Source organism: Leucopleurus acutus (genome assembly GCF_964270905.1).
Source record: "Leucopleurus acutus genome assembly, chromosome: 13".
Lineage (NCBI taxonomy): Eukaryota > Metazoa > Chordata > Mammalia > Artiodactyla > Delphinidae > Leucopleurus > Leucopleurus acutus.
Window position 1 is genome coordinate 1,108,331 of NC_139155.1, and position 58,000 is coordinate 1,166,330.

At 47.4% G+C, this 58,000-nt stretch overlaps 3 protein-coding genes across 5 annotated transcripts; 1 reads left to right on the forward strand and 2 right to left on the reverse strand.

The window, feature by feature from the left end:
• Positions 1-305: 305 nt before the first annotated feature.
• RBFA (ribosome binding factor A) lies at positions 306-17,258 on the reverse strand (the record flags this gene model as incomplete). The annotated part of the gene is made up of 7 exons (XM_082853598.1): positions 306-2,836; positions 3,913-3,983; positions 8,209-8,293; positions 11,718-11,830; positions 12,391-12,567; positions 13,844-13,886; positions 17,131-17,258. The coding sequence occupies 7 exons, from the start codon at positions 17,256-17,258 to the stop codon at positions 2,473-2,475; spliced, it is 981 nt and encodes a 326-aa protein (XP_082709724.1). The 3' UTR covers positions 306-2,472.
• A 698-nt stretch (positions 17,259-17,956) lies between these two features.
• On the reverse strand, positions 17,957-28,009 carry LOC309970616 (glyoxylate/hydroxypyruvate reductase B-like; the record flags this gene model as incomplete). The annotated part of the gene is given in 7 exon segments (XM_082853057.1): positions 17,957-18,824; positions 22,737-22,830; positions 24,262-24,276; positions 24,279-24,439; positions 25,892-26,004; positions 26,008-26,063; positions 27,571-28,009. Coding segments are annotated over 7 exon segments (1,035 nt in total). The 3' UTR covers positions 17,957-18,667.
• A 12,658-nt stretch (positions 28,010-40,667) lies between these two features.
• TXNL4A (thioredoxin like 4A) lies at positions 40,668-53,116 on the forward strand. 3 transcript variants are annotated; one of them, XM_082853576.1, is made up of 4 exons: positions 40,668-40,692; positions 40,989-41,157; positions 48,659-48,762; positions 52,714-53,116. In XM_082853576.1, exons 2-4 carry the CDS (start codon positions 41,005-41,007, stop codon positions 52,883-52,885), a joined length of 429 nt encoding a protein of 142 aa, XP_082709702.1. In that variant the 5' UTR covers positions 40,668-40,692; positions 40,989-41,004; the 3' UTR covers positions 52,886-53,116. The 3 variants fall into 3 exon arrangements, with proteins under 3 accessions (XP_082709702.1, XP_082709703.1, XP_082709704.1); XM_082853577.1 differs by lacking the exon at positions 40,668-40,692 and adding an exon at positions 40,707-40,877; XM_082853578.1 differs by lacking the exons at positions 40,668-40,692; positions 40,989-41,157 and adding an exon at positions 43,641-43,690.
• Positions 53,117-58,000: the final 4,884 nt, after the last annotated feature.

Consider the following 58,000-nt stretch of genomic DNA (forward strand, 5'->3'; position numbering starts at 1 on the left):
GTAACTTCCGTGGGCAGCGCTCCCCGGAAGCCTGTCGGTGCTCCTCCCCTACTGGCTGGTCTCGCATGCTGAGTATTCCGCACCTTCAGCTTTGCTCTTCGCTGCTCAGGGGCCCTTTCTGAGATACCCGTAGTCAGAGCCCCTTTGTTCTGTCTTCAGTAAGTTTAAGTTGTAGGACATCTGGTTGCTAATGAGCTCCACCTGCAGGTCACTGGTTTACTATGACAGGATGTAACCCGGGAACAGCCAGATGGAAGAGGTGCACAGGGCGAGGGACCGGGAAGGGCACGGACCTTCCCCCCATCTCTGAGCGGCCATTCCCCAGCTCCACGTGTCCAGCAGCCTGGGAGCTCCTTCCATGTGCTCTGAGGAAGCAAAGTTCTATGCCCTTTGAATGAAACGAAAGGTGAGCTGGGTGCGTCCTGTATTCAGTTTTGTCTCTTTTCACATGAAATGTGCAGCGTGCCTGCAGCTATTAGACGGCATCTGCACTTGTGGTGAGGTGCCTGGGGCAGGTGCAGGGCTGTCAGGGATCAGCCGTCCCAGCACCGGCATTCCAGGGCCTGTGGAGGACATCCAGGGTCATGTTCCAGGCTCCTTCCTTTTACACCATCTGTCTGACTCCTGGCCCCTCTTGTACCCTTACAAACCACTTAACTCCTTCCCGTAAGAGTATGGAGCAAAACCAAAAACTCCTGGTCTGAGCAAAAAACTCCTGTTCCTGCCACTTAACTTCACAGAGAACTTAGGCTGGGGCACAGGCAGGAAGAAGGGCAAGCGGCATTGTGCACCCGCCTCTCCTACGGTCCCGGCTTCTTGCACCCATAGGGCCGGTGCACTCATCGCCTGCCACCATGCTTGCCCCTCGCAATTTGGGATCTGGGCACCTTCTGCAGTGTAGGCCCAGACGCAGTCAGTGGAGAAGACTGCTCAGTGCTGTCGGGTATTAACCACGGTGTTTATTTTCTGTAATGTTCTGACATCCTGGGGGCCTGTGGGCTGGGGAGAGACCCCTCCGCAAGCTGGCTAGCTCCCCGTGAGCGCACCACTCACACGCAAACCAGCCAAGCCCGAGCCCTCCCCGGCCACTGTCTCCTCTGCCCCAAGTCACCCCAGGGCCAGGGACTGGACAACTGGAAGCCACCCCTAGAGCCCGGAGCCTGCTGAAATGACCAAGCTGTCCGACCCCAGGCCTGCCCAGACGTGCTCACCCTACCTGGCCCACTCCGTCCTCCAGGAGCCTCGAGACGGGTTCAGCCACGCTTCCTCCTCACCCTCGGCCTGCTGACAGACCCTGGCGCTCCTCGTGGGCCCCCTGCAGCGTGGTGCACCCCTCCTCTCGGGAGCTGTGAGTCAAGAACTCTTCTTTCAAGGTAGCAGTTTCCAACTCTGTCATCTTACCACACCTGATCAGGACACATCCCGTGTACATTTTAACACAGGTCAATCCTCCCTCTGGACATTTCTTCTTTGGTCATAAGAGGCTGTGTAAGCAACCCACACTCCTAATGGAAACAGCCCACACACAGGCTACGAGCACCCTTCCGGGGCAGGATCCCACAAGCACCACTCAAACAGCAACATGCCTGGAGCATCCACAGGGCGGCCCGTGATGCCGTCCCTTCAGAGGGGGCCACTGTCCCGGCAGAGACGGAGCTTCCTGGTGCCATATCCCTGCTGGGGCATCACACTTGGTCCCAGATGCCGACACGGAAAGTGGTGTTTGGGGCTTGCCACTGCTGCAGAGGCAAGGCAACGCTTTCCTTCCTGAAACAGTTTACAAGCAGGGAAATTACACTCCCTGAAAAGCCACGTTACAGGTTTCCTTGCTTTAGCTTAATAGTGTACCTTTTTCCAATCATCTGAACTTTATCATTTTCGGTGTTTCAAGGTTAATGATAGTTGGGAAATGGAGATGCCCCAAGCCCAGGACAACGTTTCTGTGTCAGAATTAAATGATTATTTATTTCCTAACGAGGCTCATCTAACACGTGCTTTCTCTAGGAGACACATCACGGCCTCTTGCACTTAGGCACCATGAGTGAAATCTCTGTCAGAAGGCACTAACGTGGCGCTAACCCGATCAGAGAGGGTGGCTGTTCACAGCCCAAGATGAACAAAGCAGACAGAGCAGCGCCTGGTGTGACCACAGGCCACGTGTGCATCCCACTGGTCTGTGCGTGTCTGAGAACGACCATGAAAGTGCCACAAGTATGGATCTGGGGGCCGTGGACAAACTCTCGTGAGCAAGTGAACACGCAAGCCTGGAGCCCCAAACATGGACGGCAGACCGCACGCCACTGACCTGAGAGATTTCACACCCTCTCCACGGCCTCGCCCCATCTCTCACTGCAGCACAGCAATAGGCCTGAAGGGCTCAGAGGTGACGCCCGCACAGCTCAGCCTGCACCTGCACGAGGGCATCCTGGGGGCCACCAGCAGCATGGGTCTCTGTGTGCTCATGGGAGCGGGTCAGGACCCGCGATCCTTTCTCTCTGCCTCTGGTTCCCGCTCTGCCCCTGGAGCCCCCTTGCGTCCTGGGGTGTGCTCCTCGGGAAGGGCCCCGCCGTCCAGGGGCCCGTCACTCCCCGTCTCCCACAGGCAGTCCTTGGGCGGGAGGTCGTCGTCCACGCAGGGCCCGGCCTTCCTCTTCCTCATCAGCTCAGCCGTGGGCTCCAGCCACGCTGGGCCCACGCCCCCACACCCCTTCTCTCTCCTCCTCTTGTACTCCAGGATCTGCTTGTTCAGAGCCTCGTGGTCGATCCCACACAGACTTGACGGTGCGGCAGGGCCCAGGGTACCACGTGGCGAGGTAGTGTCCAGGGCCTCGGGGGTGCTGGAGGGGAGAAGAAATCCACACCATGCACAATACTTCCTACAGCCATTTGCTTATGCACTGTCCTAGCACCTCTCTAAGGGAAACTGTGGAAACTGGACAGAAGGGGGGTTTGGTCTGGCGTTCTCCAGTCCAGAACCTCTCGGCCAGCACTCTTGGAGCCTGTGTGTGGCTCAGGCCAGCATACTTCTGGTGCAGCCATTGTGTACTGACATTAAATGCGTTTTCATTTTTTCCCCACTTAAACATGGCTAGTACACTAGGCTAGTTAAACAGAATTATTGGGGGAACGGGGGAGGGTTCTTTAGATCTGTCGCTCAGGTTACTTGATGAACCAAAAGAGAAGAATCTATTCTGAGAGCAAAACCAGAGCAATCTTTTCAAAACCCAAATCTGGCCACATCCTGCCTCTAACCCCAACTCTCTGATCTGGAAGGGCTCCCCACCCGCCTCTCCCCACGTCCACTCATTGCTGATCTGGAACCCGGGAACTCACTGCCGCCTGGGGCCTCTGCTCTAGCTCAGGGGTCTGAGTGCTGCAGCCCATCCCCTGGCAGGCTGGCTGGGGGTCCCCACCCCGAGGCCCTGACGGTACCCATATGATGCTGACACAGTTGATCTATGGAACACAGGCCAGACACATGGTGCAGCTGCTCCCTCACCTGGAATGGGGCTCCCCCCACCTCCGAATCCTCACGTCACCTTCTCAGAGGCCTAACCTGACATTTACTGTTCACAGATGTTCCCTAAGTACGAGAACAGGGCCTGCCAGGCAGCAGTGTGCCAAGGGAGTGGAGAGGATGAACCGCTACTGCCAGCACTCAGAGTCCAGGCCCCAGCACTTCTGTGTGGACCCCCAAGGCCCTCCTGACAGCCTCGCCCAGGTGCTGGGTAGCTCACCAGTTGCACGCCGACACCGGGCTGGGCCCCAGGGCAAGAGCCAAGCGCACAAAGCAGGACCCGCTGCCCCTCGACACCTGGCTGGGGACAGGCAGGACTGTGCAGCTGCTGTGGAGACCAGCAAGTCCACACCTGGGTGTCTGGCCGAATCAAAAACATATGCCCACATGTATCACCTGAAATCATTTTGCTCAAAGTCTTTTTCATCCGGGGGTCCAAAATCAGCGATTGCCAGTAACCGATCAACCTGAAAAGGAACAGACAGAGGGTGACTCTCGACGCACTGCCTGCGTCGGAGCCGGGTGCCGGCTGAGTGTGAGCATCCGCTGCCCGGTGCCAGCCCCGCCACGGGCCTCAGGCCCGCCCACCGCCCTTCCTCCCCGTGCCGCTGCCCACACCCACTGCCTCAAGCCCACTTTCTCTGATAATGAACTGAGGCTTCTTGAAAACTACACTTAAAACTTGTAAATGTCAGTCAAATTTACAAAGAAACCAGTTAAATATTAGTTGAATTACTAACGCTTACTGGTTTCTAACGAAGTTTCATAAAATGCATCAATTTTGCGGCAGAATTTGCAGGGAAACCCCCCCGTGCGGTAACGTGAGCGTCCCAAGTCTAGCGTGTGGCTCCGGTCCTGCAGGGGCTGAGGGGCCTACGCTGGGGACAGACCCTGCTCCTCAGCAGGGCCCGTCAAGGGCCTCTCCACCTTCACGCGTCTCTTCTGACTGCCGCCAGGTCGTCCTACTGGGGCCGTGCACTGAGACCCGACCTCCTGCTTCAGTGCAAGCCCCGGCGAGCCTGGTCCACAACTGGGCCCTGTCATATGCAGGAACTAAAGCATCATCACCAACTGGTGACACACCAATCAAACCACAAAGGTGAAAAGAAGAACTGGAGACAAATCAGTCCACAGAAAATACCAGGAACAGGACTGACGATGCTACAAAACAAGGACAAAGTGGCCTCCTCCAAAGTTAAAAGCGGAAGAAAATATTCACAATGAAGATTTCTGCCACCTGACTTGTACCAGATATACAATGAACCTACACAACTCAATAATAAGCAAACCTTATTAAAAATGGGCAAGAGACTTTAACTGATCCACAAAAGGAGGAATGACCAGCAGGCACCTGAAAAGACGCTCAATATAATTAGTCACCAAGAAAATGTAAGCTTAGGGGGCTTCCCTGGTGGCACAGTGGTTAAGAATCCGCCTTCCAATGCAGGGGCTGTGGGTTCCATCCCTGGTCGGGGAACTAAGATCCCACATGCCACGGGGCAACTAAACCCGCCCGCTGCAACTAGAGAGAAGCCCGCAACAAAGAGCCGGCACGCTGCAACAGAGACCCAGCGCAGCCAAAATTTAAAAAAAAAAAAAGAAAAAAAGAAAATGCAAGCTTAAGCCATCAGGATGGCAACGCCAGGGGCTGGTGAGGGCGTGGAGGCCCAGGGACCCTGACGCTGCGGTGGGAGTGCCTACAGCACGGCCGTGGTTAAAGCAGCCTGGCAGCTTTCTGACAGTTAAACATACGCCTGCTGCTCCTAGGAACTGACCTAAATGAAACAAAACATACATCCACAAACATCTGTACGCAAACGTTCACAGTGCTTCACTCTTTATAGCCAAGGAGTGGGAAAAAAGACAAATGTCTATGAAAAAGTGAATGGGTTAGTAAACTGCAGTACAGCTGTACAATGGATGCCGCTTACCAATAAAAAGGGAACTACTTACACGTGAAACAACGTGGATGAATCTCAAAAACACTGTGCCGAGCAAAGCCAGAGGCAAAAGACAACATCCCGATTCTATTCATGTGAAATTACAGAAATCTCAGCAGGCAAAACTAACCTACAGTGACTGAAACCAGACGGGTGGTAGGGGAGAGCTGACTGGGGTGAGCAGGGGTGGCGATGACAAAAAGGTATGCGTTTGTCAAAGGAGGCACAACTCAACATAAATTAAGCCTCGGTAAAGCTTATTTTATTAACAAAGAACCAAATCCAAACACAACCTCAAACTCTAACACTGTAAACACAGGCCGCCGGGCTAACTTCTTGTGTGGAAGGGGAGCTCTGAGCTCAGATGGTGCGGGCCAGACCATGCGCAGTGGGGCAGTGGGTGCCCCTGCGCGGTGGTCACCGGCTGCCCGACACCTGCTCTCGGAAGCCTGACCGTCAGTGGGGAGACGAGTGTGCATGTACCACAACACTGGCGTCAGAGTTTACGTATTTCCCTTAAAAATTCAGATAAAAAAGTTGTTTCCTCTATAGTTACAGTAAAAATCAACATTTTAAAAACCTCTTGACTGAAGTGCAACATCTATGGGAAAGGTACACAAACCATGAAGCGTAGCTCAGTGACATCCCACAAATTGAACACACGTGTGGGCACGGCCGCGACACTTAGAAGGTGAAGCCCAGAGGCCTCCCCAGGCCCCTCCTGCTCACTCCCCTCCCCGTGACAGCCATTACTTTTACTTCCAACACCAAGGATTAGCCAGGCTCTTCCTGAACGTTTTATGAACAGAAGCTCTCAGCGCGTGGCCTTTCCTTGGCTCCACGGCCGGAGGGAGGTGGGTCAGGGGACTGTTCCAGAGCACGTCCGTCCATTCTGCTAACTGCACTCGCCAGAGACCCTGTGCCAACGTTCCCGGCCGAGTCCGTGGGTACTGCGGGGGGTGGGGGTGGGGGGCCTCGAGGGTCACAGACTCAGCTTCCCTGGGGACGGCCAGTCTCTAGCGCGGCACTGTGAGCCGCCCTTCCACCAGGCCCTACCCCTCGGTGCTCGCACCCTCACTCCTGTAAGGAAAGCCCTCACGGAGGGGTGCGCGCTGGAATCCAGTTTTCGTTCGCGCTCTCCTGACGAGTGCCTCCGCGTGTGTTTACTGACAGTACCATCAATATTGCTGAATTACTCAGGGTGCAGTTTGGACAGAGCTCATTACTAGTTCTCTTTCAAATGTCCAGACTGGTGACATGAAGATTATCCTGAGGATGCAAGGTAAGCTGCTGAAACTGGTAACACTTTAGCAGTTGCAACTACCTGTGATTTTTGGTGCAACCAACATAAGACAGAAATAAACGGACTGATAGAAGACTCAAAGTTTCGTCCAGGACTCCCAATTTCAAATGTCTGTCTCTAGCCAAGTGCTTTATCAACAGCTGACTTTAAATCTATTAAAAACATACACAGTGTTTGAAAAACACTGCCCTGACTTACGCCAGGGGAAGCAATGACCATGTCCTCAAATGATCACCTACCCAAATCAGAAACCCCTCTGGTCCAGCCTTCACTTCTAACTACAGTGAGGCAGAAACTGCAGGACTCTGAGGCGCCAGCCGAGGCCTGACCGACCCTTGGCCCCCAGGTCAACGGCTGAGTTCTGGGCACACGCAGGACCCACCATCACCGCGTGGCACGTGTCCGACCCTTGGCCACTTCCTCGGAGCACACGGGGCAGGACAGACGCTAGAGGTCTCCAATGCAAACACCCATCAGCACGGCCTCCGGAATAAGGCCCTCCCAGAAACGCTTAAGCTCGCATGCACCTCCCTCCCTCCAGTGACTTTTTCTGGAAAGGAACCCACACAGTCAGGTAGGACCTTGCAGCTCTGAATTCTTCCTCCACAGAGAGAGGGACGAGCCAGCTGAGGGCTCATCCTCTGAGACAGGTGGGTCCTCCCACCAGCCCCACCCGACGTGCCCGGGGATTCCTGCTGAGTATCTGCACAGCACAGCCATGACCTAAACTCCACTTGAGCTGGAAGCGGCACTGCAACTTCACTCCTGTCCCCCTTCTAGCTAGGAAACCACACATCTATCAAAGTTATCCACATAATGTTTTCAGTATCGCTTGTATCATGAATAACAAAGGACGACAATGCACAATGAGGCTTTCCCCCCTGTGAGTCTGAACACTACCTAGTCCCACAGTGAGTAGCAGCAACCTAATCATGACCCCGTAAATGCCACTGTTTCTTCGGTAAACGTTTTAAAGGTATAACATACCTTAATAACCACGGAGCAACCACCACCCAGATTAAAACGTATGTATGTTTTAACAGGTTTTTAACCTTTATAATTAACCTATACCTAAAACAAGGAAAATAAGTATGAAACAATTACAGTTACAGGACAGAACGTAGGTGTGTCAGCCTTAACAGTGTAAAGTAACCATAGACAGACTGAAATCTAGGGAAGTGAGAGAAGGAGGTAAGCACAGGAGGGCAGCTCTGACTGCTTCAAGTTTGTAAACAGAGAGAGAGGGATCTGCTTTACTAGTTAGGGCTAGTGGTTACCTCTGGGGAACAGGGCTGAGAACAAGGCACAGGTGCCTTACTTTTCATCTGTACCCTTCTATTACCTTTTAAAAACTGCATACGTTATCTTTTGAATATTTAAAAATTAAATTTAAAATCTTACCCATATAAAAGTTTACATCATAAACAGGTAATTATGTAAAAGCCTTACCTCCACTGCAGCTGCATTTTTTTTGTCCTGAACAAACACTATTGGCGGCATGTTCCTCAGGGTCTGCTGGGACATCAAAAGGTGCCTGGAGAGAAAAAGAGATTTGTGCAGTCACAGGTGACACTTGGTGGAGGAGTGACAGTGCCAGAAACAGAAAATGTCATCTCACAAAGAGGTGAGGCATGATTTTTTTAAATTAATTAATTAATACATTTATTTTATTTATTTGGCTGCATTGGGTCTTCATTGCTGGGCGTGGGCTTTCTCTAGTTGCAGCGAGCGGGGGCTACTCTTCGTTGCGGTGCACAGGCTTCTCACTGCGGTGGCTTCTCTTGTTGCGGAGCATGGGCTCTAGGTACGCGGGCTTCAGTAGTTGTGGCACACAGGCTTAGTTGCTCCGCGGCATGTGGGATCTTCCCGGACCAGGGCTCGAACCCGTGTCCCCTGCATTGGCAGGCGGATTCGCAACCACTGGGCCACCAGGGAAGCCCTGAGGCATGAGTTTTGCTTATCACATTCTTCAAAGATGAAAAGTCTTCCTTAGCCAACTGCCACATTTCAACAGGGATACAAAATGCATGATCACAATTGTTTCTAATTCTCTAAATGCAACTTCTGAGATCCTTATAAATAGTCTGACGTGAACTTGGGACATTCCTGGGCATCACTGTGGCCTTGGGCTGTGGTTTGGGCACCAACAACCTGCCAGCATTTTGTCCCTCCATCCGACCGACACTCATCGGCAACAGCGCCACAGAAGTGTGGCTGCCGGCCGTGCTTCCCGGACGTCAGACACAGAAACGATCTTCATATTACCCAGTCGTGCAATACATGCGGATCCAGGGGCAACAAGTATCCAGTGAAAACACTGCTGTGACACATAGCACATCTGCTCAGCGACGCAGTTATGGGAAAACCTTTACACTAAACCTTGGTGATCAAAAGAATTGGGAAAAGGGACATTCTGTTCAACTGAATTTTCTGTTACCTAAAAACTAATCAGAAAACAGCAGGAACTCCAGTCCCGAGGGCTGCTCTGCCAGGTCTCTCTGAGTCTTTAAGACTGAGGAGAAAACTGAGTAGCTTCTTTACTCTCACCCAGCTCAGCGGTTCTCAAAATCCTTGGTCTCAGGACCCCCTTTATACTCTTAAAAATTATTGAGGACGCCAAAGACCTTTTGTTTATGTGGGTTACATCTACCAATATATACCAGACTAGAAATTAAAGCTGAAAACATGTATTTATTAATTCATTTAAAGTAACTTTTTTGTGTGTGTGTGGTACGTGGGCCTCTCGCTGCTGTGGCCTCTCCCGTTGCGGAGCACAGGCTCCAGACGCGCAGGCCCAGCGGCCATGGCTCACGGGCTCCGTGGCATGTGGGATCTTCCCGGACCGGGGCACAAACCCGTGTCCCCTGCATCAGCAGGCGGACTCTCAACCACTGCACCACCAGGGAAGCCCACTATATTTTAAAAGAAATTAATGAGAAGAGTGGCATTGCTTATGTAGTTGCAGATTCCTTTAGTACCCAGCATAATGGAACAGCTGGATTCTCATCTGTTATCTGTATTCAATCTGTTGTTATTTTGTTTAAAATAGAAGAAAATCTGGCCTCACACAGATCTGTAACTGAAAAGTAAAGGGTATATGAACAGCCTTTCAGAAAAGTGTAGATCTTCTTTGATGCTACACAAGAACTCAACAAAGAGTAGTTTATTAAAGACTGCAATGTGGAATCTGAAACCAGATCCATGAACAGCGTTCTCTGTACATGAAAATCCACTGGCCCTCTTGCCCTTTGAATCGATCTCTCCCTGTGTGTGATTTTGTAACCTCATGCCTTGGTCTTTTAGAAAATACTGGTTTAGCAGGTCACACAGATTTTCAGAATGATGATGTATTTTACAATACGTCACCTCCAATCTCATCAAAAGGGTCTTATGTACCATGAGGCTGTCAAACTCAGAGTGGTGGATACAAGTTTTCTAAAATTCTGATTTTCACTGAAAGCTTAAATTTTACCACTGGCAACAAATATGGTCAGCTGTGCCCCTGAAGTGACAGGTTCACTTTGCTCACTTTGGAGAAAATGTCTGTCCTATACCCACATCTGAATAACCATAGTTATGAATGGATAAAGAAGATGTGGCACATATATACAATGGAATGTTATTCAGCCATAAAAAGAAACGAAATTGAGCTATTTGTAATGAGGTGGATAGACCTAGAGTCTGTCATACAGAGTGAAGTAAGTCAGAAAGAGAAAGACAAATACCGTATGCTAACACATATATATGGAATTTAAGGAAAAAAAATGTCATGAAGAACCTAGGTGTAAGACAGGAATAAAGACACAGACCTACTAGAGAACGGACTTGAGGATACGGGGAGGGGGAAGGGTAAGCTGTGACAAAGCGAGAGAGAGGCATGGACATATATACACTACCAAACGTAAGGTAGATAGCTAGTGGGAAGCAGCCGCATAGCACAGGGAGATCAGCTCGGTGCTTTGTGACCACCTAGAGGGGTGGGGTAGGGAGGGTGGGAGGGAGGGAGACGCTAGAGGGAAGAGATATGGGAACATGTGTATATGTATGGCTGATTTGTTTTGTTATGGAGCAGAAACTAACACACCATTGCAAAGCAATTATACCCCAATAAAAATGTTAAAAATGAATAACCATAGTTGGTTCACTTGTTCTTTGAAGTGAAGCGTCTATTTTGGGTCACAATCAGCAACTGCAGTGTTCCGAGACAACCACCAGAGCTTCTTGCACACTTCCCACCACAGATACTAAAAAGATGTGCCAAAGGGTCGAGATACGCGTCACGGATGCTCTTAAATAAAGCTGGCAGCGCACTACCACAAGCATGTGCGGAAGCTACAATGACCACCAGGACATCTGGGCCAGCAGTTTTACCCCCATAGCTTCAGTACAACATGTCAACACGGTGGGAACGGAAAACCACACCTCATTGTGAAGAAGCTCTCACCTCATCAACCTCCCCCTACAAAGGACCCGGGATCACACTTCAAGAACAGCTAACCTAGGTTACGGCTTATATGAAGGCGTAAGTTCTGCTCTGAAATTCAAGAAAATGCTTCCCAAATTTTCCTTAAAAGCAAAAATAGGGGCTTCCCTGGTGGCGCAGTGGTTGAGAATCTGCCTGCTAATGCAGGGGACACGGGTTCGAGCCCTGGTCTGGGAGGATCCCACATGCCGCGGAGCAACTAGGCCCGTGAGCCACAACTACTGAGCCTGCACGTCTGGAGCCTGTGCTCTGCAGCAAGAGAGGCCGCGACAGTGAGAGGCCCGCGCACCGTGATGAAGAGTGGCCCCCGCTTGCCACAACTAGAGAAAGCTCTCGCACAGAAACGAAGACGCAACACAGCAAAAATAAATAACTAAATAAACTCCTACCCCCAACATCTTCTTTAAAAAAAAAAAAAAAAAGCAAAAATAGTGGACAAAACCAGCTGGAAGGCAGGGTCAAGGAGAGGCCTCACCTCATGTGCGCAGCGCTCCTCTGCAGGACAGCCCCCACGTTTGCGTTCTGAGCCTCAGAGACACTCGTCCTCCAGTACACGCGGCAGGTGGAGAAGTCTGAAGTCAGAGAGACCTGAGCCCAGCCCCAATTACTCTCAGCTCACCTGGGCTCCTGGAGACAGAGCGCATCACGAGAGGCGCACTAACTCACGGGCAGTCCTGGCTTCAGGCTCCCACTGCCAGGGCCAGCGCCCCAAGCACACCGCTGGGAACGGGGGAAACGTCCCCTTCCCCGGGGAGAGCCCAGCCTCACCCCACGCATAGCAATGCCTCAGCTGCTGCTACTGCCCCTCCTCCTTTCCCTCTGGCTGCACGCACTCTGCTCTGGGGGCACAGACGACAGAAGCTGCCTCCCGTGTCTTTACACCAAGATGAAGGCAGATCACCCACCGCTCACCTGACCCCCAGACCTTCAGACGCCCCACTTCATCACTTACTGGGCTCTGAGCACCCTCGGTGCTGTCTGGCCAAACACCACCCGTGCACAGTGAGACACCTGCTTTTGCACCCCACAAGCACCTTCCTCTCCTTAATACCCAGACGGCCACACTGAGCATCCCTTCCGCCTTTTCTAACTGTCAGGCGACGACAGAGGCACGAGGCCCGCAGTCCCTCCCTGGCCCCGAGGCCTACCTTGGAGAGCTCCACATTCAAGTCGCAGAGCTCCTGGCTCACTTCCGGGGTGCACAGCAACTCAGTCAGCGCTTTGTAGAGGAGGCCGTTCAGGGCCCTCAGGCGCACGTGGTCTTCCCTCCTGGCTCTCTTGGAGGTGCTCTTTGTCAGGGATGCCAACTGAGACGGCTTGTGAGTCTCCGTTAAGAAGAAAGGCAGACACACAGGCAACATTACAACTGTACATAAACTTGTACTAACTGACGATAAAGGTCATTCTCGGCCATCTTAGTTTTCATGAAGATACAGTTTCTTTTACAGACCAGGACCCTTCTACATTTTATCTACCATCCCTTAAAGATCAAGAGTACTGCCAAGTATATATTTTTTTCCAAAAAAAATTTTATTGAAATATAATCCACATAGCATAAAATTCTCCCTCTTAAAAAAGTACAATTCGAGGGGCTTCCCTGGTGGCGCAGTGGTTGAGAGTCCACTTGCCGATGCAGGGGACACGGGTTCGTGCCCCGGTTTGGGAAGATCCCATGTGCCGCGGAGCGGCTGGGCCCGTGAGCCATGGCCGCTGAGCCTGCGCGCCCGGAGCCTGTGCTCCGCAATGGGAGAGGCCACAGCAGTGAGAGGCCCGCGTACCGCAAAAAAAAAAAAAAGTACAATTCGGTGGTTTCTAGTATATACAGTGTATTTTTTTCTATCAAGAACCATTCATTACATAAACTCTCACAGTACAGGTATATTTCAGAGATATTGCAGGTTCATTCCAGACCATCGCAATAAAGCAAATATCACAATAAAGTGAGTCACATGCATTTTTTGGTTTCTCAGTGCATATAAAAGTTATGTTTACACTATACTGTAGTCTATTAAAGTGTGCAATAACAATGTCTAAAAACAATATACATACCTTAATTAAAAATATTGCTAAAAAATGCTAACATCACCTGCTAACGCAGGGTTGTCATAAACCTTCTGTTTGTAAAAAACACGGTATCCGGGAAATGCAGTAAAACAAGGTACGCCTGTGTGTCTACACATATCTGTGTTACACACACACACACACACACACACACACACACACACACACACTGAATGGACATTACCATGTTAGAATTTGATAACAGATACGACATCCAGTAAATTTTGTTTTCTTTTTTCTCCGGCCGCACTGTGCGGCATGTGGGATCTTAGTTCCCCAACCAGGGATCGAACCCACACCCCCTGCAGCGGAGGGTTAACCACTGGAAGTGCACAGTCTTAACCACTGGACTGCCAGGAAGTCCCCTGGTGTAATTTTTTTTTAAAGGTAAAAATTCTGTGGTTCCATTGTATCTAGTCCCGCCTCTACAGACCGTGTCCCCTCCAATATTGAAATGGAAGGGCTGGAGAGCTGCCGCCTTTTGGAGCCTCACACCCACCGAGATTCTCAAGCGGCTCATCGCTACTACTCTATACTTACCAAGTGAGAGCCCAAGGAAGGACCTTCATACCAAAACTTCTTCCTATGGGGAGAAAATAAGAACTATGCTGGATACTGACGGCAAATCAAATAACAAACAGTTACAAAAGCTAACGTCATAACTGTTTCTAAGGGGCTAGCCCTGGACATAGAAATTAGGTTACTAGGGGCCTAAAAGATTTAGATACCCAATGAACAGCAGCACGGGTTGTGGGGACAGACAGACAACAGTTTCAGTTCAAGCTCGTAACTTTTACCTAAAGTCTACCTCTAGTCCCAAAGGTAGAGAATGAGGACCTTAAAAACACACCTACCAAACTGCACATGAGCACTGTCCTCTACTGAACAAAGCTGTTTCCCAGGGGAGGGTTAACGACTGATACCGCCACACATCAACTGGGACTGAACAGCTAAGTAAACAGAAGGCAGATGGGGGATCCAGGCCCCTCGCTATTGCAGCCAAGCAAGGGAAGGAAGTGAGAATGATTCGTGTGCTAGTGGATTAGGGCTGGAGATCAGTACAAACTTAAGTTTCACTTACTACAGCTACAGGTGGTGACACACAGAAACGTTTGTAGATAAGCACAGACACAGGGATTAACATAAACACTATTTTTTTTTTTGCTTTGCCCGCTGAAAGGGTCTAAAAGACAGACACCCCAGTAGCAATAAACATACTAAGCTCTCAGATCATGGTTTCTGACCCGTTTCCAATCAAGGAACCAGAGCTCCTTCGAGAAACGGCTGATTCTAGGGCCGAGGCATCCTGTGGTGCCAGAAAGTAAGGAAGTGCTAAAAAAAAAAAAAAAAAAGTTTTCTAATTTAAAAACTACTTCAAAACCCCATAACAACGGGGTGTGTCAAAGGGATATAGGAGCCACCTGAAAGAGCTCGCAATGGTCAAAGCTGGAACAACTTGAGCAAAATTAAGTAGTACTGGATTATAACCCGTGAGTCCATCCTGCTGAGTTAATAAATGAAGAGACACATCTCCCCTGCAAAATTTTGAATAATTCATGAATTTCGAATAATTCCCCACTCCTTAGGCGTGAGCTGCATACGGTGACTTTCCCCCCAAAGAAGACAGTATGGAATTGGGGGGCTGGGCGGTAACTTTACAGTGGATAAACCTGACAGACACAGATGACCGCAGTCAACAAGACCAGCATCAACAGTGATACACCATGTTGAGAGCATGTGTGTGTCCACAGGATGTGATGAAATGGCGCTTCACACCTGTGGTCTTTCTCCCCCAAACCAAACCCCAGTATCCTCAAGAGAAAAACATCACGCCAATCCCAACAAAAGGGCATCCTACAAAATATCTAACCGGTACTCTTCAAGCTGTCGAGGTCATCAAAACAGGGACAGTTAGAAACTGCCACAGTCAAGAGGAGCCTAAAAAGATGACGACTAAATGTAATGCGGTCCCTGGATGGGATACTGGAACAGAAAAAAGACGTTAGGGAAAAACTAAGGAAACGTGAATAAGACATGGCCTTTAGTTAATAATAATGTATCAATGCTGGTTCATCAATTGTAACAAATGTGCTGCACTAACATAAGAGGTTAATAGACGGGAAACTGAGTGTGCTTATATGGGAACTCTACTCATCTTTGCCAATTTTTCTGTAAACCTTAAACTTTTAAAAAAGTGTATTAAAACAAAAACATACATATATACATATCTACAATTAAATGAAAATGATATGAAGTCAACATATTTTATTATACTTATGTCTCGTCATAAAAAACCTATCGTGACAAGCTTTCTTTATTCCTCAAATTAACCCCACAGAGAAAGCACTAATATGGAAAGGAAATTCTTCCTTCTCTCTTTACGTGATGCAACTACTCTCCCGAAAAACGCTTCTAGTAACAAGAATCATCATCCCTCAGTATCTGTGGGGAATTGGTTACAAGACCCCAAAGATACCAAAATTGGAGGATGCTCAACGCGCTGTATTTGCATATAACCTCCGCACACCCTCCCGGATACATTAACTCATCTCTAGGTTACTTAATGCTACGTAAAGAGTTGCCAGCAAGGCAAGTTCAGGTTTTGTGTTTTAGAACTTTCTGGAGTTTTTTCGGAACATTTTCAATCCAAGGTTGGTTGAATCCGAGGATTGGGAACCTCGGACCCAGAGTGGACTGTAAATGTATACATCACTTTGCTTCATAAATTCATGATGCACTCTTAGCTTTTAGGAGACTTAGAACTTTACCGTCACAGCTGTGTGAAAGAACAGAAAAAAGGCTGGGTGGGAAAAACGTTAACTGTCAGAGGTGGGCTCCCTGGTGAGCTTTCAATAGCCATTAACCTAACAGGCAGCGGCTGCGCTTACTGACACGGCTGGGAGCTCTGGCGCCGGCCAATGCGTCGGCGGTGGAAGCCCTGCGGACCCCCAGCCCCGCCGAGCGCCCCGCCCGCGGAGCCTCCCGCTCCACGGAGCTCCCGCCCGCGGACGCCCCGCCCCGCCGAGCCTCCTGCCCACGGAGCCCCCCGCCCCGCCGAGCTTCCCGCCCGCGGAGCCCCCACCCCGCCGAGCCTCCCGCCCGCCGAGCCCCCCGCCCCGCCGAGCCTCCCGCCCGCGAAGCCCCCACCCCGCCGAGCCTCCCGCCCGCGGAGCCTCCCGCTCCACGGAGCTCCCGCCCGCGGACGCCCCGCCCCGCCGAGCCTCCTGCCCACGGAGCCCCCCGCCCCGCCGAGCTTCCCGCCCGCGGAGCCCCCACCCCGCCGAGCCTCCCGCCCGCCGAGCCCCCCGCCCCGCCGAGCCTCCCGCCCGCGAAGCCCCCACCCCGCCGAGCCTCCCGCCCGCGGAGCCTCCCGCTCCACGGAGCTCCCGCCCGCGGACGCCCCGCCCCGCCGAGCCTCCCGCCCGCCGAGCCCCCCGCCCCGCCGAGCCTCCCGCCCGCGGAGCCCCCCGCCCCGCCGAGCCCCCGCCCCGCCGAGCCTCCCGCCCGCGGAGCCCCCCGCCCCGCCGAGCCCCCGCCCCGCCGAGCCTCCCGCCCGCGGAGCCCCCACCCCGCCGAGCCCCCGCCCCGCCGAGCCTCCCGCCCGCGGAGCCCCCCGCCCCGCCGAGCCCCCCGCCCCGCCGAGCCTCCCGCCCGCGGAACACCCCGCCCCACCGAGCCCCCGCCCCGCCGAGCCTCCCGCCCGCGGACCCCCCGACCCGCCGAGCCTCCCGCCCGCGGACCCCCCGCCCCGCCAAGCCTCCCACCCGCGAAGCCCCCATCCCGGGCCACCGTCCCCGGAGCCCCCGCCCCCACTGGGGTAACAGTACTTGGTTTTCGAAGCAAATTTCTTGAGTAGGTTCTTGCCGCAGGAGACAGGCGAGCTGTGCAGGCCTCGAGCGCCGCCCAGAAGGAGCCCCACATGGAGACCCCCGGCCCCGCCGAGAGCCGCCCACATCTCAGCCGAGCGACGGCCTACCGGGTGACGCGAGGCGGGCTGAGGTTGGCAGTGAGACGTGGGGCGGGGAAACGCGGGGCGGAAAGACGTGCAAACGGAACGACGTGAGGCGGCTCGGGGCGACGTGGGGCGAGGCGACGTGCGAAGTTGCCGGGAGACTGTGGGCGGGACGGGAGGACGAGGCGGCATCTGGAGGACAGGTAGGCGGGACGTGAAGCGGCGGGGCGGAGCGACGTGCGGCTAGGGCCAGGGACAGGCGTGACGACGCGTGAGGGAGGGGTGGCTAGACACGGCGTGGGTGGGGTAGTAGGCGGGGCCTGGTGACGTGAAGGACGGGACGCCTGTGGGCGGGGCCAGACGACACGTGGTGGCGAGCGGGGCCTGATGACGTAACTGAGGAGCGGGGACGGGACGTGATGACGTTTGTGCGGGGGCAGGGCCAGCTGGCGCGTGGGCGGAGCGACTGGGCCACGCACCCGCCGTACTCCCACTGCGAGCTGGGTTCAGCCAGATGCCGCCGAGTGCAAGGGAGGTTGGGACTCTGGTGGGGAAGCGCACAAACCACCCGGATGCGGAGATTGCGGAGCAAGGAATACACTTTACGGAAACGCACGAAGCTAACAGAGAAGGGTGCATTTCAACTCCCTTGCCACAGAATATCAAATGAAGAGCAGGGAGGTAAGAGGTCTTAACTGGGTGGGCGTCCCGGAGCAGAGCTCCTTCTGCCTGCACCACTAGGAAGGACTCGAGTTTCTTCCTCTTTACGCTGCCAGTTCGTTTGCTCACTTCCTGTAATACCTCCTCACCAGTCTACGTGGAGAAAGACACAGCTTCAAAACTACTCCAGAAAGGAGGCATAGTCACCTCAGACCCCTCTTCATGGTCATCCCTGATAACTCCATACTGGGCATTGACAGTGGGGACTTTTTTTCCTATAGCAGCCCCAGCACTTAGAACAGGACTTGGCACATAGAAGGTGCTCAGTAATCCTTTTTTTTTTTTTTTTAATGATTGAAACAAATGGATAGTGATTAGAGTATCAGGGGGACTATGTAATCCAATAAAGTATCAGAATTTGTCAGGATCAAAAGCAACATAGCTCACTGGGAAATCCGTAGACCTAGTGCAGGCTTTTGGACTTTGGACAAGTAATTCTCTGTGCTCAGTTTCATTACGAATCGTAACAACATAACTTCCCTCATACAGCTGCCTTGAGGATGAAGTGAGAGTGTAAGGAAAGAATTTAACAAACTCTCAACGGGTGGTAATTATGATTACTATTCCTTAAGTTTTTCATCTAAGTAGTATTAATTCAATCTATATAATGGACTCTTAACATACAAAGTAAGTGTTTTTTGTCCATTTAATCTGCCATGTTTTCATCCCATTGAATTCTCAGCCCACATAAATCATTTAAATAGCACTTCATTAGGAATAGGAAGGCCATTGAGAGAAGCCAGGATGCTTTCAACCAAATTTTCCATTGTCTGTCGTCTTGCTTGATGAGTTGCACTTCCAATGTGAGGTGTCAGAGTGACGTTCCTCAACTCCAACAAAGGATGATCTCTGAAATACAGATTAATTGAGGAAAACTATTCAGAGTTGTTTCATTTCTTTAATGTCATGTTATGGTTTCATATCCCCTACGCTGAGATGGGGAAGGCTGTGGGAGCCTTATGGCGTACTCTTAATGACACCTAGGTATGACCACTGCTCATCTAACCCTGGTTTGGGTGACCCAGCATTTCTGGGTGGAAAATACGTATCCTAACTGCACCCAGGCCATTAGTTCACAATTGCACAACATGCATGATGGATTAAATGACACTGACCCACAGGACAAGAAAGGGCCTTGGGGAATTAGGTGTTGATCTAGGCATCTTGGGACAAGCTGAATGTGCCTTTAATGGGAATAGCATTCGGAGGGGAAAGATTTATTAACTAGAATTAGCAGATTAGAGGGAGCTCTCGTCCAGGAAGAAGGCAAAGGATGGGAGTTAGCCTGGAAAGATAATGAGGTTTTAGTGAAGTGGGTCAGGCAGACTCAAGCATAATGATGGATAATATTAGCACCCAGGATTGGGAAAGTGCTATGACCTGGCCCAGCGGGCATCCTGACTATTTTAATAGAGGCCAAAGTAGACATGTGGCAGTGGTCCCCCATCATAGATACTGAGGCTCAAGGGGCACGCCCTTGAGAATCTTACAGACCCCCAAACCTATGGAAGTTCTCTGGGGGCACCTGTAATTCATATCAAGGCAGTTTGACTGCCCTCACCTCCAGGAATGACTGAAGTAAGACATATCCTGTGGTACAGTTAGCAGTGGTAGAAACTATTCTGAAAAACACTCATCCTCCCCTTGTGAAGGAGGTGGGTCCTACCATATAACATCACACGCTGGAAAACAGTACAAGGGTGCGAACTGAGACAGGGTGACTGGCTTTGTCCCAACTGACTTGGAACCCAGAAAGAACTGAATCACGGCCAACTGTACAACACCTGCCCATAATAATATCTGGTGTATAGGCAAGAGACAATTTTGTTGAGAAGGCATAGCAAATACCTCTGCAATTGTTATCGATTTGTTACGTAATGAAACTGCATTGTACCACGACAATATTGCAATATGGTATAACACTGGCATTGTGGGTAAGATTTAAGTACCTCATGTAAATAAGTCAGATGATAATACTGACATTGACGATCAATGGGAAACAACTGGCCTGAGGAAATACTGGATTTAGGTCAATACCAGCTAATTTGTATACTAAATAGTGCTACACAAGTTCATCATAATGTACAAATAGTGGTAGATCAAGGGGTTGGGGGGAACAAGTAATCATACTGGTACAAAAATACAATGGGTTAGTTTCTTTAAATCTATCCCTGCCCCACGTTGGCTCCTCCAAATGTTAGGCGAAGTCATACTGTATCTGTCATATAAATACTGTAATAAATGTAGATAATCCAATAAACATCATTTTGCTCTGAGACAGCTAAGGCCAAGGGCCAGTGGCTGGCCTGTGTAGTAAAGAATTAACTCAGCAGGCAGGCTTGGAGTTCTTGAACCCTGCACATTCCAAAGATAGGACTGGCCTTTGACTGGCCTCTGGAAGATAACCTGTGAGCCCTTGAGATATACTGCCTGGTAAGAGTGTCTTATACTTGGGCCTTGAGCAAAGCCAGATAGTTTATGCTAGTGATTTAATTTGTGGTGAATACCTGTTTTTGTTCGCCTAGGGCTCTAGGCCAATCTGTATCAGTTTGACCTCTGCAGGGTCTGGAGACTACGAAGCCAGTGTCAGACATGTGGGCACTCCACACCTACATGACTGACCCCCGATACCAACGCTGGGATGAGCTTCCCTGGTTGGAAATACTTAACGTGTGTTGTCACACACCATTGCTGGAGGTGGTAGCACTGTCCACACAACTCCATTGGGGGGACAACTGGAAGTGCAAGCCTGGCTCTCCTCGACTCCCCTATGAGTTTTCTCCCTTTGCTGATTTTAAACTATATCATTTCACTGTAATAAACTGTAACTGTGAGTAGAAAAGCTTTTCTGAGTTCTGTGAGTCTTGCTAGCAAATCATAAAGGCTGAAGGTGATCTTGGGGACTCCTGGCGCTATTGGCAAATGAATTTTTTCTTTTTAAAATAATATACAGGGGGCTTCCCTGGTGGCGCAGTGGTTGAGAGTCCACCTGCCGATGCAGGGGACGCAGGGTCGTGCCCCGGTCCTGGAGAATCCCACATGCCACGGAGCGGCTGGGCCCGTGAGCCATGGCCGCTGAGCCTGTGCTCCGCAACGGGAGAGGCCACAGCAGTGACAGGCCCGCGTACCGCAAAAAAAAAACCAAAACACAGTAAATCCTTTTGTAAAGCAAAGAATACTTATGTAGTATGACTAAATAACCACAGGTTTCCAACTTTTTAAATTACTTTTTTCACAGTAAGTGGCATCAAAATGTCTCCCTGAAAAACCAAGATGAAAACTCAGACCTATCTGATAAATATACAGATTAGAAATTAACATGGGATCTGAATATAAGTTATTCATAAAATAGTTGTTAAACCTCTTGGCCACAAAAATGATTTCACATGGGACACTGGGAGTGCATCACCTATTAGAATAAACTAAGCTTTGGGATATAACCCTAGTATTTGCCTTGTGACTTGTGAGTAAAAGTTCATTTTAGCAGGCAACAGGGGTGATAACATGACTTCTCCATTTTTGAGTAAGTTGACAACTGTCTAACACGGTCATGCTTCTTTACTTATATTGAAATTATTTTTTGTTCTAGATTAGTTGCTCTCTTATTTGGTCTTTACACTCTTAAAAATTGAGAACCCCAAAGAACATGTGTTTATGAGGGTTATGCCTATCAACATTTATTGTATTAGAAATTAAAACTGAAAAAAATTTAATACAATCATACAGAAGCACACATTTCATTAGCTGTCAGAGTGATGATGTCATCACATGTCCTTAAGTCTCTGGAAGACTCCACGGTACACTTGTGTGAGAAAACATGAGTGGAAATAAATAACATCTTACAGTATCATGAAAACAGTTTTGACTTGGGAGCTCCTCTCTACTTGCTAGACAGGATGCTGCCTGATTCATGAATTATTAAATAAATCCAGTTAGACCTTTAAAAAGAAAAAAAAATTAGTTTTGACTTCACAGACCCCCTGATAGGGTCTCCAGACCACATTTTGAGAAACTCTGCTCTGAATAAATTATTGGTTTTCTCAGAAACGTCTGTAAGTTCTATGACCAATCTTGATAAACTTAGGTATTAAATTTGGTCATAATGTCAAACATTCATCTGACAGTAATTTGCTTACTGGATAGAAATCAAAGCTGGAGGAATCAAAGCTAGGAATAGCTGGTTTAATGAATGACAGCATCAAGATTCCAAATAAGTGACAGACCAAGACTCCAGTCCCAACAGGCTGGATCACTGGGTCAAAACACACAAGCAAATGAAATTAAATACAAATAAATGTAAAATTCCACACATAAACTTAAAAAACAATTGAGAGAATAACAATTTCAATTTTAGCTGACTAAAAACTTAACGAGTTAAGATGCAGTGAGGCTTCGAGGAAGGGTGCTGCCAACACAGCCTTTGTGTAATTTCTCTACAGTGGTCAGGCCACAACATGAATTCTGTGTGCCATTCTCAGGAGCACATTTTCAAAGGACTGTAAAATCTAAAGTGCTGCAAGGCAAGGTGTCTGGAAATGACATCATTTAGGCTGCGACTGAAGGATAAGAAGATACTTAGCCTCAAAAAAGAAAAGACTAAGATGAAATGTAGTGGTTGTCTTAAAATACATGAAGGTTTGTAAAGAGGAGAATAATCAGAGCTCGCCTTTGATGCTGCAGAAGGCAAACCAGGGTCGGTGGGTAAAGGGAGGACTACTTGGCTTGATCTGAGAACGGCTGTCCTGTGCAGTCTCCATCCACGGCAGGGGTTCTGGGTACGTCATATCCAGTGCTGCTGCTTTAATGACCCCGGTCTGAAGGGCTTCCACCAGGGCATCTTGATCAACTAACAGACCTGGGTGGACGAGACCCCTCCCCGGTAGGTCCCACAGACAGTGCACTCTGGTCACACTCACTACTGTTCAAACACGTCTTGATCTTGTCACAGGTTTGACAGCATGTGAACTTCATTCTGCCATTTCGTTCTCAGACACTGAGAGCCTGCTACATGCCAGGTGGCGCACTAAACCCTTTACAGATGCTGTCTCGCCACCTCCTCCACTTACCCAGCAAAAGTCAATACTCTTTACACGTGAGGCTTGTAGGTTACATGCTCAGCCAAAGTCACGAGCTTCTAAAGCATCTACCCAGATCTGAGGCCAGGTCTGTCTGACCCTGAGCCTGGGCCCTGCCACTTCACCACACCGCCTCCCAAAGCCACCGCAGGGTTCCGGGAAATAGCCCCCAGATAGTAGTTTTAGGTACACGTTAAAAAACCAAACAGCCACAAACATCACCCATAACTGCATTTCAAATACAAGATAGCAGCAGCAGCTGAGAAGGAAACCCCTTCCTCCCGGCAGAGACCTTCAAGGAACCTCCTTCCCGCTGGCGTGCTGAGCCGCCCTACAGGTCAAGACAGCACCCAGCCTGCCTGTGCTGCTGGTGGAGAAACCTAGTCCCAAGCTCCTACCTGGGGTGTTTGTTTTTCCAGAATCTTTACTTCGTCACCGACCTATGACATTACCAAAAGCATATAATGCACTGGTCCTTCCTGCTCATCTACGGGGTCTGAATTTTCAGAAAACCTTCAAGTATACTAGCTTGGCCCTGTGGGGTTTCACGGCAAGCCCTGTTTTCCTTGTTTTACAGATGAGACACAGGTGGCTGCTGGTGACGCCAGCTCTCACATGTCTTCTGCCCCCGATCCCAAGGGCAAGCCGCCTGCACGTTTGAGGCCAGCACCGATCCTCACGTGTGCTGGCACCCCCAGCGTCGAGCACTCCGACGCTTTCTTCTTCACAAATGCCACACCAACCCACCAGAAAATCTGGTTATCGCGCGGGGCCTAAAGCCTCCTGTATGCAAACACACAAAGCTCTACGAAAATGTCAGAGAACCAACCAAACTAACACAAAGTTATTTTTTTAAACTGAGGCTCAGAAAATTCATCCCCATAAATTTTGCTTGATTCTACGTGGAAGGTCAAACTGATTCTGCTACCCGAGGAGATGCCCGTACTTGGATCTGAAAACCCCACTGTACGATTCTCATTCTTTTTGTTACTAATTTGAGGTTCAAAATGATGTGAAGACAAAAATCAGACGTATTTCTAAATATAAAGTAAAACCCCTTTAACTCACCACCAGCAGTCTAAGTGGATTTTTCAGACCATTCAGGGAAAAGCTTGCCTGGGAATGCTGAGAGGATGGCCATGGCTGGGGGCGGGGCCCTCCTGCACAGCCCCCACAGCCCCCCAGCCTCCACACAGCGGTGGAGCGCGCACCGCTGCCGATGTTGAGAGAGTAGCAGTGGGTTCCATCGCACTCAGCTCGCGCCTCCCGATCAGGCCCCGGGCCTGGGGCGTCAGGCTCACAGCCAACATCACAAAGTCCGATCGCTGAAGCAGGTCATCCAGCCTCTCACAGCAAGTGGCCCCAATGGCTTCCTCCTCCTCCGATTTTCTATGAAGGGAACAAGGGAGAAAAACCACGTCTAGTTAGAAATTCATCAACTCCCGGAAGGAGTTTCTGAGAGGAGCCATGGACTCAGTCTGTCCTCCCGTGGGCCAGACCCCCACCTGGGTCCAGAGGCGGCTGGACCCCGAGGCCAGGGCTCACCCATGGAAACGCCGTGGGCGTCTCTGGGTGCTCTGAGCCCCGTGTCTGTGGGGTGTCACACCAGACTGCGAGCCCCTTGAGGTCAGGAGCTTCCTCTCACTCAACTTTGAGCCCCCAGAGTCTGGTACAAGCCCGATGGTGTCAGACATGCTTTCAGTGACGCCCAGCATTGCTGCATATGGGCAAACACATCAGAATTTCCAGAGAAAAAGAACAAAACGGGAGGGAGCCTGGGAGTGCCATGTGTCCAACAGAGAGCAAGGCCCCAAGGGCCTGTTGCGGGCAGGACTGAGTGCTGTGTTCTGGGCCCAATCCTAACTCCTGCTCTGGGCGCCCCAGACAGCTGATTATTCAACAGAAATTCCAAGCTCCAGGAGGCCGCAGCGTCCCGGGTAGCCGCTACTGCCCTACAAATATGGAATACAAAAATACATGACTTCTTTCTACACATCGTGGCCACAGAGCACCTGAAGGAAAGAGGAACGGCCAGCACACGCTGCCACTGTGAAAGCCCTGCCCACCTCACACGCCTTGTCCCGGCCTCTGCGGCGGCCCTCGCCGCACTGGGAGCTGTGACAGCTACCGAAGCCTCGCCACTATCCACTGTGCAAACAGGGTGACTGAAAAGGGGGCAGTCCTGATGTGAAGTCTCCCAGCTCACCCTGCCTCTGGGAGTGGAAATCTATTCCGCGGCAACAGAAGCCACTGAAAGGCTGCGAACAGCGCCATCATCTGGCCGGTCTGCAGACGGGGCTGAAGTTCGAGAGCAGAGAGCAGCCCCTTAGAGGGCAGGGCAGGTGAGAAAGGCCGGGGCCTAGGCCGGTGGCAGGTGGCAGCGATGAAGTGAGAGTGAACAGGCAGGTCTGAGGGTTGTTCTGAGACAAAATTAACGGGACTGGGTGTTGGGCTGAATGCTGCTGGTGGAGTATGAGGAAGAGGGTTTCAGACTGAATACTGTGGGGGGGAAGCATACACCTGTGTGTTATGTGTGTTCAAGTGTGGACAGCATCTCCCATGATCGGAAAGAATCACTGTACAAACTGAAACAGAGCGCAGCTGTAGGTGAGCCAAAATCTCTTTTCTCTCTGGTGAAATGTTTTCAGTGAAGAGAAGATTATCTGCTGCACTCTGGGTGACCATAAAAACACCACAGTCCCTTCCTTGATCATCAGTCCTTTTTGGAGAAACAGAATAGGAGAATTGTATGAAAAGTGGAGGAATAATATATCTAAACTATAAGGCAGTGATGGTGCAAGTTCTGTTCAGTCAATTTCAAGTCCATTTTCTGAATTTTACCTGCGTTTCCTACTGTGGTAGAGAATCTCCATTTCAAATGCTCTGGGCCTCTGAGCGATCTTACAGCCAATGCTCCCCATGCCGATAATTCCCAGAGTGGTCCCTGTCACTTCTTAACCCACCCAGTTTGTAGAAAAGTTCTCCGTATGTGGCGAAATAGCCAAATGGTGACCTAAAATAAACACGATGCAGAGTGGGCAGTGTGGACAGCACCACACGCAAAATCCCCACAACCCTCACTGGGCCGCCTGAAGGGGAGACGAGGCTACAGGAAGTCCAGGGCGGACCCTGGGCGCTCACTCATTCCTATCCGACAGCAGAATGTTTCTGCAAGGGAAGAATGACAGGAACAGGGCAGTTTCCTCATAACAAACCCCAGCCTCCTGGCAGAATGCTTTAAAAGAGCAACTTCTGGAACTTCCCTGGTGGTGCAGTGGTTAAGACTCCAGGCTCCCAATGCAGGGGGCCCGGGTTCGATCCCTTGTCAGGGAACTAGATCCCACATGCATGCCGCAACTAAGAGTTCATATGCCACAACTAAGGAGCCCATGTGCTGCAACTAAGGAGCAGGCGAGCCGCAACTAAGGAGCCTGCCTGCCGTAACTAAGATCCAGTGCAACCAAATAAATAAATAAATATTTTTTTAAAAACCCAGCAACTTCTTTCACATTAAGGGAGGATTCCTGGTTAAAATTTGTTGGTTTTGGTGTGTCCAAGTGTCTGTACATTTGTGACTACATGTATGTGTATGTGTGTGTGACTGTGCATATGTTTGTGTGTGCATGTGTGTGTGTGTGTGTCTGTGAGTGTGCACATGTGAACCAGCAGTCAGAAACAGAACCGGCTCTGACTTCCCTGGTGGCGCAGTGGTAAAGAATCCTCCTGCCAATGCAGGGGACAGGGGTTCAATCCCTGGTCCGGGAAGATCCCACATGCCGCGGAGCAACTAAGCCCGTGCGCCACGACTACTGAGCCTGCGTTCTAGAGCCCGCAAGCCACAACTACTGAGCCCGCCAGCCACAACTACTGAAGCCCATGCGCCTAGAGCCCGTGCTCCGCAACAAGAGAAGCCACCGCAGTGAGAAGCCCACGCACCGCAGCAAAGAGTAGACTCCGCTTGCCGCAGCTAGAGAAAGCCTGTGGGCAGCAACAAAGACCCAACGCAGCCAAAAATTAAAAATTAAAATATTGGAAAAAAGAAACAGAACCTGCTTGGTTCTTGCCTCCTTTCCTCAAGCCCCTTCACCCCAGAGCTCCACCAGGACGACGGCCAAGTGCTGAAGTGCTGCGCTGCTCCTCGCGGGGCACGCCCAGCCAGGTCCAGTGTGTGGGGAGCTGGGGTTCTGCCTGCTCACTTGGGGGCCTTCACCCCAGGGTAGCATGCTGACCGGCCAGTGAACTACTCCAAGGCATTTCCACAGTGGTGCTGAAAGTACTTCACACGTTGCGTAGTGAGTGGAATTTGGTGGAGGAGAAAACAGTGTATCAGACAGATCACGTGGACTGCATGTGCCTGGGTGCCAAGCTTGGCCCTGACTAGGCTGAAACAACCAAAAGTGGCTCCAAGTCCAGGGCAACAAAGTCCTGGACGCAGTGTGAAGAGATCAGGGCCTTATCAGGTGTGATATTAAGTATCTGTCATCTGATCTCTGGAAAACAAGCGTCTCCTGCCTGTTTACCTACCACGACTCTCCGAGCTGCGGCCAGCAGCAAGGCCATCCCCAGGTCTGCCGTGGGGTTGGAAACGGCGTGTGGCGTGTTGGCCGCCTTCACACCAAAGCTGGCAACGAGTCCCGGGTCCAGGTGGTCCGGCCCCGCCCCTACGCCAGCGACGATCTTCAAGCAGGGCGGGGTGCGCAGCTCCTGGCTAACGGCCGGCCTTCCGTCCCAGACGTACACGGCTCCGGTCTTTGGACCCAGCTGTGTTTTATTTTCCAAAAATTCTTGCATGGTAATGAGATTAAAGCGTTTCTGCAGGTCTCCAGCGTGATCTTCACATATACCATACTGTCCTTCAAGTCCAGACACCAAAACTCCAGGTAGGTCCTGATCGCCCGTGGCCTGCAGAAAGATAGATGCAATTTCTGCTGTCAAAGAGTCTTCAAGAGAACAACCCATATGCTCTTCTACTGCTCTTTAGATTTTCTAAATTACAACAGGACTGGAATTCATTTTATTTCCTGGAAAAATTCCTGTAAAACCTGTAACACAGCAGAGCTGGACTCTGAAGGTACCCATGCTCCCATCACTGCCACTTTCCTCCCCACCCGACGGGGGTCTTTATTTCTGCCCTTCGGCTGCGGTGGCAGCCTCCGGGCCCCCTCCGACAGGCACTCCTCGTGATCAGGCCCTCGTGAGACCCCCAGCCTGGAGTGCACTTCTCGTGAAGAGAACGCAGCAGAAGCGAAGGCGGGTCCTGCTCTCCCCTGCTCCCCCCTCTCCCGGGGGGCCAGGGCCATGCTGGGAGGCAGCCCTGTGCCGAGGCCCAAGTGAGTGAGAGACAGGACTTAAGAGGCTGGCCAACGGCCTGGGAGCCTGGGGATGACCGCAGCCCCGGCCAGCGCCTTGACTAAAGTTTCCCGAGGAACCCTGAGCCAGAACCGCCCAGGTAAGCCACTCCTGGACTGCGACCTGAAGACATAGCGGGTAACAGAAGTTTATGATTTTCAGCCACTAAAATTTAGGGTAATTTTATGCAACACTAACTAACAAATAAAACTGACCATCTTTTACTGTGAAAGTAAGATACTTTTTACTGTCTGTGAAACAAATTAAATAATGTTTTATGTTCTTTGTTCCTAATTAAAAAGAAGATATCTTTAACATTTTATAGCTTTCTTCCAAAAAGAAAACCAGTTGCTTTCAAGAGTCGAAGCTAGTGAATGCATTTTATCTTTGGGTCACAAACTTAGCTAAAAATGTTTACAATGTGTTCAAAGCTCAGAGCATAATGGGCTAAAAAACTTGTTTACTTTTTGGACTTTCAGTAAAAGATTAATAGAGTTTCATTCAAGATAAGATCTTAGCTATTTTGATAGAAAGGAGTCTCAACTCCTGACTGCTTTAACGTTGGTTATGGAGCAATGGCACACAGCCATCACACCATTATTGTCAGTGGTCGTACATGGAAAAGATCCAAGATCCTCCAAGTGACTCGTGGCTGCTCCACGAGTGAAGAGGGAGACAGTCCCAGCTGGGGCAGATAGACGCAGCAGGGATGGGAGTACCGGGCACATTCGAGAGCTCGCTCCATCCTTGGGCTCTGTCTCTTGCTCTATAATTCCTTTCACGAGTACCAGCCTCTGACCATCTCCACTCACAGGCAGGAGTCCAGCAAAGGAGCACGAGACCGGAAGTGGGACCCGCCGTCAACAGCTTCCTGAGAAGGAGCGTGAGCCCTGTTCGCTGCTGATGCCGAGCCCTGTGCGCAGAGGAGCGGGCAGGGCCGCAAGACGAGAACTTTGGCTCCGGCACAGCTCTGTGGCTGATCAAATGTCTCCCGGGCTTCCTGCGTTCTTGGTGAAACCGGAGTGATATCAACAGGTAGTGCTTTATAGTTGCACCGTAAGATCACATTTCATTCTCCTCCCCTAATTTCTGCATAAAGAGAGCTAAGTGGACATGCCTCTGGCAGGTGTCCTTGCATGCACAGTACTGACATGACGGTTAGGTTGGGAACATTCTGACCACAAAGGAACTCACCACAAAGTAGGTGTATTTTTACACAACTGCATTTCGTCTACGTCAAAAGATAAACCCATGTGTGAAATTTGGAAAAGTCAAAAATTTTACAGCTTTGTTTTTGGTTAACAGAGTGATAGTTCAGACATGAAAATGCAGTTAGACTACGTTTTCTAACTGCTATGTGCATTCTCCTTACACTGTTTAATTTGAACTGCTAGCACAGATTAAAAATTAGTTTTCTCCTTGCGAAATGATTGCTTAATTTAAAAATAAAAGAATATGTATTAACTTTGTGGAAATTGCCTTCAACAGACCCAAGGCTCTAAATTCAGGATTTTCTTCTTTTAAAGTCCCTGTAAAATTGAGACCCAGAAAGAAAAATAAAGTAGAATGAACTTCCAACCTCTTCTTTCCAAGGAAAGTAAGACCGACGTTTGTATAGCACTCATGAGAGGGAAGTGTGGAGGGAGGCATGCAGACCCGTGACCAGTGACTGTGACTGCCCAGCTGGACTCTGGGCCCAGAAAAGGACAGGGCAGAAGGAGTTCTGGGGTAACACAAGCACAGAGAGAACAAATTCAAATCACAGAAGGGGCAAGGACGGGGGCAGGCAAGGGGCAGGGGAGTAAGGAAGGTATTTTTAACTTAAAAAGCAAAAATGAGAATAAAAACCAACTGCAACCAATAAAAATATGTTTTAGTTTTTGGGACAGAGAGAAAGAAACAAAGACGGGGTGAGGGCAGCAAGAGGGCAAAGCAGGACCGAGTGCAAAGGAGGAGCTGGGCGTTGGGTTCAGGCTGCTCGGCCCGGCTGTGCTTCCCTCTGAAACTCGCTATCCTCCAACGTAAAGTGAGGGGAACAGACAGCCTGGCATGGTGGCCCTGACAGTGAAAGAGAACACTCAGAGCCTGGAGAACCTACTGCAAGCCTTCAATGAATGGGAGTTACTAATGTTTAAATCTGAACGACAATTTAGATATTTACCCAAGTGTCTAGAAACAAACTTACACCAAAGAGGGAGACTGAATTCATACAACACAGTAACATTTCTTAAAAACCTATTTCCTCATGAAGCTTCCTCTCTTAATATTTGAGAGGTGAGTCCAATACCACCCCCATCATCCTCACATACCCAACGTGCCAAGACTTGCTTCAAACTGGCACCAACTGACTTTTAACTTCTCTCCCTGCCACTCTGTCCTCTTATCCTCTCTCCAATCCCTTTCAAAGTCTATCCTCACCTCACCTACCAAGCAGTTCTCTGCCCTGTCTATGGGTATAAAATTAAAGTTGTTTGCTTTTTGTCCTCTACAGATCCCCAGCCCAGATTCTGCTCCAAAGAGGCTCAGAAAACAGCCTGGAAAAAAAAAAAAGAAATCTCCGTAATGAGGGGTAGGTGACGCCATGGTTAGCCCCTCTGCTTTTATAATCATCCTTAGCTTGATATTCTGGATTTGCTGGAGAACAATCTGTTCACTCATGACTAGATAAGAGTACCTAAAAGTTTAAGATATACCAAAGGGCATATCCTTGAGGGTGTGTTTGCTACTTCTAGCTTAATGAAAACTGCACTGTTTACACCCTTTATGTGAGGTTTCTCCAGTCACCAGGTATCAACAAATCCAATGTAATTTAAAACCAATACTGTCACAATGTGTCTCGGCAAAAACAGTCGCTTCCCTCCTAAGAAATGGTTTGTCAGGACCTGCTAAACATTAAAGAAAAGAAAGACAAGATAAAAAAAAACCTAGGGACTTCCCTGGTGGCGCAGTGGTTAAGAATCCACCTGCCAATGCAGGGGACACGGGTTTAAGCCCAGGTCCGGGAAGATCCCACGTGCCACGGAGCAACTAAGTCCGTGCACCACAACTACTGAGCCTGCGCTCTAGAGCCTGTGAGCCACAACAACTGAAGCCCGTGCGCGCCTAGAGCCCGTGCTCCGCAACAAGAGAAACCACCACCGCAGTGAGAAGCCCGCGCACCGCAGTGAAGAGTGTCCCCTGCTCGCCACAACTAGAGAAAGCCCACGCAGCAATGAAGACCCAAAACAGGCAAAAATAAATATATTTAAAAAACAAACAAACCTGGATTCATGCAGGGGAATAAACTATAAAATCTGATGTGGATACCTGAATCTATTCATTTACAGCTTAATCTACCACGGCCTGGAGCTGAGAAAACAGTACCTGTCCAAAATGACCTTTAGATTCTGGCCGTGTCTGAAACCGCCTTAAGTCTTCTCTCGAACAAGGCAGGTACAAATAACAACAATGTATTTTCCTTATTAAATTCTTCAGGATCGTGCCCTGCGAGCCCAGAAGGGTCTTAGGATTCTAATGCTGCCCACCTGCCCCAGGTGAAGTTCGAGGTCAGTCACACCATGCGGCAGAGCTCAGTCCAGTCTCCCGCCCACAACGCGACATCCGGGTCTTTTAAAAAGACCCCAGATTTAAGGGACGCTCCAGCAGGCCCAGTCTCCCAGGCAAGACCCGGACAGCGAAGGCGCGAGGTCAAAGAGCGTAGTGGCCCCGCCCCAGTCCTACGGCCAGCCACGCTAGAGCCAGGCCCCAAAGCTCGTCGACCACACCTCCCAGCCGAGCCCCCAAACCGCCGACCACACACACCTTCAGCCACTCCCTAAGCCCGCCTGCCGTGCCCAAGGCCACGCCCCAAGCCCCACAGCTTGGTCCTCGTCTGCTAGCCCCGCCCAATCAACTAGGCCGCGCCCACATCTCCGGCGCTCGGTTCGCGGCCGGGAACTCTGGGCGCCAGGAGTGCGCATGCGAGAAGCCACCTGGAGGGCAGGTTGCCGAGGCCCCGCGCCTGGCGGGCGGGCTTGGGGTGGAGCCTCCTTCAGGAGCAGAGTCTGGGTGGTCGAGTGTGGGGACTGTGTGGTGGGGAAGGTTACTGGCCTGCTTCAGCGTGAGGAGTGTGAAAATTAATACACAGAAACCTTACTTAAGATGGAGCCGGGAGTCCAGAAGGGATAGCTCTGGCACCACTCCCCCTCGATTGGAGATCCAGCAGGAAGAACGGCACAACCTCGCTACAGGCGGGGAAGGAAGCCTTTCTCCGAGTCTGGAAACAGCCCAGCCAATGGGAAGCTACTACACTTCCAACTCGGGGTTCCCTCCAATGGGCTCTTTGTTTATAACAAGCAGCCACGCCCAACTCCCCCTTCTCTTCTATAAAAGGGTTTCCCCTGCGTTGTTCTTTGCCCTTGCCTGTGGTTTGCTATAGGTTGAGCGTTTTAAATTGCAGTTCCTGAATAAACCCATTCTGCTGGTAGAGTAATCAGCTATTTTATTGTTTTAGGTGGTCGGGTGGGGGGACCTTGCGGGGGCGCATTGTTGGGCAGGGTCTGAACGCTGGCGCCTGGCTGGCTTCTGTAAAGAGCAAGTCTCACCCTGAGATCAGGACTGCCTTCTTCCCGGGAAAGTGGGCAGGGGATGACGCGGGCCCTCCCTGCGGCAAGAGGCCTCCTCCTTTTTGGCGCTGCCTAGGCCCTGCTCTAAGTCACCCGCGAGGGTTTACTCCTGTGTCTCCACGGTTCTGGGTCAGTGTGTCACAAATTAAGTCATTTTTCATAGTCACACACCATCTGTGTTGCTATTTACTAATTTTCTCCCCTGAGTAAATTAAAAATCAACTCAAGTGTTTACTTACCTAGTCAAAAATAATACTATCTGGGGATATCTCTGGTATGTTTAAAATTAGACTAGATGGTACTACTGAGAGCAGGTAATGAACAGGTATAGCCCTCTTTAGGAAACACTGATGAGCGTTTCATCCAGTGTCCTGGCTTCACTTGCTGCCTTCTACTCTGATGGCTCTCAAATTTTTATCTCCAGCCCAGAACTCCTCTCTGGCAGCTTTCATTACCCTGATGCTAGTCTCCCTACTTCCCTCTCTTCAAGTACTCCCTTTGCAATCCTTTCTCCTGTACATGGCAGACTAGATGCCTGAAGGACATATAAATCTGACATGTTAATCCCCAGCTTAAAGCCCCTTGTTCATATGGTAGAGTACAAAATCCTAAGCACAGAGGTCCCATTATCTGGCCTGCCCACCCAGCAAACCACTTGTGTGTGCTGATCATTTCAGCTGCACATTTACCCAAACTGCCATGCTCCTGGCACTGGACTTGTTCCCTGGCTGCCTGGACTGGACCCCAGCTCTTCCCCTAGTTCTCACTCATCTTGCAGGTCCCCATTTAAGCGTAATATCCTCAAGGAAGCCTTTCCTGAACTCCTTAAACTAAGTGTGTTCCTGCTAAATGTTCTCTTGATACCCTAAACTCTTTACCTGTAGGACTTTGCTGTGAATCCAAATTCAGTGTACGATCTCCTGTGTAACGTCAGGCCTTCTGCTAGACTACACTCCATGAGGGCAGGGACTCAGTCTTGTTATTGTTCTATTTCTTGATAACAGCACCTGATATCCTGTCTGGCACATGTACATGCTCAATATATATTTGTTGAAAAACTAAAGAATAAATAAAATACAAATAAGGGAGGAAAGCTTCTTAGAACTGTTTGGAAAGTCTAGACTGAAAGAGGACATAGAGTTTTACTATTCTATCTCAAGATCATAAAAAAGCTCTTGAGAAAGCATCGCCTTGCAAAAGTGAATACTACCTGTCACCAAAGATTATTTGGAGTTTTATTACCATCCAGTTACCTAGCCAGAGGGCCTCTATTGAATTTGGTCCAGCAAGAAGAATTCACAGATTGCCAGAATCCCTGCTGTGTTCAGTTGGGAGTAAATATAATGAAAAAATTAGAATTTGATAAAACTGGCCTTAACTTTTAAATTAAATACACGTTACAAATACACAATGTTATCAAATATGCATGTTATGAAAACAGCAATAAAATGAGCCCCTGGTTATATACCACGAAACTTAAGAAATATACCATTACCGCTACTTTTGAATTTCCCTGTGCCACTCCCTGCTGCTCCAGATATAACTCCTATCTTGAATTTTATGATATAGATAGATAGATAGATAGATAGAAAATCTGCCTAAATAATATATTGTCTTGTTTGGCATATTTTTGCATTTTATGTTAATGGAATTGTACCTTATGTAGTCTTTGGTAACCTGCTTTTTTCCTAAGCTTGTCAGTATGTGAGATTCATCCCCGTTTATACATGGAGGTGTAGTCAGTCATCTTTACAGCTATATAATATCAATAAATACACCTCAGTTTATCTATTTTTCTGCAGTCAGATATTTGCATTGCTCTTAGGGTAAGTAAGGTTGAGCGCTGGCCACTTTCAAAGAGAGCACACTGCATAAATTTGAGGGTTTCTCCCAAGAGTTCAACTCTGGTCCCTTTAGCAGGCCTGGATGTAGAAATTTCTTCAGCTAAGCATACAGTACTGGGTGACAGGGTCTTTTGCCTCCTGACCATTTCCCACCCAAAGTGAGGGGTTCTTTTAGAACTCCTTTGCTTGGCTTGAGGCAGGATGGAAGCATCCCTCTCTTTCCCAAAGAGAAGAGAATGAGAATGGGACTGTACATCACTCCACAACTTCCTCCAGAGAAACGATGTCACAATTTTTCCCTAACACATTTTCTTACCTCCTCTGCAAAATCTGGAAAAAGCTGGTCTGCCTTCTTTATTTGGAATATGGCATTTTCAATCATTTAATCTTCAATTTGGGGCCTCTGCTGAAATTGAGAGGAAAGTCTCACTGTAACATTGTCTTACATATGACTTAAAACATTTCTTCTTTTAAAAATGCAAATCCCTCTAGAAAAGTTATAAGCCTCTCCAGTGATTTTTTTATTAGCAACAATTAGTTCAGTCAAATTGCCTTCTTCTCAACTTAACTCAAGCCAGTTGCTCTGCAGGAATGGGCACTCTGTCTGGACATGTGTATCCTTTCCCAGTTAGGAGACACAGGGACATCTTCCACCAAACATCTGTCTTGCTCTTACTTGAGAACATGAGACTGCATTATTTAATGCTTATGTTTAGTCATTTTTTTAAATGAAGAATTCAATTTCTAAAGACAAAATGTAATTAAAGGAACTTCCCTGGTCGTCCAGCGGTAAAGAATCCGCCTTACAATGCAGGGAACATGGGTTCAATCCCTTGTCAGGGAACTAAGATACCACATGCCCTGGGGCAACTAAGCCCATGTGCCACAACTACTGAGCTCTAGCACACCTCAACTAGAGCCTGCCTACCGCAAACTACAGAGTCCACTCTCTGGAACCCGCGTGCCACAACTACAGAGCTCATGCACCCTGGAGCCTGCGTGCCACAACTAGAGAAGAGGAAACCCGTGCACCACAACCAAGAGCCCGCGCACCTCAATGAAAGATTCCGCATGCCGCAAGGAAGATCCTGAGTGCCGCGACGAAGACCCGACGCAGCCAAAAACAAAATAAATAAATAAATCTTTTTAAAAAATGTAATTCAAGAAGTTTGATTAACTCAGAGATGATTTAGCCTATTTATTCCCATTTTCTAAATGATCAGATACTTTTTGAGGAAATGGAAGTAGAAATGCAGAGTCTTGGTCAAATAGTCGATTTTTCTTGTCTGGGCTGGTGACTTCAACTCATTCTTTGAGGCCACTATTATCAAAATCAGACAAAGATACCACAAGAAAACTACAGACCAATATCCCTTGTGAGTTACAGACACAAAATCTTCAATAAAATACTAGCAAACCAAATCCAGCGACATATTTTGAAAAGTTACTGTGACCAAATAGATTTATCCTAGGAATGCAAGATTAGTTTAACATACAAAAATCAATGTGGTACACCATGTTAAGAGAATAAAGGACAAAACTCACACGATCATCTCAACAGACGCATTAGAAAAAGCATCTGACAAAACCTAACAACCTTTCATGATTAAAACAAACAAACAAACAAAAACACTCAACAAAGTAGGAATAGAAGAGAATTTCCTTAACCTCATAAAGGGCATTTGTGAAAAGCCCACAGTAAATATCATAATAGTGAAAATCTGAATGCTTCCCCCCTAGGATCAGGAACGAGACAAGATGTCTACTCTTGCCACTTCTATTCAACATTGTGCTGGATGTTTTAGGGCAGTTAGACAAGGAAAAACTAAAAAGCATCCAGATTGGAAGGGAAGAAGTAAACTGTCCCCATTTGCAGATGATATGATCTTATATATAGAAAATCCCAAGGAATCCACTAAAAAACTATTCAAAATAATAAATGATTCAGCAAGGTTGCAGACTACAAGATCACTACACAAAACCCAACTGTATTTTGTGATATACAGAAATAGCAAATCACAATGTTGTGCACCAGGAACTAACATAGTGTTGTAGGTCAATTATACTTCAAAAAACAAACAAAAAATTCATGGAAAAACAGATAAGATTTGTGGTTACCAGTGGTGGGGGGTTGGGGGGAGGGGGAATCGTAAGAAGGTGGTCGGAAGGTACAAACTTCCAGTTATAAGATAAGTACTAGAGATGTAAAGTACAACATGATTAATATAATTAATACTGCTGTATATTATGTATGAAAGTTAAGAGTATACATTCTGAGTTCTCATCACAAGGAAAAAGTATTTTTTCTTTTTCTTTTCTTTTGCAGCTTTATGAGATACTGGATGCTCACTAAACTTACTGTGATCATCATTTCATGATGTACGTAGGTCAAAGCATGATGCTGTACACCTTAAACTTATACAGTGCTATATGTCAATTACATCTCAATAAAACTGGGAGAAAAAACCAAATAAATAAAAACAAATGAAAAAATCGATTCTATTTTGCAGTCTCCATATTACTATGTTTTTTCAGTGTAATAACATAGACTTGTAAAATCTACAAGCATGCAAACATCACTTTCCATATACATTCGAAGATCTTCAAATTGACCTCTACCTAATAGATTCTTAGGAGTAACTGCATTTCTTCATTCTCTTCACAAACCAAGCTGAATGCTCAAGCGGCTCCCTATACATCTGTGCATTTTTGCTGTCACCAGTTGAATTATATGTGATCGAATTTAATCCCAAACCAGTTTATGCAAATTTTGTGGATTATTGAAGTTACATAATTTAAGTGTCCCATAAAACTATGAAGTATGAGTGCAAAAGGCATAGAATGCTTATATCTATGACGACTAAGTTATATGCTTTAGAAAGGCACTAAAGACGCGTCACTAAAAATTTCCAGTGAATTATGTGTGGTTGATACAACTTTAAAAGATTCAAAAAATAAAATAAAAATAAAAAATGATTGTTCCCTCCCTCCTCCAAAAATCTATTCTATTTCTATACACTGATTACGAATAATCTGAAAATATTTAAAATAACAATTCCATTTAAATAGCATCAAATGGAATAAAATATTTAGGAATAAAATTAATAAAAAGGGCAAGACATGAATATTGGAAACTATAAAAGTCATAAAAATTAAAGAAGGTCTAAATAAATGGAAAGACATCCCATATCCATGGATTGGATGACTTAATAGTGTTAAGATGGCAATACTCCCTAAATTGGTGTACAGATTCAACACAATTCCTATCAAAATCCCAGATGCTTTCTTTTTTTTGGCAGAAATTGACAAACTAATCCTAAAGATCATATGGAAATGCAAGGGACCCAGAATGGCCAAATCAATCTTGACAAGGAACAAAGTTGGAGGACTTACACTTCCTGATTTCAAAACTTATCACGAAGCTCCACTAATCAAGCCAGGGTGGTACTGACATAAGGCTAGACATACAGATCAATGGAATTGAATTGAGACTACAGAAATAAATCCTTATATTTAAAGTCAATTGATTTTCAACAAGGGAGCCAAGGCAATGTGATGGGGAAAGAAAACTCTTTCCAATAAATGGTGCTGGGACACCTGGATATCCACATACAAAAGAATAGAGCTGTCAATCCCTGGTGGGGGAACTAAGATCCCACAAGCTGCGTGGCACCGCCAAAACAAAACAAAACAAAACTCAAAAGAATAGAGTTGGACACCTACCTAACACCGTACATAAAAATTTATTCACAATGATCACAGACCTAAAAGTAAGAGTTAAAACTTTAAAAGTCTAAGAAGAAAAGAGGAATAAATATTCATGATCTTGAGTTAGGCAATAGTTTCTCAGACACGATACCAAAAGCACAAGCAACAAAGGGAAAACAGATACCTTGGACTTAATAAAAATTTAAAAGTTTTATCCTGCAAATGATACCAGTAAAGAGTGAAAAGTCAATTCATAAAATGGGAGGAGGGCTTCCCTGGGGGCGCAGTGGTTGAGAGTCCACCTGCCGATGCAGGGGACACGGGTTCGTGCCCCAGTCCGGGAGGATCCCACATGCCGCGGAGCGGCTGGGCCCGTGAGCCATGGCCGCTGAGCCTGCGCGTCCGGAGCCTGTGCTCCGCAGCGGGAGAGGCCACAGCAGTGAGAGGCCCGCGTACCGCAAAAAAAAAAAAAAAAAAAAAAAGGGAGGAAATATTTTCTTATATCTGATGAGGAATTTCTATCCAGAATATATGAAGAACTCTTCCAACTCAATAATAAAAAGACAACTAATCCATTTTTAAGTGGCCAAAGGAGATGAATAGACATTTCTCCAAATTGCCAATAAGTACATTAAAAGATGCTCTATATCTCTAGCCATTAGGAAAATGCAAGTCAAAACCATAATAAGACATCACTTCACAACTACCAGGATATCATTGTAAAAAAACAAAAACAAAAACACACAAATAAGAGTAGACAAAGATGTGGAGAAATCCAACCCCACCACATTGCTGTTGGAAATGTAAAATGGTATAGCCGCTTTTAAATACAGTGTGGCAATTTCTCAAACCAGTAAACATCACATGATTCAACCACGCCACCTGCATACCCAAGAGAAATGAAGACTTAAAATCCATACAAAAACTCGTACACAAATGTTCATAGCAGCATTTTCCACAACAGCCAAAGAGTGGAAACAACCCTGATGTCAATTAACTGATGGAGAGATAAAATGCAATATATCCAAACAATAGATTAATCAGCAACAAAAAGGAACCAAGTACAGCTGACCCTTCAACCATGACCCTCTGTGAAGTCAGAAATCCACGCATAATTTTCCAGTTGGCCCTTCATATCCGCGGTTCCCCATCTGCAGATTTAACCAATTGCAGATCATGTAGTACACATAGTACATGTATAAGTTCAAACCCCTGTTGCTCAAGCGTCAAGTGTGCTGATGCCTGCTACAGTGTGGGTGAACCTTGAGAGTATTAGGCTAGGTGAACGAAGTCAGTCACAAAAGACTACATACTTATGCTTCCATTTACGTGAAATGTCTAGGATAGATTAGTAGTTGACAAAAGCCAAAGGGATGGGAGGAGTATGGTACTGACTGCTAATGAGTACAGGATTTGGGGTGATGAAAATTTTCCATAATCAGACTGTAGTGTTCCACAACTCTGGGAAAAACCATCTTATTTGAAATGCGGGAATCACTTTATGGTATGTGAATAATACCTCAACAAAGCTTTTTAACAAAAGAAGTATTTGGAGTGGTGATGGCTGTACAAGGATGTCAACGATGCCACTGAACTATGTGGCTAAAATGGTAAATTTTATATAACATATATTTTACCACAATAAAATATGTTTAGAAATACTAATTTAAATAAATTATTTGGGCGCGTGTGAGTCTTACCAGGACTCTTCTGTTAATTACTTGCTTTTGACAAGTAAAGCAACTGTGTTTACGTCTGGAAAGCGTGACCGCCAAAATGATTAATTTGGGGGACTTCGTCTGGGGGTAAACGGGGACGAGCCCTTCCTCAGCGATGCCATCCTCTCCGTCCAGCCCGGGGTCCCGGCGGGCCGGTCCGTCCACCCCGGGCCCCGGTGGCACCGTAGGAACTCAGACTCCGATGGACCAACCGGAGAGGCAGCAGGTCTGGACCAGCCCTATCCAGCCGAACCGCCTCCGAGCCTCTCACCATAAAGACCTCCCAGCCACGCCCGTCACTGCGGCGCCCAGTCGGCCCCCAGGCCCCTGCCCGGGGGCGCGCGCACGCACTCGCCGGCGCGCACGCACTGCGGGCGTGCGTACACGCCCGGAAGGAACGCTGAGCCGCAGGGCCCAGTGTGCGTGCCGGGCCGGGCGCCGGAGCGGGTGGCGAGGGAGGCGTGCGTGCACGACCCCAAGGGTCCCTTCTCCCTGGGTTCTGGGCCGCGGGGCGGAGGCGATCCGTTGGTGGGGTCGGTCGGGGTCTGGGGACGAGGTGGAAGCGGGCCTGGCCTTCCCGGCAGCGCACCGACTGCCCCGCGGGGTGAGGCTCCGTGGGGTGGGGGCCCCGCGGGGTGAGGCTCCGTGGGGTGGGGGCCCCGTGGGTGCGCCGCGCTGGAGCTGGGAGGAGCTGGCCGGTGGTTCCCTCCCGCAGACCCGTCGGCCCCAAGATGTCGTACATGCTCCCGCACCTGCACAATGGCTGGCAAGTGGATCAGGCCATCCTCTCGGAAGAAGACCGCGTGGTCGTCATTCGGTTTGGACACGACTGGGACCCTACTTGTATGAAGATGGACGAGGTTCTGTACAGCATAGCTGAAAAGGTAACGCAGCCCCGCCTCACAACGCGTCCCGCCTTCCGTTTGGTCATTTCATCGTGTTGGATTGCTTTGCCGGTAAGATTTAAAGAAGAACCTAGGGGTAAGACAGGAATAAAGACACAGACGTACTAGAGAATGGACTTGAGGATATGGGGAGGGGGAAGGGTAAGCTGTGACAAAGCGAGAGAGTGGCATGGACATATATACACTACCAAACGTAAAATAGATCGCTAGTGGGAAGCAGCCGCATAGCACAGGGAGATCAGCTCGGTGCTTTGTGACCACCTAGAGCGGTGGGATAGGGAGGGTGAGAGGGAGGGAGACGCAAGAGGGAAGAGATATGGGAACCTATGTATGTGTATAACTGAGTCACTTTGTTATAAAACAGAAACTAACACACCATTGTAAAGCAATTATACTCCAATAAAAAAAAAGAATAAATGTAAAAACTAAAAAAAAAAAAGTGCGGCATGTTCACCGATGAAAGAGAAGCAGTAGGATTCACAAACGGACAGTCTTCCCTTGGGATGTGAGGATGGGCTCCCTGAAATTGGTCAGAATAGCTTATGTTCTTTTCTGGGAGAATTTTCCATAGATTTTCAAATTTTTAAGAAGTTCATGATCTCTCCCCCCTAAAGAAGTTCATAATTCCTATTAACGTACAGGGGTTTTAACTGAGAGGGTGTTTTCAAAAATTGACATCTGTAGTGCCCAGAGCAAAACACATTTGCAGACTGGCAGGAGCTTAGGAGCTTACTTTGAATAGCTTAGTTTAAAAGGATTGTCCTTTTTTTGGTACCATGTTTATTTGTTGCGTTTATAAAGCAGAACATTTATGTTGATAGCATAGTAAATCCCGTTCTTTTTCTTTGGGTCGTTTCTGTACCCCACCGGTGCTCTTTTAAGTGACCCGATTTATAGCTTCGAGTGACTCAGATGCAGGAAACATTGGAGAAAGTAGAGCTATACTTGTTAGAGCTAATTTTCCTAATTCTTAAATGTAGCACACTGGATTGTCTCTGGCCTTTGTTTGCTGACAATAAAGTGCAATTGTAGGGCACTGTTGAATAACCAGGGCTTAATTCTTTTTCTATAATTGTCTCATAGGGATTCTAAGATAACTTTGATTTAGATTTTTGCAGGTGTAGCAATAGGGCAAAAGGATGCTAATAAAATATTTAACTTATTAATATTCCATAATAATTTGAGAGGTTATTCATTTTAATGAAGAGTAAAAGTAAGAAACATTGAAGCCATCTTTTCTTTCACAGGAGTAGGATATGCTAATATGGGCTGAGTTAAAATAACGCCTTTGAGTAAAGTGTAACAGGTGTAAGGATATATTTTGTATTTAGGAAAGGAAAAATGATCTGACCTGCCATCGGTAATTTCCACTGTCTCCTGTTTGGTGGGACAGGCAGAGTTGGGGGAGGTGGCCTTGTGAACATTAGGGACCGTCCTTCTGTGTCTGTCAGCGTAAGTATCGCTTGGGATACCAAAGTGCATCTCAGAGATCCTGATTCTACAGGTCTGCGGCGAGGTCCAGAAACGGCTTTTTAAAGAAGCTCCCCAGGGAATTCTGACATGACTTTCAGAATCCCCTCAACGAGATCAGGGTCAGAGTAGGAGTGCTGTGATTATAGCCGTTCCCCTCTTCTTCCTCTTGGGCGCCTAGACATTGCGGGAGCTTGAGGAGGTGCCTGGGGAACTCAGGAGAGCAGGGTTCTCCCCCGGGGGTCCTCCCAGTCCCGTCAGAGGTCAAGAGTGAGGTGGTGTCGGGGACTCGTGTCTGCATGGCTTAAGCTACAGTAGTCAAGGGCAGAGACTGCAGGCTTCAGTGAAGATGGGCAAAGACACTGTTCAGTAAGCGAACCACTGCTGTGTTGACTCTGAAGTAACTTAGGTGTGTGTTCTGGATTCTGCTTTGCAGGTAGCACCAGGGGATGTCCAGACCCGGTTGCCCCCAGCACGAGGCTAGGATGGCAGAGGCGAGAGGGTTGTTTGCTCTTCGTATCTGAGCAAAACTCAGCAAGATACTCTTAGCTAGGAGGCAGATTTTGTGTCAGCGTAAGTTTTTAGGGAGTTTTACCGGAACTGTTCCTTTCTAATCCCTATATATCAGTCAGAGCGCAAATCGCTGTAGTACTAGCAGACGTGCTCTTTTGCTACAGTTTAACTGGGCTCACTTTGAGTGCTTTTCTTTGGTCTTTTAAGTTCTTCCATTTCTTTTGTCCAAAACTTGGATTTCTATTTTAATAAACTTTCAATACTATATTACAGTATAGTTATTCAGAATGCAAGCTTGAAGTGCATTACAAGACTATTAATGTTTTATTTTCTACTTAGTATAAGGGCAGAATATGAGTTTATAATTCTGGAAGCCCTTTCTGGGGAAGCACAATAGGAATTTTTGAAATTTAAGGTTTTAGTATAAAGAACAATTTAACTGTCTATCTCCCTCTGCAGAAACGGCAGATAATGGGGCATCTTCCTCGTCTTGTTGCGAGCCCTGTTTGGATACCCCAGCTGTGTTAAAGTGAGTAAGAGTCCCAGTGCTGAGGCTGGACTTGACCGCTCTGTCCCTCCTGGAACGGGACTCACCGACTCGCTGCTTGGTAGCTCCAGCCCCGCCGCGTGCTGCGCTCGTTTTGAGCTGTATGGAAAACCTAGAGATATGTTTAAAGATTTGACAGATGCCTGGAGTTTGGTAGAGTGATAACCAAAATAAAGGTTCCTGTTGAGTGGGTTGATTTTACGCACAGCTTCGAAGCGAGACTACTGTGTACTTCTGAGCTGTCTTGCCATTTTGTAGGAACGCACTTCGCCACAGCTCACTGCTTCTAAATCCCATTATATGTAAGAATAAGTGGGATGTTTAATTTTGGTCTGTTTAAAAAGCTCATACAGATAGAGTTTAAAGTATGCAAAACCTCAGTGATGCTATCTCGTAGCCATAAGTGCTAATTAGATTGTACATAAGGTAAATGTATTCATGGAACTACGTAGGAATGACTTCAGGGGGTCATTCTTAAGCATGAGATAAAGTAGGTTGAATCAACAGAAATTTATGCTCAAATGAGGAATGTCATAGGAACCAACAGCCAATCAGGGCAAACAGTAATTTGAGGAAATGAAGTTATCATGCAGTTTTTTGATGGCTTTGAAGTGAACTATCTAAAAATGTAAAAATTGACACTTCAAAAATACATAGTGCCAATTGACAGTCAAGAACATTTTTTCCAGAATCTTAGGTGGGTTCTTAGCTAGTGGAGGAGCTCTGTACAGAAGGGTGGAAGCGTGGCTGGCAGCACCGACGGCCTTCAGCCTTGGTGACTTGCACGAGTTACATTAACCCGGAGGCACCTGGCAGCATGCAGGACCACTGAACTGCATAATCACTGACTTGCTGAAGAAGCAGCCTGCTTGTAAAATGTATGGCAGCAGGGTTGGAAAGGACAGTTACTAGTTTAGACAATCAAAAGGACATATACTAGAAAACAACTTGATAATAGAAGGGAAATTTGTACATCTGGTTCTTGATTTAAAAAAAAAACAACTATTCAACAGCTGCTTAACATTACTGCAAATCTAGTGGGCAAAATATTATTGTAGATACTGTAGACTCCTGCAGGTCAGTTTAAAGTACCATTTAAAAAGGTAAGACCCCTGTGGATAAATGGGCACAGAACTGGAAAAAAAGAGGAAATTCCAACGCTTAAATAAACTTTAAAGAAGCACACGTTAAAATAGTGTACTGTCATTTTTCAGGTGTATCAAAGGTCTAACTCTTAGGGCGTACGTTGAAAGCAGACCTAACACTCAGGCAGAAGTGGAGCAGGTACAGCCCCTGGGAAGCAGCTCGGCATTGGGTGAAGAGCCCTAAGGACAGCCATGCCTTAGGCTCCCTGAGACTGTTGCTGTGATTGATAGCAAAACTGGGAGGAACCGTGATGCCCAGTGAAGGGGGAGCACGCTTATGACCGTAATCTCCAGTGTGTGGCACGTAGGCCCGTCACGGTGATAGGTGGGAAATGGACTCCCGGCGTGGTCCTCACGGCAGCTCCCAAGAGACAGGTGCCACGAAGTAGTTTGTCGGGGCTCAGAAATGGGGCGTTAGGATTTAAAGTGGAGCATCTTCTCCCCTGGATGGGATATTATTTGACCATTAAAAATGATTTCCTAAGAGCTTTATTTAGTAACGTGGGGGGACATTGGTTAATGACATTAGCTGGAGAAAAGCAGAATGTATGCAGTTTTCTCACGAGAACATGTGGGTCTGGGGAAAGGGAAACATTTACTTTTCATTTTAAAGCACTTACATACTATTGATTTTATTTGACTGTCATATACTTTTTTTTTTGGCTGGGCTGCGTGGCTGTGTGATTTTAGTTCCCCAACCAGGGATTGAACTCGGGCCCTGGTGGTGAAAGCACCAAGTCCTAACCACTGGACCGCCAGGGAATTTCCTGACTGTCATGTACTTTTAAATTATATAACTTGTTTTAAAAATACTGGGCTGGAAACAAAGCAGTGATGTTTCCATTCCATTTCTGTGTTTTCAAAATGGACATTTTTTAAATGGAGAAAAGATCATAGACACCTGCTTATTTCAGTTTTATATAAAAAATACACAAGCGTTACGGTTAATTGCAGATTCATTAATGGATGTGGAACATTCAGGAGAAATAGTTCAGCCCTTGTAGAAAGCATCATGATAGAATCCGTGCGACCCCTTTAGGACAAGCTCTTCCAAGGAGAGAAGCTGGGAGGGCCACAGATTAGAGAAAGGCCAGCTGTGCTGTGGGCCTTCTCCTCCCAGAGCTGCAGGGGCTGGAGGACCCGTCAGGGCACCTCCTCTAAGGAAGAAGCGGGACCAGACCATCTCTTAATGCAGGTCTGTTTGAACTCAGGATTAGGTAATTAAGTCCATAATGACAATACTGTATTTCCTGAATTTTGAAATACAGGTTTATTTCTAAAGTTCATTCTTTAATAAATATCGCAGGTGTGGTTCCCGACCTTGTGAGGCGTCACGTTTACCATGATGTGGTTCATGTGGAGGGAAGAGAAAATGAAATCCTGTCGTGTCAGTTGTTTTTTGCTTCTGAATGAGCTTCGGTTTTCTTACTCATCACTGAAGGCAAAAAAAAAATAAGGCCTTTTTAGAAAGTCTCACATAAAAACCAGTGTTTACAGTGTGAAAATTATATGGCATTGAGTTGGGATAGTTGAATGTCCTCACACGTGAACTAGTTGAGATATATTCTAGTAACTTTTAAGAGAATGTGGTTTCTCCGGTCGATTTCTGCTTTAACTTGGGAGAGCTGGAGGTTCTAGGAAGCAGAACCAATTGGCTTCCGTTGGATTGAAAGGTGTCTGGGACTCCTGTTGGATTGTCATCTTATGCTTTAGGAGGCAGATGTGTGTGTGTGTGTTTGTGTTTGGTTATACTGTGATGTTAGTATCTATCTTTTTAATTATAATATCTGTTTTTTATATATATAATATCTGTTTTATTATGTGGGAAGAAATAAAATATGTCTGCTTAGTGAAATTGGATGTGGGCAGAACCTTAAACACCAGCGGGGTAACTTTTGCAGGAAGCAGTTCTGCCAGCGCGTGGCTGGCCTTGTCCAGTCCTCCACCTCGGTGTCCGCTGTGGCCACGTGAGCACGTGGTGCTCAGCTCACTCTCCACCTTCTGCAGGTGTGTTTTCTCCTTTCACCAGGAAAGGGGCATGTGGCTGGGAGAGACACCTGTTCTTCCCCTACCTCAGCACCGAGGTCTGTCCTCAGAAGGAGTGCCCACTAAATGTAAACTTCCTTCCCTCCTTTCTCTGGATGATGGTGGTTTAAATTTCCATGTTAAATACTTCTTCATATTCCCAAGTAAAGGGGAGAGAACAGTGAATTCCTCTGTACCTACTGCAATCACCAATATTTTGTCAGTCTTGTACCGTTTAACCCCTCAAACACTTTTCATGCTGCAGTATTGAAAGCAAATCCCAAATACCGTATTATTTCATCTGTAAATTACAGTTAGGCTTTTAGAGTTAGTTTTATATGAAGAAACGTTGTGCATTTTCTATGAATTTCCGGGGGTTGCTGTAGCAAAGCGCCACAAACCGGGCAGATTAAAACAATAGAAATTTATTACCTCACATCCTGGAGGTCAGAAGTCCGAAATCAAGGTGTCAGCAGGGCCGTGCTCCCTCTGAAACCCTCAAGGGAGAATCCCCTCTTGTTTCTTCCAGCTCCTGGCGTCTTCCGCGATCTGTGGCACTCCATGGCTTATAGGTGTGCGTCACTCCAATCCTCCGTGTTCATGTGGCTTCTCCCTTGGTGGCTTCATGTGGCTTCTCCCTTCTCCTCCTTGATGAGCTCTGCAGGCACCCTTTTTTCCAGATCAGGTCACATTCTGAGTACTGGGGGTCAGGACTTCAGTATATCTTCTTGTGGGGTGAAAGGGCATAATTCAACCCATGATATAAATCGGTATAACTTCCTAAAAGGCGTTGAGACAGTATTTACAAGGAGCCTTTAAAATGTCATGTCTTTTGTTCTAAAGATTCTATTTTAGGTGTTTATCCTTAGGAAATAATGAAGTGTGTATGTGAATTTAAGGGTAATAATGTGCACATGTGAATAATTGATATCAATGAAAATCTGAATTATTTATATTCATGAAAAGTCAAAGAAAATAACAAAAGAATGGTAAAAATAATGGCATAGCCACTTGGTGAACTGTTATGTAGCCATAAAATTTTGGTTTTGTTTTTCTCTTATGTAAAGTGTACGATTCATATAAGAGGATGCTCGTAATTAAAGCAGGATGCAGAATCTTGTAGTGTGATCACTCTATGATCACATTTGTTAAAAGAGTAGAAACATATATACTAGAAGAAATGGGAAAGAATATAGTGAAAGTATATTCTCAGCAGTCAGCTCGGGGTGTTGGGGTTGAAGGTGGTTTTATTTATGGTTTTCTGGGTTTTCCAGATGTTCTCTGATGAGCTTCCAGCTGTGGAAGAAATTAAAGAACCTTAGCTACCTGCAGTGTGATTTGGGGTGTTAGGCCGTTAGTATGTGCAAGTGTCCAGACCTCAGTAAGAGGGGAGTGTGTGGCTGAATCCCAAAGGCCTGTTTTAAAGCAGTTGTTTAATGCGTGTAATTCAGTATTTGTGAAAGTACAAATTGGAAAAGTTCACATAGATTATTACTAGATCAGCGTGAATAATGTATCTGTGGACGTCTTCTGCAGGGTTCTCATAACTTGCTGTTCTGAAAAACATTAAATGAGATGTTAGTGGACGGTTGCTCAGGCCCCTGATCCTCTTGAAGTAATTTCCTACATGGCAGCTCTACTGGGAAAAAATGTTGCAGAGTCAGTTTGAAAATTGTCCTGTTACACAAATTCTTCTGTTTTTGTTTTTGAATGTGCTTTTACAGAATAAAAAGTTGATTTGTTATTTTAGTTTTTTTCCCCCAATCTCCTTTACTTTTAGGTTAAAAATTTCGCAGTTATTTATCTTGTGGATATTACAGAAGTACCTGACTTCAACAAAATGTATGAGTTATACGATCCGTGCACTGTCATGTTTTTCTTCAGGTATGTTCTCTTATCTTAAAGTTGTTGTTTAAATTGAATAGATGGTCTGGAAGTTTAATGAGATCAAGAAATCTTTAGATTCTTTTATTTAGGAGGAAATCAGTTATGCAGTCATATTATAATATAGTTTGTATCACCAGGCAATCAATCTTTTAAATAATTTTCAAAGTAACAATTCCAGTTTTAGCATTTACTCAGTAACAAATTACCGTTTTGAAATAACTGCCCAGGAACCTAGGGGAAGTGTTATTAAATGGAAGACATTCTTACTGAAATTTAAGATACCTTTAAATTTAATCTGTTGATGAAAAATGTCTTTAAAATAACTCACTTTTTAAATGTATCAATGACTCTATTTAGCATCCTTTTGTGATATCCAAGAGGAAAACCTGTACTTAATTACTTTGCTTATAAATACAAAATCGTGTAAAAAATCTTTTATCAGCTGAAAAATTCTATTGTGTACCCTAGTCAGTCAGTCATGGGCTCAAGGAATAGACTTTCCCTAATCACCTTAAATTAATTTGTACCCATGATTGGCAGGCTTTGCATGAAAGGAAAATGCGGAGTTAGGTACACAAGAGTCTGATGCAGATGCAAATACCTTTGATGGTATTTATATAATAAAGTTAAGTAACATCATGAGTGAAAAAAATTCTGTTGTGGAGGTTTAATTTGGAAAGAAATCACCATTTTAAAAAAAAATCACTGTTTTTACTTGTCAAAATTTCGTACTGTTTATTGTTACTACAAAAGTTAGTAAGTAGCAATATAAACATTAGGCCATACTGCAGAAGCGGAGCTCCCTAATGGTCGAGGAAGGTCTGGGTGGAGTGTGCAGGGTGTGTATTCGGTTCCTATTTTCTGTAACAAACTTGGTGGCTGAAAACAACACCATTTATGAGCTCAAGGTCTGTAGGGCAGAGTACAGGCAGGCTCAGTGGGTTCTGCCTCGAGGTCTCACAAGGCCAGAGTCACGGGCTGGGCTGTCATGTAGGCAGTTGGTCAGGGAAGAATCCACTTGGCTCACCGGGGCTGTGGGCTGGATCCATCTCCCGGTGATTGGGAGTCTGAGGTCTGTTTCCGCCGGGGCCGCTGTCTGCCTCTAGAGGCCCGTCTGTCTTCGAAGCCCTGAGCAGCGAGTTGAGTCCTTTTTGTACAGCTGCTCCAGCTTCCTGTTCTGCTTTCAGAGGGCACTTGTGGTTGGATTAGACTCACCCAATAATCCAGGAGAGTCTCCTTATTTTAAAATCAACTGATGAGTAACCTTAGGGACAGCTGCAGAATTCCCTTTGCGGTGCAGTGTAACTGATCAGAGGCATGGTGTCCCATCATAGCACCGTCCCAGGGATTAGGGCGGGAAGTAGCAGGAGTTACTTTAGCATTTTGCCTACTGCAGCCTGCCCTCTGGCTCCCAAAGATTCACATCCCTCCCATGTGCAAAACTGGGTGTGGCTGAGGCTTCCCAGGTGACCCATTAAGCACAGCTGCTGGACACAGCTCCGTATCTGTGGCCCCCTCTCCAGGACGCAGTGTGGGACAGGCACAGGAAGCGATTTGGGTTCACCGTGGGGCGTCAGGGTTCGGAAGGGGGCTCTGATGCGGCACTGGGACCATAGTCCTGGCCCAGTGCCTCCCCCTGGGAGGGTTCTACCCAGTTTTTCCTGCCTTTTTTATGAAGGGCATTTGCAGCTGGTTCATTTTTCAACCTGCTTCCTCCCAGCAGCATTTTGGGGTTGCATCAGCCCCTCTCACTGCAGACAAGCTCTGTCCCTCTTAGCCTGAGCCAGTCACGTTTCTGTCCTGGGCACCGGGGCTGCCCTCTGCCCGATGGCTGCTTCCTGGGGGAAGATCCTGTCCTGTGACTGAACCTTCTGACTTTCAGGTCTTTACTAGGTTTCAGCAGAAGGTGGTGTGGCCTCTGTGTCAACAGCTCAGCAGCCATTTCTGGATTTCAGCATCTTTTGCTACCTGGAGAGGCTGAGAAATCTTTTGGGTTGACGGATCTTACTCCGGTTTGTCTCCCTCCTTTTACTATAAGCAGTACGAACCCAGGCAGCGCCTTCAAGACTTTGCTTCCGTGTCCTCGGCTGGTATCCATGCTCATCACTTTGCAGCGTCACAGACATTCTGCCGCTGTGCAGCAAGGATCCCTTTCCTCCACTCCCCAAAATGCATCCCCACCTCCTTCCAAGCCACGTTTCCACTAACAGGCTGTTTAAGGCAATCTCGGCCTTTTCTGCCGTGCTTCTCACGTTTTCCCAGAGCCCTCCAGGTGGGCCATGGGCACCGCACTGTGTAGGGCCCACCTGGGCGGGGCTGCCCTGACGGGGAAGGAGGTTGCAGAAAGGAGTCGAGTGGCGCTGCGGCCACCGTGTGTTTTGATAGTTTAGGACTGATGCTGCACTTGGAAAAGGGGACAAAACCTACTGTTTCTGTGACCCGGGATTCCATGATTCTAAGACAAGTAGTAACAGTATTTTAATTAATTTATTCACCAAGTATATATACGTATAGAGTCCTGCTGGCTTTTATGTCTAGTGCTGGGACATTAAGTCAGATAAGACAGGCTTCCTCCTATCACAGACCGTCATCTGATGGTGACAGCTGAGTAAATTAGCACAAGGAACCAGGGAGATGCAAGGGGACAGGTGATAAAGGGGTTTCCCAGGCCCAGTTGCAACGTGTGTGCGTGTGCGCGTGTGCAGCCTTCCCTACGCCAACAGGCGATTCTTGGGCACCCTGCGGGAGGGATCTAGAAGTCACCTTCATTAACAAACTCACTGTGACAGAAAGGGTGCTTATGCACCCGTTTCACCTTTATGGCCCTAAAGCGTCTTCAGGAACGGAGGACTAGAGTCCAAATATCCCATCACTCTTATTGCAGGAAATTCCGAAGGTTTTGCAGCTGTGAGCCAGGATCTGTGGGTGAAGACCAAATGCATATGAGAAATATATTCTTCTGAGTGACCAAGTATATATTTTCCCTATAACTCACAGTATTGCAACAGGTGTTTACAGAGGCACAAACACTGAGCGCAGCAGGGTGATGGGGAGTGCCCAAAGGCTGCTGGGTAAGGTTGGCATGAGCCACGTGCATCCCAACGGGCGAGCGCAGGCAGGGGCACAGGGCAGCGCAGGCCGCACGTTTGGGGACCTGCGGGGATGAGGGAGGACGGGCAGGTGAGGGCTGGGGAGTGGCGGGTGCTCAGGGGAGAGCGTGTCGGGGCCCAGATGCCCGGTTTCCTGGGCCAGTGTGTGGACTTGGAAGGTTCCTGGAAGTGAGTGTTTGCAGCAAGAGAGAAGCATCAGGTCTGCCTTTTGGAAGCTCGCCCTGGCTGAAAGGAGGCCATGCTGTGACCTCAGGATGGATGGGGCACGCACCATGGAACAGCAGCCGGGGGCCAGACGCACAACCTTGCAGAAACGGGAAGCTAAATTGATAAAAGTCAGTGCAGCTGGTACAAGAAGCGTTAATGTCTTTCTTTTATGGAGTGCCCGTATAAATTCATTTCAGAAAGAAGCGTCTTGAAAGGTCAGTCTACGAAGAATTATAGAAATGCAAAATATCATTTATTTCACAGTTAGTATGGCTTTCAATAAAATTTACACCAAGTGCTCACAAGAACACCGTGACAAACGCACACATTGCCTTTTTCAGGTAAATTAGTGCAGCCCTCTGGAAAACAGTTTGTCTTTCCAGGTGACTGAAGCTGTGTCCTTTGGCCTTGATTGCCCTGTAGGTTTTTTGTCTTAGGGAGTGCAGAGCACGCGGAAGGAGCTGTGTGTTTCTTTAAGCAGCATTTAGGTGGTTTCCAGCCTGCTAAACAGTGGCGGACCCGCTTGATTGTGTGTGTCCTCGTTCGCAGTGGGAGATACAGGTAGGTTTTCCATGGGATTCTGCTTCAGAAGCATTTTCACGAGCACGGACCCCCTCTTGCCCACCTACAGGAACAAGCACATCATGATCGACCTGGGCACTGGCAACAACAACAAGATCAACTGGGCCATGGAAGACAAGCAGGAGATGATTGACATCATCGAGACGGTGTACCGGGGGGCCCGGAAGGGCCGCGGCCTGGTCGTGTCCCCGAAGGACTACTCCACCAAGTACAGATACTGAGCCCCCGTCCAGTCCTGGTGCATGCAGTGCCGTGGGGTCGTTCTCACGCGGAAACATTTTCAACTATTTAAAGCCTGTGAGAAAGCGTTTGGGAAAGTACACAGAGCTCAAGGAGCTGGAGGGTTCTGCAGTGAGGGTGGCATTGCCTCAACTTTCAGTCTGCCTGGTCCTTGTATTTTTGTATCAGCAAATATCTGTAAATATCTAGCTGAAATAAATAAAATACATGGCGATGGGAACAGTCAAAATCATTTCTTATGAAAAGTAGTGTATAGATTAGTGATTTGGGTAGTCAAGAATTAACTCTTCACTGTTGAGTGAGGTTCAGGTGTGGGTCCCATGGGGCTGCTGTGGTTTGCACACTTGTCAGAGTCTGTCTGAGTTTCCTGGGTCTCCTGTAATTAGCGACCTCAGACTGGTGACACGACACAGTTCTGGAGGCTGGGGTCAGATCCACGTGTCGGCAGGGCTGGTCCTCCGGGGCCTGACGGGGAGTCTGTTCCTAACCCCTGCTGGCCCTGGTGGTTTCTGGCATCTTTGGGTCCCTTGGCTGGTGATGCCTCACCCCAGGCCCAGCATTCATCTTCACGCGGTGTTCTCCCCGTGTGCGTGTCTGTGTGCAAGTGTCCCCACTGGGTGGGGGCCACCCTGTTCCAGCATGACCTCATCTCAACTAGTTCCACCTGCAACAGCCCCGTCTCTAGAAAGGGCACATTCTGAGGTCCTGGGGTGAGGATTCCCAACATGGGAACTTCCAGGGGGCACAATTCGACCCACAGCAGAACCAAAGGCTTGAGTTCAGGAAAAGGGAAAAATCATCTTTTATTCTTCTGGTTATAAAAACAGTGCAATAATGATTTTTGGACTCCCTTTAAATATAAAAAGTAAGAGGTGTTTCTCATGCCTCCTAAGATTGTATCTAACGCACTTAAATGCATCGTATTTTCCATAGCAACCATGACCCTTCAGTCCGTGTAGCTAGTTTCCTTATCACAATCTCAAGTTTCTCTCCTGAGTCTCTTACCCCAGCAGCGTGTTGTTGGTTGAGATCTTCACAGGCACATCTCAGGGCACACAGCCTCTGAGGTGAAAGAGGGGGCATACGGCATGGAGGCAGCCCGGGGCCTGTGGGGGGGCACACCCTGGAGCCCCTACCTGGTTTCACAGCCAGGCTCTGTCGTTACTGAGGACCTTGGGTGAGTGGCCCCCAGAGCTCCATTTCCTCCCATGTGAAGGGGATGATGGTGTCTGCTGTCCGACCTATGTTACACGCAGATCAATTAGAACAGGGCTGGTGGGCCCTCCGTGATGTGAAAACACCCACTGCCTCGTCAGATTGATTCATTGTTGAAACACAAGGAGTACATACCAAAGAATGAAATTAACAAATACAAGAAAAGCTACACACTTACTCGAAGGAGTGTACTTTTAAATGGATATAAAATTCAAATGTAAATCTGCAGTTTAATATCTCCAGCTTTAATTTTCCCATTTACAAAATAGTATAATACCATATCAAATGAAGTGCTAATGAAAAAAGTCAACGTGACCCCAAGTACCTGGCATATAAGAGACATTCAATAATATATTTCCGGGACTTCCCTGGTGGCACACTGCTTAAGAATCCACCTGCCAATGCAGGGGACACAGGTTCGAGCCCTGGTCCGGGAAGACCCCACGTGCTGCAGAGCAACTAAGCCCGTGCGCCACAACTACTGAGCCTGCGCTCTAGAGCCCACGAGCCACAACTACTGAGCCTGCGCACCTGGAGCCCATGCTCTGCAACAAGAGAAGCCACCGCAATGAGAAGCCTGCGCACCGCAATAGAGAGTAGCCCCCGCTCGCGGCAACTAGAGAAAGCCTGCACGCAGCAACGAAGACCCAACGCAGCCACAAATAAATGAATTTATTTTAAAGAAACAATAATATACTTCCGACACTTACTCAAAACAAATACTGTAGCCAGTAATCACCTGAAAAGACGCTCACCGTCATTTCTGTGAATGTACCAAAAATCATTGAATTGGATGCTTTAATTGGATGAATTGTACGGCATGTGAATTAGATCTCATCGATAAAGCTTTATTAACTGTTAACAGAAAATAAGCAAGCAAAAAGCTTACACTTTACATTTGTAAACTTACTGTATATTTATCGTAAATTTTATTTATAAGTTGTAATAAGTTCATTCACATTTGACTTTAATAACTATCTTTTTCACTGGTGCTTTGTAACTGCAATATTGTTGAATTTATAATGATTTGGCCTCTTCATTCCAAGTTTATATCTTATTGTTATAAGCTTATCATTGTAATAATAAGCTTATATCTTATTACTATCTACCTCACCCTGAACCAAGTAACTTATAAGCCATTTTCTCAAATCCGTCCAAGCACCTGCCACGTAGATAGTTTGCAGAGAAGGAAACTAAAGCATAGATTGCCCAAAGTTACAACTAGTCGCAGAGGACATGAATTCAAAACCTAGATCTGCAGGGCTACCAAACCTTACCTCACTGCTGTGCATACTGCTTTAATCAAGTTGAAATTAATTAGTAGAGAAAGTATGCTGATACCCCTGGTTCTCTGGGCATCGAGTGACTTCTGTTTCCCAACCTTCCCAGGATGGCTTTTATGCAAAGTCCAGGAATTAGACATGGCAGCTGACACAGAGGCAACCAGCCTAGGAGGTACAGAACATATTCAGGAATATAGTAAGTTATCAGGTACACTAGAGAGACTGACATACACACAGCAGGCATGCAAGAGTACTCACTGCAGCATCATTTGGAAACCAATGGCAGAGTCAAAGGACTATTACACTGAAGTTAGTTACGTTGTCTAGACCTATACATATCAACACAGGCGAATCTCAAACTGCTGAATGGAAAAGCCAGGTCCGGAGGACACTACGGCATGATGCCATTCATATAGTTTTAAGACACTGAAAACAAGATGTGAAACAGTAAAACAAACAATCAGCAGCCTCCGTGTTTGCACTAGGCTGTTACGTAGGCGTCCAAGGGTCTGTGGGCTTGACTGCCCTATTCTGCCTGCGCCGAGTCCGGACGAGACGGGGAGCTTGGGGCACCAACAGAATCAAAGCATCTCCCATGTAAAACTACCCTAGAAAACCGCATCACCGATGATTCTGAAGCCCACACTGAAAGTTTGCTTTCTTGGGTTGCTCAGTCAAAATGCAGGGTGTTCTTGTGACCTCCCCAGATTGCCTGGGAAAGTCTGAGGTCTTGAAAATCAGACCAGGACATTTTGGAAGACTTGCTTTAAGCGGGTATCATTTTGAATTGTTTTTCCTACACTGTTTTTATTAATGGCTTTTAAAATGCATCTGATCGTAGCATTCTTCTGTGGCGTTTTTACATTTATCATCAAAGGTCCTATAAGAACCACCGCAGCTCCCCCAGGAGCTCAGCATCACCTCCCCTGCTCTCTGGGGGCCACACCACGCTAGTCTCCTCCAGTCATTGCTGTTGTCCCCAGCCCTCCCTCTGGCCTCCGGTTTTCTTGTTCAAAAAGTGGTCAAGTTTTCACACATCTCCATGGACAAAAAGATTGCAAAGTATTCTGAAATTCTCAAAATTCATTAATTCAAAGAAAATGTTTGAGTAGCATCTGGGCACCTGGGGTGAACAAAATCAATCCAGTTGCTGCCTTGTGGAGAAGACAATCAAATGATCACATAAACGTAAAATTACAACTGCGATAGTCAGCAAGAGGTCCCATAAAATTACTTCAGGCCCGGACAGGCGCTCAAGGAAAGAATCTCCGAGGAAATTATTTTCAAGCTGAGATCAGATATAAAAAGTGCTAACTAGGCGTGTGTGTGTGTGTGTGTGTGTGTGTGTGTGTGTGTGTGTGTGTGTGTGTGTAACTCCATTCCAGAGGGGACCTCAGGAGCCAGTGGTGGGAGGGAGCGGGGCTCGTCTTGCGGGGAGAGTGTAGTGGGATGCGGGGCGGGGGTGGGGGGGGGCGGGCGGGGGGAAGGGGGGTGCTGGCAGCTTCGGAGGCTTTGCTTGGGGAAGGAGGTGTAAGGTGATGGAATTTCAGTTCTGAAAAGATCTTTCTTGCCCAAGCTTGGAGCGGCTGAAGGGAGATTTGGGGGGAGTTAAAAATCTATGGTAATAGATTGGGCAATTGTAAAAAAGGAAGTGAAATGTGAGAATTTAAAACTTCAGACAACTGCACCCAGAACTTCTGCCTTATAGATTCATCCCTTTATTATTAAGCTTTATGTTTTCATAAGTTTCATAACAGATACACGAATGCAGGATTTGATATTGAAGTAACTCCATTTTACTTAAGTAAAATGCTTTCTACTAAAATGTTGTGTTAGTCCAATTTGGATTAGAATAAGAGTATTTAAATACATGTAAATCCATCTGTTACTTTCCCTCTTTTCCCTATGAAAACATTCTCGTTTCTTTTAAATATATGTAACAGGGTGCTGGAAAAAAGCAATTCTTTATAAAAACATTAGGAAGATATAGAAACAGGTATGATATTATGAAATGCCAAATAATCTCTTTAAAGCTAGATGTCTGTGGTTTGAGTGAATAATTGAGATGTCAGTCAGATGAGCCAATAAAAGGGGATCAGCCTGGGACTTTCTTTAGAAAGAAGTTAGCATACTTTTGACAATTCAGTGTTTTTATTTTAGTTAATAACTAATAGAAGCTTTCTTTTCTACTTATTTAATTTCTTAAAAATCCTGGACTTTAAATTGTGTTCTATATTATTGATGAAGGCTCAAATCTGTTTAGTTTACTTTAATTCAAGTATTTGCCCCAGTTTCTACTAAAATTATAATTATGGCTAAGATGCTTTGAGATTTTTCACATAATCAAATGGAAATATCGTGCTTTTAAACCACCAAGAATATTGAATTTAAATGATGCTATTTTAAAACTTTGGGTTTGAACTTTGGGTTTGCATCACTGTCGGGGGTGTGAAATGACCCTTCCTCTCTTTTCTTAGGTGCATTCTGCTCAGTGTGCTTGGCCTGGGGTCATACTTCCGGCCCTAGTGAAATGTGCAGAGAATTCGTGGGTAACAGTGCTCATTAAAGCATTATTTATAATAGCAAGGAGGTGAGAAA

Coding starts and splice junctions, on each gene's coding strand:
- TXNL4A (XM_082853576.1), top strand. CDS start 41,005: ATGTCGTACATGCTCCCGCACCTGCACAATGGCTGGCAAGTGGATCAG. Junction 41,158..48,658: donor TGTACAGCATAGCTGAAAAG/GTAACGCAGCCC, acceptor CTTTACTTTTAG/GTTAAAAATTTCGCAGTTAT. Junction 48,763..52,713: donor ACTGTCATGTTTTTCTTCAG/GTATGTTCTCTT, acceptor GCCCACCTACAG/GAACAAGCACATCATGATCG.